At 55.8% G+C, this 69954-nt stretch overlaps 1 protein-coding gene and 1 long non-coding RNA gene across 3 annotated transcripts; one reads left to right on the top strand and one right to left on the bottom strand.

Moving 5' to 3' along the window:
- The first annotated feature begins 14940 nt into the window (after positions 1-14940).
- LOC113881921 lies at positions 14941-20766 on the top strand. Its single transcript, XR_003508214.1, has 2 exons — positions 14941-18660; positions 19160-20766. It is a non-coding gene; the product is annotated as an uncharacterized LOC113881921 (long non-coding RNA).
- A 3812-nt stretch (positions 20767-24578) lies between these two features.
- PXDC1 (PX domain containing 1) lies at positions 24579-44007 on the bottom strand. Of its 2 annotated transcripts, XM_027524516.1 has the most exons (6): positions 43923-44007; positions 43629-43767; positions 29906-29997; positions 29423-29540; positions 25601-25712; positions 24579-25426 (listed from the first exon to the last, which is right to left on the bottom strand). In XM_027524516.1, the coding sequence occupies exons 1-6, from the start codon at positions 43926-43928 to the stop codon at positions 25309-25311; spliced, it is 585 nt and encodes a 194-aa protein (XP_027380317.1). In that variant the 5' UTR covers positions 43929-44007; the 3' UTR covers positions 24579-25308. The 2 variants fall into 2 exon arrangements, with proteins under 2 accessions (XP_027380317.1, XP_027380316.1); XM_027524515.1 differs by lacking the exons at positions 43629-43767; positions 43923-44007 and adding an exon at positions 41732-42559.
- Positions 44008-69954: the final 25947 nt, after the last annotated feature.

The raw sequence follows: 69954 nt of genomic DNA, 5'->3' as shown, positions 1-69954 counted from the left end.
ATCCCTGGAAGGGTGAGCCTGGAGCGAGGGGTCTTCAGAGTCCCCGGACAGCAGGGGCCGGCCGCTGGCCTGAGCGAGAGGAGTGGCTTGCTAGTCCCGCCTTCTGCCCCATCCTTGGGGAGCTTCGAGGAGGCCGAGCACCGACACCTGACTTCCACACCGGCCAGGAGCGTGGCCCACGGTGGCGGAAGGAAGCCGGGCCTCGAGCCAGCAAGAGCAACAGACGGAGCCGACAGGCGCAGCGGGGGGGGGGGGGGGGGGGGGGGGGGAGCCCCCAGGAGGGTCACTGAGCCCCGGGGGGGCTCGGTTTAGAGCGGGGCTGGAGTCAGCGCCTTGGAAGGGGCCCGGGTCGGAGCCCAGACCCAGACGGGCTGTGGCAGCAGGAGGCGCCATGGCCGTGGCCGTGGGAAGGGGGGCCGCAGGGGCCGCCCTGGGCCCTGAGCTGGGAGGCCGGCTCTTCTGTTCATCGGCAGGTCCCATCGCAGTGGCATCTACATAGTCACTCACCCCGGGGCCTGACCTCCAGGAGAGGACAGGCCAGCGCTCGGGCAGTAAACCGTCAGTGAATCATTCCAGGATGAAAGCAGAGACACTGCCATCAAGCGCATCAGGGCACTTATTCAACTACTTCTAGCCAGAAACTCGCTCCGTTGGGCAGCCTCTGGCAAACCAGGCGCTCACTCACCACACGAGTACGTGTGTGGTCAGCGAGCGCCCAGCCCGGACGTCTTCCCTCCTGACTGCTGCCTGGGCCTCCTTTCCGCTTTCATCTGTCCCCCCCACTCAGTTCCCCCACCACCCCGCGTCCTCTGGCTTGAAGTCATGACAGACACACTTCTAAAAAGTACTGTGACCTCTCCCGCTTGGAGCTTTCTGGTCCTCACTTAGGGTCACCCCCGGAGCTCCGAAATACAGGAAACCCGTCCTTAGTCTCCACGTGGGGATCCTCACACCAGGACGAGCTGCGGGGCGTGGGGGCGCTGGCACGGGCCAGAGTAAGGGGGCGGCACTTGAGGAAAGAACCTCAAAGAGACCACAGTCAGCCCCACCCCGAGCCGGCTGGCACCCTCTTCCTGCTAAGCAGGGAGAGGGCAGCCCCTCCGACCACAGCTCTCGGCCTTTCTTCTTTAATGATGCCTGTAGTGTCCTGTTTAGCCCCGTCAAAGCGTGGGGGACGAGGATGACTAGGGGGCACCGTCAGCTGCGCCCGCAGGTCATCCTCCAAGAGCCAGCTGGGCCACAGACCCATCAGCCTGTGAGGCCACTGCCTCACCCGAGGTGCTCTGGGCTCTGCTCCATCCCTGGGGCCGGAGAGGAAGCAGACGTCAAAGTGAGCGCTAGCCTCTGCGGAGGAGGGCAGGGAGTGCTGGGGGCCCGACGTTTCCTGGGTGAGGAAAGTTCGGGGGAAGGGTCCCAGGTTTTAGAGGAAGAGGGTTGAGGCCCTGTCTTGTTCTTGTAGAACAGGAGGGGAGGAGAAAGAGCTTGCTGGAAGCTGCAAAAGGGAAAGGAAAGAAGATTTACACTCAGGAAACATATCTTGGAAAAAATTAAGCATAAAATATTTCCTATCCACAAAAGACTGGATTTTTTTGAGGGGGGGAATTAGTTTGATATAAAATTAAAATGAGGGTAAAGAGATGTTACAGGGAAATAAGAGAGAGGAGAAAGAAGGCAAAGCCGGAAGCTCCCTGAACGTTCTTGACACCTTCAGCCGGCCTGTCCACCAAGCCTGGCCCTGGGCCCCAGGTCCCTCCTCGGGGCTCCTCCAGGCAGCTCCCTAGGTTCACTGGCCCCCAGCCCAGCAGCAGTGTGGCTGCGGGGCCTTGGGGGGCAGATGCAGAAGGGGCGCGTTCCCAGGCCTCCTCCGGCCTTTCCTAGGGGGCACCCTGAATCCCTGGTGCCCAGGCTCCAGGCTGCTCTCCTGGGATGAGCGGGTTAATTCCTCAGCTTGCAGCCAGCAGCGTCCCTCCCAGGGCAGCTGGCCGCTGCTTGGGCACCCACTGACTAAGCACGGGGTGCCCTCCCCTGCAAGGCCCCGCCCGCACAAGCTCGGCTAAAGGGCGGGGCTCGGGCTCGTGCTGGGCCAAGGGCTGACCGAGGACCACGGGCCGTGGTGTTCCCTGTACCCAGGGGTCCTCTGAGGCCAGAGCCGTGTCTTGTCTGTGATTCTCCAGCACCCAACGCGGTACCTGCAACAGCAGGAGCTCAGCGTTGAGGACAAGAGGGAGAGAAAGTGAAGGACGGGAAGGGCCTTTAGGCTCATTCCAAGGTGTGTAGACGGGGGGTAAAGCTGCAGCACTGCCTGGCTTCAGGACTAGTTCCCCAAATACCTGGATTAACCAAACGTGGGCGCAACTGTCCTACAGCAAAAGATGGGGCTGTGAGGAGCCGGAGCAGAGAAACCAGCTCGACCAGCCTCAGAGCACCCAGAGGGAGGTTCTGGACCTGGGCCCAGGAAAGGGGCTGAGTCCGGCCTACCAGCTGGAGGGGGTCACTGACACGGGGACCGCGTGGTCCTGCTGTTGCCCCTCCCCCCGCTGTGATGTGGCCACTGAGAAGACAAGGACGTTCGGACGGCACCGTTTACAGGGAGCTGTGGACAGGAGCTGGGCGTGCCGTGCACAGCGCTGCCGTACACCCAGGCGTCTCCCGCACTCCTGCTCCTTCAGCACTAATTTTCTTGGGTTTTGCCATCCCACACGTCAGGGTCGGAGGCGACACCGCAGAGCACGGGGAGCTCTGTACGGTGCTCTGTCGGGACCTGCGTGGGAACAGAGTCTAGAAGAGAGCGGGTGCTCGTGTCGTATGGCTGATCCACTTGGCCGTGCAGCAGAAACGAGCACAAGGCTGTCAGTCAGCTCTACTCCAAGTAAAAAGCTTAAAAACGAGCAAGCAGAGCCTCTGCAGAGCGGGCCCGTGAGCACGCCGAGTGTGTGAGCCCCACGCAGGCGGCGGTGAGCAGAAACGTACCAATGCACGCTGCTCTCGCACATGAGCAGGTCTCGAGGGAGTTCACAACACAAGTTCCCCCTTAGTCCCTACTTGTTCAGGGAGAAGAAAGGCTCCGGCTTCTCGTCTGCTTTAACAAGATGGAGTTTAGGCTTCTTGCCCTTAAACAACCCGATGGAAGAGCAGATGGGAGCCCTCCTTCGTTGTCAGAACAGCGTCTAGCCTGACGGCTCTCTCGTCCTCACGCACAGAGGGTTGCTCTCGCCAAACCTGTCATCACAGAGGCAGGGTCTCAGCTTCGGGTCACTGTTTGGAAGCTTTGAATGAGCTCGGGAGAGAGACGCCTGCCTGGGTGTCCCCTGACACTGGGGACCCCGAGGTCTCCCAGCTCCCCATCACGTCTGAAGGAGGAAAGAGCAAGGCTGGCATGGGAGGGCCCTCAGAGGAACATCTTCAAGGGGCCGCTCTGGAGAGACCCTAAGGCCTTGCTGTGATGGCTTCAGACTCAGAACCAAGGGCCGTCCACCTGGGAGCTTCCAGGTGCCGGGACGGCCAAGGCCTCGCTGGGAGACACAGCGGTTGTCTGTCAGCCACCACTCTCCACAAGGACTCCTGTGCTACAGATGCTGGGCCCACTGCTGCCGAGGCAGCCATGATCCATGGAGATTCACCCAAAGTCCAGGCAAGTACACACCTCCCCACCCTCTGACAGCCTCCAGGACAGGAGAACAGGCCGGCTTGGCCAGAGTCCAGGGCCCCCTGGGCCTTTGGGACCCATGGAGGCGCCCATGTTGCTTCGGAGGCGAGGGTGCGGGAGAGAGTTGCCCGCACATGAAGACACTCTCCTTGCCGCTTCCCTGGGGGCTCCCAGCTCCTCTCAAGGCGGGGAAGGGATCCTGGGTGTTCCCCAGGCTGACTCTCAGGCCCCTCTCCACTCCCAAGTTCTGGTCCCCCGAGTCTCTCTCTGATGACTAATTAGGGTGAGACCAGGGTTCACAGCCAGCCCCTGACTCTGAGATCAGGCAGTCAACAGGCGCGTGAGTCAACAGTCCGAGTCAGCAAGAATTATGAAAATGACGAGGGCAGCACAGCCTCTTGCTTTTTATTGAAACACGTGATTTATTTTATTATCCACATTTTAGGCAGTTTAACTTACTTATGATTGCCAATGAATCATGTGGCTTGGAAGATGACAGCTAATGAATGCATGTAACAAATCCCTTATTTTGGACATAAAAGTTATTAACATATGACATTTATTTGTAAAAATTGCCACCCCTTCTAAATAAATGTTGGATTGTTATTAAAAAAACAGTGTCCAGGAATTTAAACAGCTCACAACCTATGAACCAGATTTCATGAGTCACTGATGGGTCACAACCCACCGTCTGAAGCGACTCCAGCCTCCCGGGACCACGAGATAAAACTGAGCCTGGCCATTCCCTACGACCAGGTCTGACCGCATCTTATCTCCATTTCTAAGCGGCTGGTGGATGTCCCCTGGGAGCCTGTCAGAGACAGAGACCCGCAGGGTTTTGCCCAGGTCCCCAGATGACTCACACACGATTCACACTGAAGAAGCACTGATTTAACGGCTTCCCAGTGGAGCCCGCAGGACTTTCACAACCCCACGCCAGTGAAACAGCTCTGAAATCACCCCCCAGGGAACACCAGCCAGGCTGGGCTGCTCTCAGATTTGTTTAAGGTGCAGACGGAGCTGAGCCAGGCGGACTGCAGGCCCCCAGACTCTGGGGAGGGGCGGGGTGACTGCTGGAAGCTGTGCAAGGGGAGTGGTCCCCTTGATGAGAGATGCAGGAAGCTGAGGGTGCTCACATAGGGTTGCCAGGCTTAGCAAACAAGAATGCAGGTGGTACTGGGGATACACTCATGCTAAAATGCTTTTGCTGTTTATCTAAAACTCAGAACGACCTGGGCATCCTGCGTTGTACCTGCAGCCCCACAACAGAGGCCAGCCTCCATGCTCCCTCCCGTCCCTACCCTGCAGTCCATAAAAACAGACAGAAATGGAGCTCTGGGAACCGTGGTGGCCGTGGGGACACCGGGAAGTCAACCCTTTCTGCCTGTCCCTCTAGTCTGGTACAAAGTCCCCCCATACCTGGCCCTGGAGAGGGGGTGGCCCCCCGCCGCCGCCCTGCAAAGGTAGCTGCCAGCCCAGCGGGAGAGAAGGGGGTTTCTCATGAAGAGTGCCCGTCTTTCGGCCAGCTCATCACCATGTTGGCCTAAGTGAAGGAGGGACCCTCGGGGGCTGGAGAGAAGTCCTAGGAGCTGAGGGGTCCCGGGGCCAGTCGTCAGGGAGAAACACCAGAACGCATCCGGTGCACCCAATCCAGCCCGTCTGCGGCCAGCCGTCAGGGATCTGGGGTACTTCCCACCACCCGACGTGAGAGGCCACCTCCACCCCAGGGCTGCCCGGCGGGATCCTGGGCACCCTGCTATGGGGGAAACCCCGCAAAGTGCCCGAAGGGGTGGCAGGTAAGGATATAGGGGATATTTTGCAAAAGAGATGAGTGGGTGGTCAGACAAGTCACTGAAAATATACAACACGATTCTGGCTACTGCAGAGTTTATAGAAATATGTCACAAAACAAAACAAAAACCCAGGCCCTTCCCTGAAGGAGGGGAGAGCGAACATGTAGCTAAACCCGAAAGAGAACATGGACCACCGCACGCCCACCCTTTGCTGGAGGTGCGGGAAGCTCTCCCGACCTCGGACGTGCGCCGTGACGGCCACGTCCTCCACTGGCCGTGCCCCCTGTGACCTGGCCAAAGACTCTCCTCCCCTGACGTAACATTCACATAAGCCTTTCGTTGCAAAGGCCGATGTCCTTTTTCTTGGAACGTGGGCGTCTGCGATGTGTACCAACGCTGGCCCCCATGCATGTGATGTATGGAGCCTAGAGCGTGGGTTAGAGTCTATTCTGCCTGGAAATTCTGCAAAACACAACAATGCCCTTGTTTACACGTTTGGCAAATTTAGAAACATTAAGGGGGAATAAGCCCACCTTTCCGCCGTGCACTCTTGGAGTGTGTGCATTGCAGTCGTTCACCCAGTAAAACTTGCAAACTGAGATGAAGGCCAAGGGCAAGCCCCCGAGGGGCTTGGAGCAGCCTCCCAGGCCAGAAAGGAACCAGAGGAAAACACCAGAGAGGGTGGGGTGGCAGGTGCCACACCTAGAGAGGGCGTTGCTGTTGGTTTTCCCAAACAGCGGAGATGCTGTCACAACACAAGTGTAGACGAGGGGTCCGATCCCTACCGAAGCAATCTTGCATGGTGACCTAGCGCCCATCAGTCCAGTGTCCTCGTGAGGAAATGAGGACCTGCCAGCCCCCCACCACCCCAGAGGCTTGTTGAGAGACCCCACAGGCTGGTGGGTGTGAACCGCCGTCATCAGCGGGCCTCCCTGAGGTCTGCTCCTCCTGGAGAGGACGTTCTCACAGCCTCACATAAGCAGAGGTGACCAGACACAGTCAGCAAACCAGCACCCCACTCTATGTGTTCCCAGCCATCTCTGCGATTAGAACTCACATTTCAGGGGGACACAGACAAGAGCATCAGGAATGCAGAGACAATGCCCTGTTCACAGGTAATTGCACTTGATAAAAATGTTCGTTGAAAGAGTGGCTGAGTGGAGGAACGAATAAATAGTTAATAAAAAGGGCTACTGCTGCCTAGGGGCAGAGTTTTGGGCACAAATCGGACCCATGCACGTGGAAATCAAAGGAGATCCTTATTTGCTTAGCAGTTTTCTAAATATTTGTCTTTTCCCCAGAAGGGTTCCAGGAAGCGGGTTGAGAAGTGTAAATAGGAACACCTGTGTTCCAAGGACGGGTTTGGTCAGGGGTTAGGGAAAAAAAGCCACAGGATGACGTCAGGCATTCAGAAGAAGGAAAAGAACAAGGAAAAGAACGAGGCTTGGTTTGGCGACGCTGCCGTTCTTTCAGCCCAGAAATATTTGGAGAAGGATTTCCAACTTGGTGCTTTTAAAGTCAATAGTGAACACAGAGCTCGGTTTATGCTGAGCGACGGTACCCACCCTCCCCTGCCCTCCAGGCTAGAACCACAGGGAAGCATAGAAGGCTCTCCTCTTTGCAAAGAGGCCAGGGCTCTGGGCAGTCTCCTGCCTTTTATTTGGAGCTTAAGTTCCTTTGTGAAAGAGGCCCATGGGCCATAGTGCCTACAATGTGTGTATTTTTTAAAAAATCTTGAACGTTTCAAGTTGCGAAGGAGGCATCAAAAGGTAAGCAAGAGAGATTAGAAGCAAGATAAACGTGAGCGGGTGAGAAGGTGGGGCCTGGCCGCGTGGGGAGGGCCAGCCCGTAGCCTCGGACTTTGAACTGGAAAACTGGACGGCCAGCCTATCCTGTTCAAGTGCTGTCGGAGTCCTCATGTCCCACCCCCAGGCCCCCGCGTCTCAATCACCAGCCTCAGCAGACAGCACGCACCACCTCCCTTGACCCCGTCCCCTCGGAGGGCTCCCCGACAGTGGCATTTGCCGGAAGATGATCTGCCTAATTGCTGGCAAGGCCACTTTCTTGAAACTACTCTGATGGCCCAGGACCTCAGTGAACGTGCCTTGTCACACCCCCGTCCTGTGAAGTGTGGATTCGTACCTGACGAGCCCCCACCGCTATGTTAAAAACTCTTAAAATAGGGATGACTGCATCCAACAAAATCCGCCCGTTTTATCCTTTGCCTTGAAAGTTTACTCTTCATTTCTGTCTGGGTGCCTCAGAAAAAACATAACCTATTAGTTATTAGATCACCAAAATGCCACCTTATACAAGAGGAACTGCTTGGGGGTATAAGCATCACTAGAAAGGAAGCAAGAAACGTTCCAAGAATAAATGAAAACACATACAGTTTCTCTTTTAAAAATACAAAATTCAAATGAAGAAAATACAATTCAAACTATTTTAAGTGAAAAAGCAAGTGACTGACTCTTGTAACGGAGGACAGAGATGGGGTCAGCTTCAGGACAGCTGGCTCAGGGTTCACAAGCCCCAGGCTCTCTCCTTCCCCTCCTCTCTGCTTCTCTGCACGTCTCCAATCTCTCCACCTGTAGACCCATGCTGTCCTGCTGCCTCCTAAGAGCGGGTCCCCAGCTCTGCTAGAAGATCCTGAAAACGGACCTTGCCCACCTAAGGTCAGGCCCCTTAGCCAATGACTGAAACCATGGGGGCAATTATCTGAGAAGACGCGTCATAAGACAGAGAAGGGAAGGCCCTCCTCAAGGGAAGAAAGCCCTGGGCAGACGAAGCAGCAGCTGTCTCTTACTAACCGTGTCTTTTAATCCTCTATGTGACGCTTTGCTTTCTGAGACCTTGATAAGCCTGGAGCGACCACCGCTCCCAGGGTCAGCGCTGCCTAGAGACAGTAAACAACCCACCTGCCAGGGAGCCTGTCACGTGCAAACCAACCAAAACGCGCTCGCTGGCTGCCAGACTCGTCCAGGAAGGGGCACGACCCCTCTGCCCCAATCGCCCAGGCCCAGGGCCCAGACAGCCAAGGTGGGCTGGGTGGGCCTGGTCTCTGTCCGGCTCTGACACGGCCACAGCCACGACGGGCCGCCCTGGCGAGGGACCCTCCCTGCTCCCACCACGTGCGTCCAGGGCAGCGGGACGAGGCACCCTGGGCCTCAGAGGGCCACTCTGTCCAGCACAGCCAGGCGGCATGCCAGGTGCTGAGACGGCCCCAGAACACAGACCCTCCTTTCCACTGAGTTAGAACCTCCGATACCTGAGAGGGACGCTTGGCAGCAACGCTCTGGTTCCATGGTGCAGAGCTGGGCTCCGGGGGCAGGCAGATGCTCAATTATTCACTTTCCCTTGGGGGAAAGGAGATACAGTGGCTCGTTTTCAACCACCTGGAATTTTCCAGCTCCCAGTGAGCCTTCCAAGAGGTCTTAATTATTGGTTGGTGTCTTAGGGGAGGTCAGCAGATTTGAGGTTGGAAGAAAGGAGACACATGACTGAGGGGAGGGTGGGGGACAGGGCCGCCCTCCAGCCGGGGTGCCCTGGGTTTGCCCTCAGAGACCCCGGCCCACCCCCGCTCGCCCCAGCGCAGCCTGTAAACGTGGGTCCGAGAGCCTCCTAAGCTCCATCTTCCCACGAGGGAAACCTCCCCATCTCACAGTCCAGCTAAAAGGCCAAACGAGCCGTGGGCTGCGAGTGTTTTGGCAAATACGAAAGTGGAAGTGTTAGTTGCTCAGTGTATCTGACTCTTTGCGACCCCGTGGATTGTAGCCCGCCAGGCTCCTCGGCCCGTGGGATTGTCCAGGCAAGAATACTGGAGTGGGCTGCCATTCCCTTCTCCAGGGGATCTTCCCATTCCAGGTCTCCTGCATTGGCAGGCGGATTCCTATCGTCTGAGCCACCGGGAAGCCCGTGGCCGCTCACTGTCTTCATTCCTGTTACTAGTTCTCGGTTTTGCCCCAGATTATTTCCCCCACGTCCCAGGAGTCAGCTTTATCGACCCTCTTCGAGGGTTAAGATGGGGAGCATCGTAAACATGAGGCTGAGCGCAGGGACTGAACGCGCCTCGGGCCTCCACGAGCAATGGAGGGAGCAAGTCGCCTCCCGGGCAGAGTTCACATGAGCGCACCCCCAGGCCCGTCTTGAGTCCATGTGCCTTCACTACGTGCTTGCTCCATCAGAGCGCCGTCCATCCTTCGTAGAGGGGCATTTGAGCCTCTTCTGAGTTACCGCCGCACCGAGCGGTGACCGAGGCCTAAGGGGGACCACGTGCCTTGCGGTCCTCACCTGGCCAACCTTCCCTGTTGACGGCTCTGGGCCAGGTCCTTATGAGACATAACGTTAAGAGGGCGGCAAAGCAGATCCTTGCTCCCTGAGCTTGACGGACCCCTGGCCGGTTACTCGGGGAGTAAAGTCTGAAATGCTCGCAGCTCCAAGTGAAGCCCAGGGTCACAGGGCATCCCCCACAGGGGTAGTTGGGGCCTCGCAGGCCCTCGAGTGCAGAGATCTGCAGGCGGGCGCTGGAGAAGACACCTAGGGTCTCCGAGGGCATCCTTGCCACAGGCAGGGGTTTCATCTCCTCCTTCCTCACGCCCCAGGCCACCACGGGGCCTGGACTTTTCTTTTCTACTAAGCAGTTAATTAAATGGGATGGCCAAGCACACATTTCAGATCTCAAAACCCATCACCTGCTGCATTCTCCAGTACGTGTGTATTGATTTCCCACTGGTAAAATAGGCACTCTTGGGAGCCTGGAGCTAGGCGGAGATGGGAGTTTAAAAGCACATATAGGGACTTCCCTGGCAGTCCAGTGGTTAGGACTCCATGCTTCCAGCGCAGGGTTAGGGTTCAAATCCTGGTCAGGAAGCTAAGAGCCCACATGTCTCTAGGCCAAAAAACCAAAACATAAAACAGAAGCAATATTGTGACAAATTCAATAAAGGTTTTGAAAATGGTCCCCCCAAAAAAATTCTTAAAACAAACAAACAAAAAAACCTGAATATTTGGTCATGTCAGTGACATGTGGAAGGAACCTTGACCCTGGATCATGTTCCAAAATAGAAGTGGATGCTTTCAAGTCAGACAATCATTGAATGCAAGGGTCCTTGATACTCCATCTCTGTGCTGTGCTCAGACGCTCAGTCATGTCCGACTCTTTGCGACCCCACGGACCAGCCCACCAGCCCACCTCTGTCCATGGGTTTCCCCAGGCAAGAGTCCTGTGGTGGGTTGCCATTCCCTTCTCCAGGGGATCTTCCCTACCCAGGGCTAGACCCGCACCTCCTGTATGTCCTGCATCGGCGAGTCTTTACCACTAGCGCCACCCGGGAACTCCACTGCATCTCAGGGAAGCTTACAGATCCAAAGGGATAAGTGTGACCACAACCTAAATATCCTAAGATCTACTTCTGTTTTTAGACTTCTAGTTAACATGTTTAGCAGTTTCTTAAAGGGAACCAGATATGAGATTCAATATTTTTGTCATGCCTTCTAGTAAGTCTGTATCTCTAGAGCCTTCCTATTTCCATCTTATAGGAAATGGCTCTCTGTGCCAAGAAACCACTGAGGTTGCAAAGCTCATGACTGGGCGCCTAGCTCAAGACCTTCAGGCAGTAGCCCCCGGCAGGGAAACCATCCATTTCTCTGGGCCCCGTTTTCCTCCTGGTGACATGGGGTAACCACAGAACTCAAGTGAGAATGAAGGAATGTAAACACTTTGCTCATGTTGGTTGTTAGGAATGGGTGCCTGGGCTGGGGGCAGGGCACGAGGGGGGACCACGTGGCGGGCACAGGGCCCCTCACTCCTTCCCTGGGGGGCTTCTCCTCTGCCTCTTCTGAATTCACAACAAATTTTCGGTCTGGCAGAAGGGGGGAAGGGACATTAGCTTTTCAGCATGGGCACACTGAGGTTAGCTTTAACGCCTCACACCAGCTGTGGGGTCTGCACACAGTCAGGTCACTCGATGCACTGCCCCCCCCCACACACAAGCACCCTGGCATCCTGGCACCCCCTGGCCAGAGCCCAGGGGAGGCACACAGAAGCCCTTCCTCGGGTTTCTTCCCTATCAGAGCGTACCGTCTGCGACTGTGGTCAGCCCCTTAAGACTCGCCAAGAAACAGTCGCAAAACATGAGCCATGTTGATCTTATCCCTTGGCAGAGAAAATCAATTCAGTGCTTGTTGGGGAAACCTCATCTTGTGTAGGGCCGTGTAGGTGAGTGTTTCTGTCCCTGTATGTTCTGGTCTTGACTCTTCTCCATCAGCACACGCGCAGGGAGGCTTCCCGGGGCGCTTCTAGCTGACGTGCCGTTGCTGGGTCTTGAGTCCAAGGCTGCAGGGAAGGAGGGAGGGCCTGGAGAACTTCTCCTTGGAGGAAGGAAGAGCCCCGCCGTCCTCTGGGGGCATCTCTCCCTCCCTCCATGCAGGCCGCCCTGTCTGCGCCTGACCAGTTTGTAGGGCAGGAGACCTGGAGGGCACCCACTCCCGTAAGAGATCTAAAAACGCTTGCCCATCTCCAGTAATAGAACATGTGCAGATCTTGCAGAGGTCTAAAATGCAGGTGATCTTTTGGTCAAAAAAAGTTATGTGTATTATTTAACCCATAGCCAGTGTGATGACTGAGTGATGCAGAATTCAGAAGGGTTATATTTGGGCTCCCCTGGTGGCTCAGCGGTAAAGAATCTGCTCACTTATGCAGGAGACGCAGATCTGTCCCTGGGTCAGTAAGATCCTCTGGAGAAGAAAGAGGCAACCCACTCCAGGATTCTTGCCTGGAGAATCCCAGAGAGGAGAGAGGAGCCCGGCGGGCTACCGTCCGAGGGGTTGCGAAGAGTCGGACGCGACTTAGTGACTAAACAACAATAACACGCCTTCCGTCAGAAACCTGAGTGCTGAAGACGGATCCTTCTCCAGCTCTTCCTGGAGAAGCGGCCCAGAGGGTGGACCCGTGGTTGGACATCTCCTTGGCTGGACCCGTGACCACAGTCCAACTGGGCAAAGGCCAACTTGTAAAACGCACACCGAGCTGTTACACTCCCAGCTTAGCCAAGGGACACAGGTCATCAAGTGTTTAAGCAGCTCTCATACTGCTGCCTGTTCTTGAGGTGGTTGTGACATGAACGGTGTCTCACTCAGCATTTACTAAGGCATTGAGCACACTGAGATAAAGATTAGGTTTCCAAGCCTGTGCTCGTGAAGGGCTGGCAGCGTTTCACAGAGACAGACACAGAAACGTGTGGCCCAGAGATGGTTAAGAATCTGCCCTCCAATGCAGGGGACAAGGGTTCGATCCCTGGTCAGGGAACTAGATCCCATAGTCCACGGGGCAATTGAGTCCAAGCACTGCAGCTACTGAGCCCACGCGCCGGAACTAGAGAGAAGCCTCCACGCTGCAGGGAAGGGCCCGGGCACTGCAACTGAGACCCTGTGCAGTCAAAGAAGCAAACGATTTTAAACAGAAGAGCAAAGCACGAGTCTGGGGGTGAGCGGGGAGACACGGCAAGAATAATCTGCGGATTCCAGTGCGAGGGTCTCTGCTTGTCCCCAGGGGCTTTCTCCCGGGCCAAGGGAAGACCTCACAACAATAAATCCCCAAACCAAGTTCAAATCAGAGTGACGCAGCCCAGCGGGTACTCCTAGCTTTCACACACACACACACACACACACACACAATGCACATCTGATACAGATTCTCATTTACACATTGTTCCTTGCGTGGAGACTGCACAATTTTTGTGAGTTCTCGCTGCCAACTTAGGTTTCTGGTCATGAGTTTAATTCATTTTAATTCATTACTTTGTGCTTCCAGTTTCACGCATTTCCTAGTGACGATCACCCTGACCCCCGACCTCTCCCCTCTGCCCCTGCCTTCCTCCTGCCCCTGGGAAGGGGCCATTCTCAGCCACACAGATGTCTAAGCTTCACAGGTAAGGATCTCAGGGGCTTTGGACATCCCACTTGGAGTCCTCTTCAGTCCTTCATGGTAAGTGTCATGCTTCCTACCAAGTCACACTCTTCTTAAGGCCCCCTCGACCCCCACAGAGTTACACAGTCCACCCACCTCTCAGATCTTTTTCACCAAATCTGTGCCCCTCTGACAAGTCTGAGGCAAACTCCCCTTTCATCTGGACTCCGTGTGTTGATACAGACCTGAGATCACAAATAACCTTAATTCTTCTTCAGAGTCCCCTACCTGGACCTGGGCCCCCAAAAGGACTTCAGCCACCGATTCAGCAAGGAAGCACCCAATTGCCACCAACACAGTCATCTGTCAGCGGCCGAAAACATGATGTGTTTTGCTTATTAGGAACTTGCCAATGTTTTTCCCTCCCAAACTTAAATCTACTTGGGTTTTAAGGAGTTCTTCAGCACTACGTGCTGGGCTTTACAGATAAATGGAGTATGAAATGGCAACCCACACCAGTAATCTTGCCTGGAGCATTGCATGGACAGAGGAGTCCGGCGGGACATAGTCCATGGGGTTGCAAAGAGTCGGACACGACTGAGAAATGAGCACGTACAGGTGAAGACACAGCACTCAGGGAGGCTGACTGCCCAAGGGATGCACCTTGCTAGGCCAGAGCTGGGACTCGCATCCATGTCTCACGGCCAGAGCCCCAGGCCGCCTGCACCGGGGGGCTGAGTGGCATCCAGGACCCCGCCCTTCCGCCCGAGAGACAGCCCATCAAGCAGAGCAGTATCGGGACACAGAGAACAGCAAGCAGATCTTTGAGCCCGAAGCCACAGAACAGGCCACCGACTGGACGCCCTCCTGGCAGGATGCCTGGCTCAGAGCAAGCACTCAGCAGGTTCCTGTGTAACGAAGGCATGACTTCACGAGCGACTGGGGGACTTTGTCCAGAAAGCAGCGAGGAGGAGGTTGTTTGGGGACAAGAGACGTTCTTGGCGTGTGGTCCCTGCCCTCCCCCACTTAGACTGCTTGGTGGGGATAAAGGCAGACTGGACGTGACCCCTTCTCTGGGTGACAGTCACCATGGGTGTGAAACCAGAGACTTGGCCCAGATCACAGGCATTTCCCACAAGGGTTCTCTCTGTGCCTGGACCCTGCCTGTGGACGGTGGGTTTACTGTGGTGCTAAAGCCTCAAGCCTCTGACTCACACTGCCTGCTTCTAAGGTCCCAGGAAGGGCTCTGGCAGGGTGTTCACAAACTCATATGCTCCTGAGAAATTTGCCAAGCACGGTATTTTACTTTATTTTTTTCAAACATATAATATCCTTCTTAGATATTTAGGATGATAAAAATATAGAGTCAACCTAAGAACCAAACATGCAGTGAAAATAAACTGCTTAATGTAAGGCAAGCGTATCAATACAAAAAAGAAACGTAGAAAAGAAAGGAAAGAAAATCTGTACGTTTAACTTCTCCAAGGACGTCACTGTAGCTGCAGGCAGTCAAGGCCGCCTCTTCCCACTCAACCACCCCCCAGGCCCCTCTTTCTGTGGATGGCGTGCCAGGGCTTTGCTAGGATTCTCTGAGGGAAGCTAAGGTGGGGATACATTTAGCATGGACTTGGTATCGTATCTGAACAAGACTGGCAGCTCCTTCCAGGTATGGTTAAGATTCTGCCAGCCGCCCAAGTGCAGAGCAACGGCTTCCAGAAGGAAACATAGAGTGTTCCATTTAGAGCGAGATTTTAAAAGATTGGAACACAAAAATACAAACCGCTACCTTGAAAAGCCTGGATGATCATCTAGACGTGACTAATGACCAAGCCATGCAGTGTTTCCTCCAGGCCTTGGCTCTCCAGCCTCGCCCGCCCTGGGGAGCTCCCCCAGGTCGCTGGCTCCAGCTCCCTGGAAGAAACGTGATTCTCTCCTTCTGTTTCCTCATTTTCTGCTCTCCTAACCCCCCACCTGGCCTTTTTCAAGGTGGCAGGACTTTCTTTTTATAGCTTATTTTCTTTAAAATGTGCCTCTAAGTTTATGGGCTTAAAAAACTTGAACACTATATTTTTATTTGACAACATAGAAATGTTTGTGTTTGATCATTGTGCTAAATGGAAGATCCCCTGGAGAAGGGAAAGGCTACCCACTCCAGTATTCTGGCCCAGAGAATTCCATGGACTGTATAGTTGCAATCTATGGGGTTGCAAAGAGCAACGACCAAGCGACTTTCACTTTGACTTTCATTTGTGCTAAACGCTTCTGTTCTTGTTTGCAATAAAAGTACAATGGATCTGAAGAGCAGGCTCAGCTTAGTTGAGCAGATAAAGTGAAGGCCGGAGACCTTTGTCTGCCTATGTAAAGGCCCTCCGGTCTGCTCTGGAAAGAGGGTGCATGGACCAGGGCACTGACCAGTGGGCCATCTCACAGCATGATGTCACCTGGCTCCGCTGCTCTGCTATTTTCATCAGTAGACATCAACATGTTTCTTGTATATTTATATTTTTTCATGTATTTCCATACTTGCCCTGGCTGTCAGCAGGGGATGCTGAAGCCTGTGACCTGAGCCTTCATCAGTTCCCCCTGGAGGAACTGGCTCCCTCCTCACTGTCTCTCCCCGCCACTCCGAAGGACGAGAGATGCTCAGCAGGCACCAGGGCTGGTCCCCGACTCCCCACATGGGCCCCAGCTCTCCTCCATCTCCTGCTCCTCCCCTTCTTCTTGCCTTTTATTATCACTTCTCAGGCTGTTAAACATGAGAGAGACGAATCTCATCACCTTCTGTATTTTGGGCCCTTTTCCCTGACTTAGAGCTCAGTCACACCCTGCCCTGCAGTGAAGCCCTGGGTCACAGGAATCTCCCACTGCTGCCTCCAGGCTTCCAAGGACTGTGTTGCAAAGGGGCTTCGTGAAGCTGGACCCCAGGGACTTTACGACTCCTGGCTCCATTTCGCCGGCGGTTTCTGAAATAAAAGGTGAGAAAGGCTGCAGACTGCAGGCCGTGGGCACGGGAGGCCTGCAGTCTAGCCCCCAGGTTCCTCTCTGGCCTCGTTCCCCGCCGCTCAAGCTCTGTGTAACCATCACGTGAGCAGCTCTGGGGCTGGGGCATCGGGCTTGGAGGACGCATCTGAACAGGAGCAACCAGACCCCTGTCTGCATGGGGCTGACGGTCCAGTGGGACAGACGAACGGTAAACACGGAATTGCTAAATCGTCGCTTGCAGTCATGGGAAGCGCAACACAAACAGTGAACCGGTGAAGACTGTACACAGTCCGCCCCAGGTCCTGGCAGAGGTTCCAGCCCTTTGGAATTTCCTTTATCCAGGAGAGGGTTTCTGGTATGCTAATGAGGTGGCCCCAGGGGATCCCAGGGAACTTCGGTCCGGTCACCGTGAAAACCAGCTGCGGAACGGAGGGCTGCTTTGAGCGGCCCGAGCTCCTGGCCACCGTCCTCGCCAGGATGCCAGGCTCTCCAGGAAAGGACGGAGCCCAGCGCCTGCTGTGCTGTCGGCAGGGACTGTCCTCCTCGGAAAGGCAGGACGGCCCGCAGATCCCTGGGGGTCAGACGAGCCCCACCCAGCCCGGTTCTCCTGCTGCAGGGAGAGCGCCCCTCCACCGTCGGAATATTTTTCTGAACTAAAACAAAACAAAGCACGAAAAACCACAAACACACACACAAACCCTCTGATGTCCAGGTGCTGAGTGTCCACGGGAGTGTCCATGTCTGTCCCCGCGTGTTGGGAGCGTGACCGGGGGCAGAAGCCGCCTATTTGGACATGCTCCCCTCCAGCTCTCCCAGGAGACCCTGGGCGTGAACACGCCCATGTGGGGTGCAGGTGGGGGTGATTCGATGACCGCAGGTGGGCTAACCCATCCTTCAGAGGAGGTCTCTCCTTTCACCCACATGGTCCTGGAAACAGACCCCCCTTCAGCTCTCCCAGGAGACCCTGGGCGTGAACACGCCCATGTGGGGTGCAGGTGGGGGTGATTCGATGACCCCAGGTGGGCTAACCCATCCTTCAGAGGAGGTCTCTCCTTTCACCCACATGGTCCTGGAAACAGACCCCCGAGTAGCTTCCCCTTTGGGCTCCCCTGGACCTCTGGAGGGCCAAAGCCCCAGGTAGCCAGCCACTCAGGTCAAAAGAGAAGCAAGTTTGGAAGCACTCAGACAAGCTTAGGTAAAAAAAACTCAATTTGAATCAGATACAATAATCCACAGATCCCTAGCAAAGGAAAATTGTTCCTTTAAGGAGCTTTCGAGGCCAGGATGGACCTGGTGCCCGCTCCTACCCGCTGCCCTTGGCCTTGTGATGGATTCTTGCCAAGATTGGAGGGACGTGGCTGATACGCCTGCTATGAGCCAGTTTGTGGGCACAGGTACCTGACTGGGGCTGAGCTCAGACCCTGGGATCTGGTGGCTTGGCAGGGACTGGCAGGCAGTGGGTGGCAGGGGGCAGTGGGGACAGAGGTGAGAGGTAATCTGGAGACAGGGTTTCACGATGGCCTGAAGGTGGAGGGGACAGACGGCCAAGAACAGTCCCCACATTCCTGGCTGGAGATCGCTGGGAACAGTCAGGTTTGCGGGAGGAGAGAGACGGCTGCTCTGGACGCGTTAAGCCGGAGGAGGACACAGAATCAGAGAATCTGTGGGTGCCTGGGGGCCTGAACAGGCACAGGGGTGGGGCGGGAGGCTCTGGACATCCCTGGGGTGGTTCAGAAAAACCCCGCCACCTTGTCAGCTGAAGGGTCCACATTCGTCTGGGACCTGGGCCCCATGTATTTTCAATCTCACGCCTTCCATGCTGGGACAAGGACTTGCGCCAAAGATCAGTTTCACAATTACTACGAAGACATTTCACAACAGACAACGGAGAAAGCAAACTCACAAGACGTCCTGGAAGACCTACGGCCAATCTGAGATCAAATACAATCTGGCCTTGGGAGCCAGGCCCGGGGGACAAGGTCCAGCCACTCCCGCCACTCCCTCCCACCACTCCTGGATCTGTCCGGGGAGCGTCTGCGGGGTCACTGCTCTCTCCAGCAAGGGCCCTGAAGTCAGGGCAAGACACAGATGCCATCAGCGAGGGGCTGGTGGGGCCTCTGTCTCCTGCCCAGTCAGCTCAGTCCTCTTGTTTACTAGCAAACCCGCACCGCACACGCCAATTCATCGTCCTGAATAATTGATCCAGCACGTTTGAATAATTCAGGCTCAGCTGGGACCCACGGTGGAGAAATCCTATAGTCCTTTGGCTTTCTCTCCCCATGTGACAAAGCTGGGACAGACCAGGAACCACCCCCCAGGGAGCCAGCCTGTAGGTGAGCACCCCGCCACCCCTGCGTGAACCCCCCCACCCCTGCGTGAACCCCCTCCACCCCTGCGTGAATCCCCCCACCCCTGCGTGAACCCTCTACCCCAGCTGAATAACAGCATTTCCCCCTTTTGTCACAGGCCAGCCCTGGAACAGGCAGCTTCTCCTAGTGGGCATGGCTCTGGCTCCCTGGATCTGTGTTGCTATAAAATCTTAAATTCCAGAACATGCTCTCTTTGTGAGGGGAGCAAGATTTTCTAGGGCTTTCATAGGGAGATGGGTGCCCACGGCCTCGGAAAAGAGCAAGCCCGCCCTGCGCCAGCCCGTGAGGTCTCGCTGTTTACTTCCCCTCACTGCTCTTGGACAGTCTGGGGAAGAAGCTGGTCAACAGAAGCGCAGCTGCTCGAGGCCACGTTCCTTCTGCTCACAGGCTTTGCAGGCACTGCCCCCTCTCCTGGGCTCTTTCCTGACTGCCCCTTCCCACTCGTCCTCCCTTCACGTTTCAGCTTAACCGTCTCTGGCTCAGGAAAGCCCTGCAGACCCTGGGGCTGCCCGAATGTGGGCAGCCATGAAGATTTCGGCCCACACACATCAGCCTCCAAAGCCCAGAAGCTTTCCTTCAACTAGCGGCAGGAGGAAAGGAGGACTTCAGGGGTCGTGACCACAGCTTCCAGCTTTATGTAAACACACATCTTAGTGTCCTAGAAATGACCCAGAACTGTGAGCTGCGGGCGAAGCAAAGTGAGGGCCCCCCCAGCTTGCTTGCCCTCGTCTCGTGGGCCCAGGGCAGAGCCTGGCACCCCATCTCGGCTTTGCTAAGACCAGCTGGGGACTGTGCTCAACACTACCTCAGGGAAGATTCTGGTACTGCCCTGACAGGGACCCTGTCCTCACCCCGCCCACAGCTGAGCCCTGGAATCTGACCATCAGAGCCCCTTCCCTGGGGTCTGGATTTTGGTCCCTGGTCACACTTCTGGTCCCCAGGGAAGGGATGCTCTTTACACTGTGATGAGGGTTCTGTACCTCAGGGTAAGGAAGCAACCAGATGGCAGTTTCCACCAGGGGAAGAGTGATGGGAGGGTTTGATGGGAGAGCGACTCTGCCCATGAGAATGCTCGGGGGGTCGGGGTCACCCAGCAGCTGCGCCTCCAGAGTGACGGCACAGCCCACAGTCACCTTCGAGCCTGCGGTTCTGCCTGACACCGAAGACTGTGCTTCTCTGGGTTTGAATATGATGAACCAAGCGGATTAAATCAGAGCAAAGTGCCCGTCACCCTTTTCTCACTGTATTTCTCTCTGTGCTGCTCCTCGGGCGTCTTTCTCATACATACTGGGTGCTTCCGTCTGAGTCATCCATGAGAGCATAAGAAATGCCCACGGTCAGGCCCGTGATCCGCCCAGCTTCACCAGCGCAGAGCCTGGCAATACCCTGCATCTGCTGGACGCTTCCCTCTGAAACCGGCTGGGAACACCCCCTCGGCAAAGTCTACTATGAATTGCTCCTAACATGGGTGTCCAGTAACAGAACCCATCACCTACTGGCCACAGCTTGTTCTCCAGACACTGCTAAGCATTCCCATGCTTTCTTTCACTGGATCCTGGTAACAGACTGGGAAGAACCTCTGATCACCCCACTTTCCAGGTGGGTAAACTGAGGCGCAGAGTGCTCCTGGGCCTGGCTCGGAGTTACCCTTTGGGGGTGTAGCTGAGCTCTGAACCCTGTCCACCTGGCTCCAAAGACGGTGCAACTGCTGCCTAGGGATTTACCACAGCAACTTCGACCCTTATCACTAGCACGCGACTGTTAAGAGGAGAATTACAGCCAGAACCACTTCACTCCTGATGGTAATAACCATCAGGAGCAGTGATCAGCATCAGTCATAGCATTTGAACCTGTTCCAGGCTGAGAATCAGGACGGGGAGAGACAGAGAGAGACGATGGGCTCGGCGACCTTGTGTGAGAGAAGGGAAGAGCCGGGCTTCCGAGAGGGCGGGCGAGCCCCCGGCATCGGGCTGCTTGCAAATCTTCCAGACCCCACACCCCCCGGTCCTGCTCAGAGCTCATTTTGGAAGTTGATTACTAGGACGATAATCAAGTAAATGGTGGAACGTATTCAGGCTCCTTAGATTTTTGGAAAAGATTTGTGAAGAGAGAATTGTCTGGGATATTCCATTCAATTTATCACCAGTTTCTATTCAATGCATCACCCAAACTGGTTTTCACGTCCCTGTGCAGGGCCATCCACGCAGAATGGATTATGTGGCCTCTGAACTGAGGGCTTGGGGCCCAGTGAGACACAGGTCTGTAACCAGAACATAGAGGTAATGAGCCCACTGGTGACTGGAAGCCCCTCGTGGTGATGGCGGAGGACTGGCTGGCCGCACCGCTGGGCCTGTGCCTGGACGGGGCTCCAGCCATGGGTGGGCTGTGGGAGCGGAGCCCTGCCGGATGAGATCAGGAGGTCCGGGCTCCACACAGAGCAGTGGGGTCAGGCAAGGCCTGCAGGTCTGGGGCCTGGGGGCCACAGCACACCCAGTCCAGGCTCCCCTGGGAGCAAACGAGGCGAGGCGGCCGCCAGCCAGCAGCAGTGACGGCACCCAGGTCAAGGCCCCCCTGCCGCGGGAGCAGCCCCCCAAATCTAGCGGTTTTCCTGGACAACCTGGGACCTTCCAAATCCAAACTTGCCTCTGGCTTCTAGTGACCCAGGAAGCCGAACGGCCCGGCCCCCGCCCCCAGTCAGCCTCAGGAGCTGACTGCCTGTCCTCCTCCGGCAGATGCGTGGACAGAGCCTGTGGGTTGCACATCCTCATTCCTTTCTCTTAGCTTCCTTCTGGGGAAGCGCTGGCGCGGCCATCCCCCACCACCACCCTGCGCCCGAGGGTCCAATGGAGCCAGATTCCTGCGGGTGTGGACACCGCCCGGCGGGGCGGGGGCAGCAGCGGGCGGGGGAGAGGAGGCCCCACACTGTCTTCGAGGGGTTGGGATGACAAGCATGAGCCTCCCACGCCAGGGCTCTGAGCTCGTCTAACCGGATCCCAGGGCCCCCGAGGGGCTCCTGTCTGCAGGCTGAGCCCAGGCCTGAAGAAAGCAGCTCTGCTCAAGTCTGCGCTGGGACCAGCCTGGACAGCAGAGACCGCCCACCCATGTGTCCCCCTCCTCCACCCACACAGCCGGGAGGGGGCGCAGACTGGCCTGTGAGCTGCCCGCCCTGCCGAGCTCCCCGGAGGCTGAGCCGTCAGGCCCGGTTTCAGGCCCAGGGGTGAGTCTCATGCTCAGCCGTGGCCCTTACCTCCCTGTGACCACAGTCCTTCCTGCCCACCCTGCAGCCTCCCCGGCCTCCCTCACACTGTGTTCAGAGTTTTCCACCCTGTGGATGATGCCTTCCCCTCCCCTGCTCCCTGCGGTGGCCTCCCCGCCGCCTAGAGGCTGGTGACTTCAGTCCCCTCCCAGCATCGCGGCCTCAGGGCTGGGAGGCCAGGGCAGCTCTGCCTAAGTGCTCAGAGCACCGACTTCATGGATTGTATTGAAGTCTTCTGTCTGCAAAACAGCAGGCTGACTCAGTCAAATCAACTCCACTCATCAAATTATAAAACATAAAATAACCCAGTGGGAGGGGGATGAGGCTTGATCAGACCGCTCTCAGTGAGTCAGCGTTTCGAGTCGCGGGAGGACTTAGCACTCCCGTCATCCAGCTGTTCCAGCTTCTCAAAGCCCTACTTTTGACCTTGTCTGTTTCCATCAAACACTCGAGAAGCTGAAATGGGCAAAAATCAAACCCTTCTGTGGGTGGGGTGGGACGCCAGAGGGCTACCTGGTCATTAAGCTCCCTTTCAGGAAACAGTTCCAAAAATAAAAACCTATTTTCAAAACCACGAAGAGGAGGTGCAGCCTGCGGTCAGCAGCAGCCGTGTCCCCGGGCCGCACACACTGGCCAGACCTGCTTCTCCCAGAAGAAATGGACTTCAGCAGAAGACGCCCGTGTTCTCGACTGGAAACTGTGACCAGCGGCTCCAAATCCACCCAGCAGCCTGGAGACCGTAGCGAGGCCAAGAGGCACACGAAGAGATGTGCAGCATGGATGACTATGGGACAAATGCAAATCAAAACTGCAACGAGGCATCACCGCTCATCAGAGTGGACGCCATGAGAAAGTCTACAAATAACAGACGCTGGAGAGGGTGTGGAGACCGAGGGGCCCTCCTGCCCTGCCGGTGAGGGATGCAAACTGGAGCAGTGTCTGGTGTAGAGCAGTGACTCAGTAACAAAAACACCTCGTCTTTTTCAGGGTCTTTCCCAACACAGGTGGTTACAAGATGCTGAGTACAGCCCCCTGTGCTCTACAGCAGGACCCCGGTGTCTTCTCTTCTTTGCGCAGTGGCTTAAGCCTGCTGACCCCAGGCTCCCGATTCATTGGTTGACTTTGTGTGGCATCAGGTGGTTTCCATCAGCTCTGAAGTCTTGGTCCCGGGGGTATTTATACTGGTATTTGATCTAATTTCTTCCCTCCCTGTCCTCCAATTTCCACACTCACCGAACAGGTTCAACTCACCGGTGGACTTCCCCACTCGCAGGGGCGTGTGGGCCAGCGAGCAGACTTCCCACGTCCACCCAAGCCCTCGGGCATCACTGCTCTAAGCTGATCGTCCAGAGCCCGAAACTCCTGGTTCTTTCACTTGGTCGACTCTCGTTACTTCTGCTTTTTGCAACACCTCTAAATTGGGGTGCTTCACGTAGAAAGTCAGATTTCCAGCTTCTGCTGAAGGGCCGGGTGGACTGGCTGCTCTGTGCCCCCAGCACCCACGTGACCACCAGCTGCCACACAGGGCACGAGCCCAAGTCCCCACCACCCACAGCGGCGTCCTCACCAGGAGTCTGCACCGGCCCCGTTTACTGCCGCGCTTGAAAATACCGATGTGTACGCCTGCTCCTTCCAAATGTGGGCACGCCACAAATGGGCCTGGAAGATCGTGTTTTCCAGGAAAAAAAAAGGAAGTCAGAGAACGCTCTGATGTATTTTATAGGAAAACATGCAAAAATCTGACCCTTACCTTAGAGGCCTCGGTGCACGCTGACCAGAAAACGGTGGAGCGCTCTGTGTGAAAGCTGTGGCGGGCCTGGGAAGCCGAGCTGGCCCTGAGGGGTGACACGGTCCCCATGAGCTGAGGAGAAAAGGGAGCTGCCGCCACTGTGACCCCACAGCTGGGGAGAAGCCCCCCATGGAACGTGGATAACGAGGAAGATACCCAGGCACCAGCGATTGGAACTTGGACGCTGATTGGCTGAGCGTGATTGATTCTAACCCTGCCAGGAGGAGGCCCCCTCCATTCAGAACTGAATTTGACCCCCAAGAGAGGAAGGCAACTGTTGACCCTGTCGGCCACCTGACTGCCTATTAGGAAGCGGACTGGAGGCCAGGGAGGTGTGGAGGCCACGGGAAGGCCATCTGCTGCCCGCCGGCTCACAGGAGGGGCTTCCCGGGGCCGCCAGTGGGGAGCTTGCAGGAAGGGGAGACCCAAAGTCAAAAGCACACACTGCCTGTTTCCTTTCCAGTTTAGATCCGCTGGAGAAGGGATCGGCTACCCACTCCAGGATTCTTGGGCTTCCCTGGTAGCTCAGCTGGTAGAGAATCTGCCTGCAATGTGGGAGACCCGGGTTTGATCCCTGAGTTGGGAATATCCCCTGGAGGAGGGAAAGGCTGCCCACTCCAGCATTCTGGCCTGGTGAATTCCACGGACTTGGTAGTCCATGGGGTCACAAAGAGTTGGACACGACTGAGCGACTTTCACTTCTTTTTGCACAGATCACTCCCCAGGGCGAGAACACACTTCCTAAAGGACAGCGAGTGCTAGGGCGGGCCGCCCGCCGGGTGGTGTACGGGGTCTCCTGGCCCCGGGGCAGGGACAAGAGCCACATGGTAAACAGACCAGAGGAGAGCAATGTGTTTTATTTCATGAAAATAGATTAAAAAACAGATTGTGTAAAAGAATTAGGATTCTCAATAATTTACTATTATTTACATGAGCAAATTCTGGTCATTAGTAGACTCTGTGAGGAGATGAACACGTAGAACCCAGACCCTCCCTGAGGGCAGCGGGGGACCCGCCAGGGCCCTTGGTGACCTCCCGGCTCCCGTCTTCTCAGGCTGACGCAGTGGCTGCATCATCGCGAGCTTGGTGACGGGCAGGGGAATGGCCCCCGGCCGCCCGGGGCCCCAGCGTCCTCACCCCTCGCAAGAGGCCAGGTGGGCTCCATCCTCTCTTTGTCCCCCATGCGGGCACCGGTCAGCAGGTCCCCTGTGCCCGCAGCCGATACCCCACTCACGACCAACCTTCTGCCAACACAACTGGGCTGACACGAAGCCCACAGCTTCTGGGAAGAAGGTAGGAGGCAGGACTGGAAGCCGCACATCCTGGTCCCGAGAGACCTGGGTGACAGAACCACCCCCCGTGTCGTCCAGAACCCGGGGACCCAGCAAGGTCTCACTTGAAACGTCCTGTGCGCTGGTCCAGGGGGGCACGTGGGGGAGGGTGGCCGGGTGCCCTCCCGGGGGAGGCCGGGTGTCCAGTCCTGGCCCGGGCCGTCTCGCAGGCACTTGTGGCCCGTCCAGGCTCGAGGGGGCAGGTCCCGGGCGGCGGGGGGAGGCGCCCGGGGGGCTCAGTCCAGAATGTCCGTCTCGAAGGGTACCAGGTGATAGTAAGACAGGTTGGTGACGTAGGCCGCCGGGTCGTCCCCGTCCTCCAGCTCGGCGGGGAGCTCGCCCCCGCCCTCAAACCTGCGCGGGGAGGCAGGCGGTGAGGCTGGGCGGGCGCCTGACCCCCGGCCGCCCGAGCCAGCCCCCAGGAGGGGAAGGGCTGCCCGTGGAGTGCAGGCTCCCAGCCCGTGAGCACAGACGGGGCAGAACCCGCGAACCCAGCTGGGCCCTGCCAGAGACAATCAGCCCACTTACAGGTGCTCCGCGGGGTCCACGGCCCCGTGCTGGTCTTTGCCGTTAGGAATACTGTGGTCAATAACGATCGTTTCCGTATTTGCTAAGCAGAATCCATTGGACCTCATGATTTCTGAAAACGAGAGCAACGGGGGAGGTAATTCACAAGGGGGTCAGGGTTTGAAGTTCTGACATTTGGGGTCACGCATTTCTTCTCGTTCACGTCCTCCGGCTGACACTTCCTGGACTGCATGCCCTGCCCTTCCCTCAGCATACCACAGACCCCAAGAATAGGCACCGGGGGGTGGGGTTGGGGGGCAGTACCAGGGTGGCAGCTGCCTGAACGCTGGCTAGCCCACAGCCACCAACCCTGGTCAGCAAGTCCCATGCTCAGGCCTTCCACCTACCTCACTTTAAAAACGTGCTTAAAAACACTCCAGATTCCTGCTGCTTTCCCAAGGGACCACCGTCTTCCACGCAGGCCCTGACGCATGCGGACAGCTCACAGCAGCGTTCTCTGCCCCGGTCAGGCCACAGGACGCCCCGTGCTGCCATCTCAGCGGGCGTCTGATGCCCTGGTTGTCTGGGGCACTGTTTCCTTTTATTTCTTATACCGTAATCACCATTTAGATTATTTTATCCCCATGGACAGATTTGCTCTTTTTAAACAAGTGAGGCTGTAATTTCGTGTCTGCTTGTAATCTTTATAGGCATTTAGGTACTTGGATCTCAGTTTTCTCAGCTTCTCTCCGTAGGAAGACACTTAGGGGAACTACGCAAAACAGAAGGCAGAAAACTAGACTCCTCCTCCCGCTCCCAGGACAAAATGACTGTTCATCAATCAGGTTTGCCGAGTAACGGCTGAGGTTTCCTCCGACATTCTGGAGAAGGGGTAGTGCACGTCTCACTGGCCCTTCCAGGTGGGCTGTTGGACCTGCCCCCCGTGAGCGGCACCAGCAAGTGGCTTGTCCCCGACCGCCCCTCCCGGTGGAGCCCACCCACAGCCCACCGTGAGACGGCTCGTGAGTCAGGAGCCGAAAACCAGCAAGAAGTCGGTGCTTGGACCCACCAGGGTCAACGGCACCACCCGGTGCAAAGAGGAGGCCGACAAGCGCCCGAGTGGGCAGAGAGGCCCGCAGGGGACGAGCCCTGACAGCGGGAGAAAGACCCTCAACCTCACAGCTCGAAACGTGGGACAGCACAGAGCCACTTTTTTTTTAATTAAAAAACAATTTTGGGGGCCGCATCGTGCAGCACGTGGAATCTTAGTTCCCTGACCAGAGATTGACCCCAGCCCCCCTGCCTTGGGAGTGTGGATCTTAACCACTGGACCACAGGGGAGCCCCCAGGACCACCTTCTTTTCTGCTTTTATTAACTGACTCAAATCTGCCCCAGGAAGCATGTAAAACCTCAGCGACCTCAGCACACCAGCTGACAACCCCAAATCCTCTCTCCTTCCCTCTCCAGGGGAACTGGGCGGGGAGGGACCCTACAAGTGAAAACAAACATGACTGCTGCAAATAGAGTCACCTCATACAGGAAGCTCCTAGTCTTTATTAAGTGTGAGACTTGCAGTTCTCGGACGTGGAATCTAGAAGATGGAGCCAGACCCCAAAACACATTTGCTGCAAATCATTCCTTAATTGTCGGTGAAGAGAAGCCAGCTGGGCCTCCAGGAAACTCCAGTTCTACCACTTAAGCCTGTGAAGGAGGTTACTCTTTGCTGTTTCTTAGCCTGTAAAATCGGAGAAGGCAACGGCAACCCATTCCAGTACTCTTGCCTGGAAAATCCCATGGATGGAGGAGTCTGGTGGGCTGCAGTCCATGGGGTTGCTAAGAGTTGGACACGACTGAGTGACTTGACTTTCACTTTTCACTTTCGTGCATTGGAGAAGGAAATGGCAACCCACTCCAGTGTTCTTGCCTGGAGAATCCCAGGGACGGGGGAGCCTGGTGGGCTGCCGTCTATGGGGTCACACAGAGTCAGACACGACTGAAGCGACTTAGCAGCAGCAGAAGCAGCCTGTAAAATGGGAATAACAGTGTCTATCCTGAGTGGCACTGTGCGGGGGGGGTGTTAAATGAGAGAGTTTTTATAAAGAATCTAACAAACGCTGGTGAAAATTAAGGCTGAGAGTGTACAAATGCCTGGCTAATAAAAAGTTCGGAGACGGCAATGGCACCCCACTCCAGTACTCTTGCCTTGAAAATCCCATGGACGGGGAAGCCTGGTGGGCTGCCATCTATGGGGTTACACAGAGTCGGACATGACTGAAGTGACTTAGTAGTAATAAAAAATTATATTTCCAGGCTTCCCAAACCTGAATCCTCTGGGTTTTGTGGCTGATATAAATTCAAAGGTGTATGCTTCCTTTTAAGCTGCACAGCTTTCTTAGAGTTGGTAACAAGCTTTTAGATTAACATGGTGTGAAGAATGTTTCCGGTTCCACTGACCCAAAGCCTCGCCAAAGAGCCCAGAGCACTTGCCAGAACCAAGGCCCTGGGAGGCGGCTGGTCCTTATGCCACGAGCACCTAGCGCCACCTCGTGGAGGCCTGGCCCCCAGCCTGTCAACCTGGAGGGTGAGAGAGTCAAGGCAGGGCTGCCCCCCAGGCTGCATCGCCTCCAGAGAGGCCACGTCAGAGACGTCTGGGAGGAAGGGTGGTGAGACAGGGCCAGGGCCCTTTCAGGACGAGGGAATTTAGCACGACCAGAGTGGGTGTGCACGAGCGGGCCTGTGGGAGAGAGGAGACAGGCCCGGCGGGGAGGAGGCTGAGGGCCTGTTTCGAGGGTGGCTCTGCAGTGACAGGAGACCCAGAGGGGCCACATCCCAACCTGCCCAGGACCACAGGAAATCAACAAATCAACGAGCCAGGAAGTCAGATACAGGGTGGCCCACGTGGGTACTGACAACACGTCCCCGGGGGGGAGCCCGGCTGCTGCAGACTCCGTGCCTGGGGACCCCTGAGTCTGTGCACACCCCGAACATGGCCGAGGCTGGGGAGCAGGGCGGCTCTCAGCGGCCGGGACCTCAGGGGCTGGCGGCGCTGCCGTAAGAAATCGTGCCGTGGAAAGGACTCCTGAACTGGCCCTCTTCTCATCTGGATACATTCATTTCCTCACTCGGTGAACGACGAAGGTACATCTTACCTCCGGTGGGAGCACCCTCCCCGTCCCCCCAGGGGGTGGTCCCACACGACCTCGCTCAGCCCAGACAAGTCCCTGGGCTCCCGGGACAGACCTCTCCCTACAAAATGCTCCTCGGAGCCTCGCCTGCAGCACCGAGGAAAGAGTCTAGTGCTGTGATGGCACTTGCAGCCGGATCAGAGGAAGCTGCCAGCGGGCTGAGCCCTGGCTCCGCCCTCACTCCCCTGAGACCTGTAGGACAGCTGCCCGTCTCCTCCCGCTGCTGACTTTTGCCAGAAGGCGCGGCCCAAGGTGCACGCTGAGGAGCCGCACGCCGAGTGTCCCTCTCTGTCCCCCCCGCCCTAGAGCCCAGAGCAAAGGCAACGCTGTGCGAGCCGAACTCATGCTTTTGCGCTTGGTGATGGATTCCAGCCATTCGCTTCAAGACGCCTCACTAATGCTTTCCTCACAGACTGTTTCTTTTTTTAAAGTAAGTTCTGATTTACACACCTTTGGAAGCAGGCAGCGGGCCAGCAGGGAGAAGCACACCGCTTCACGAGATCTGGAAGCAGCCCCGCCCTCTGCTTCTGCCTTCCGGGCCCCCAGGGGGGCAGGCGTGCCCAGCTCGTGGACAGGGCTGGGAAGGTTTCCGGGCCCCTCGGCCGCGCACGGCAGCGCCGCACCCACACCCACCCGGCGCCTTCCCTGCACTCTCACCTGAGATCTTCACCGGACTCTGAAAGCCGCACTGAATTTTATGCACGTTGTCATTCTTTAACACCTGATCCAGGGGCGACCTTTCGAAGAAGGTGAGCACAACTTCTGACCTGGAGTACTGGGAAGAAACATTTTCCTTCCTACACACGTTCCTCCTGCTGGCGGGATGGCATGGGCCACGTCCCCGCGCCCCGATCAGGGGCTCGGGGGGCTCGGGGCCCAGGGCAGGCAGGATGGTGACCACGGGAACAACGCAGGCCAGGACTGCGCTGGCGCTTCACACACGTCCCCCTCACTTTCCAGTAAACTGTGAGCCCCTTGCTTCCGCTTCTTCCCGGGGGGAGAGAACACTGGAGCTCCCAGAGCCCAAGGACGCACCCTGTCCTCGGCTCCTGGCCCCGCCCTGTCCTCCACGCCTCCAGGAGGATGCCCGCCACCCCACCTGCCCACCCAGCGCCCTGCCCCCTCGGCCCGCACCCCCACCTTGCGAGGCATGCTGATGATGGCCTTGAGAAGCTTCTCCACCTCGTTAAGCCTGGTCTCGATGTCATGGGCGTCCTTTATGGCGATCAGTCCTGGGGTCGAAGCAGAAACGCCTCCATCAGAGAAGCAGACCAGGACGGGGGCTCCCAAATGAAATACAGACCAACGGGCAGCCCACAGCAGGGACACCACCCTGGGGTCGCCCTCCACAGAAGGGCATTCAGGGCCCTCTGGGAAGGGCACTCAGCCTCACGTGGGCTCAGTCCTGCCCTGAGAGCCTGGTCCTCAGCCCCAGATCAGGTTTCAACGACCCAAAGAGTGATGAAGGTATGTGCTGAAGAGGGGCCGTCTGAAATCCACAGAGACCACCGAAGGCCTCTCTGAGTGGGACAGTCAGGCCAGCTCCATCTACACCCTGCACGGTGGGCAGGGCCAGACCCTGGCCCCCACAGTGTGGTGGCTGCAGCCAGGGAAGCTGCCTCCCCCTTGCCCCGTGACACAGCCAAGGTGACCACAGGGCCCTTGGAAATGGAGCCCATGCTAGAGAAGTCATTTAGATCTGGGGTTTAGAAGGGAAAAACCAGATCTTTACACAGAAAAAACCAGCATGGGCATGACTCATGGCATCTTCCAGGGATCTGAGCTTCTACCCCTCATTCCAGTTACCAGACGTCTTGACTGGCTACTAGAAATCGCAGTGCTTAGTCTTTAAAATACTAGAGCCAACAGGCGGGAGGAGAAGGGGACAACAGAGCATGAGATGGCCGGATGGCATCACCGACTCGATCGACATGAGTTTGAGTACGCTCCGGGAGTTGGTGATGGACAGGGAGGCCTGGAGTGCTGTAGTCCACGGGCTCGCAAAGAGTCGGACACGACTGAGCCACTGAACTGAACAGCATAGAGTTGGGGTGCATTTCCGTTTCCCCGTGAGCCGTGCAGAGCACCGACCTTCCCAGGACCAGCCCTTCACATCAGCTTCCCAGGGAAGCAGCAACTCGGATTCCCAGGACATGTCACGTGACCCGGGACCCAAACCACAGAGGCTGGCATCCCAGAATTACTTTCAGTCACTGAATCTCAGTTTTCAGAAGTCCCGGTTTTGTTTGATAGGAGAATGGTTGTTCATTTTGCAGGCAACTCACTAAGTCCACATTGAGATAAAATTAACTTCCTAAACTGCCTGACTCAGAGGCCCCTCGCATCAGCCGGAGTCGAGGACGTCCAGCCAAGGTCAGGAGCTGGTCCCTGAACTTCCTGGAGACAGGCCAGTGCCCCTTCACCTGCTGACCCGGGGTTTGCTCATCAGTGGCCTGTCTGGTCCTGACCAGTGCTCTCGGCCACGTGGGCCCAGGCAGCTGGCAGCAGACCCCAGACTCTGGTCCACACACCCCGTGCCACCTACCGCGTGGCGGCCTCAGCCGTTGGCAGACAGACGGGGCTGAGCCACCCCTCTCTCCCAGGCTGCCCGACCCACCGCCGCCCAGCAGGCTGGGGGCAGCAGGAAGGGAAGAAGCTATGCCCGGGGCAGAGTCTCAGGGTCTCAGGACACATCCTCCCAGGCCCGGTGCTTGTTTAGAAGTCCACACACATACACACACACACACAAAATACCGCACACTTCACAAACACACAAACACTCCACACATACACCACACACACACTCCACACACACACACACACTCACACACACACACACTCCAGACACACACACACACACACACACACACACTCCACACAGCTCTGCCATCCTTCTCCCGCTGCAGGCAAGTCTACGGAGGGAAAGAGGGATACTGCAAAAATCCTCTGAAAAGTTGTTTTTAGAGAGGACAGTTGTATAAATCATCCCCATGAGGTGCTTCTTTGTTCTTAGACAAGAAAAGCATCACATCTCAGCTTTTATGACACCTAGAATACCGCCGTTAAGTCACTCAGGTCCTCGTGTTTTTATGTTCTGTAAGGACGATACAGGAAGATCAGCCTTGTGCATGGCCAACGCACACAGCACATTCATGCCCACTTCCAGGACATAAAGCCCGCCGCTGGGTTCATAACCACCAAGGGTACCCCTGAGTCGGTGAACACACTCTGTTCTCCGCTGACCTTCCTGCAGGGCTCCAGCATCAGGACGCAGAGCACAGGACGCCCAGGGCGACGTGCACTTCCGACACAGCGGCTAACGCAGGCGTGTGGGCAGACGCACTGAAGGTTATTCGCTGTTTATCTGGCATCCAGACTTACTGGGTGCCCCGTAGCTTCACCTTCCTGCTGACCTGCTTCCAGAAGGAAGCAGAGAAAGGCAACAGGTGCTTCATCAGACTTCCAGTAACACATCGCGTTCCAGCTCGGGGCACAGACCCTGGGGACCCTGCCCAGCTCGTGCCCTGTGACCCCGTGCCCTCATTCTGAGTGGGACCCGGTAGTTCTTGCCCCACCCCGTGTCCTCAGCCTGAATTCTGTCTGTGGAAAAACTTTAGCCAATGGATAAGTTTAATCAGAGAAGTGAGGACAAGCAGGGGAAAAGAACAGCCAAAGGAAACTACATGATGATGACAGTCAGTAAGCATGGTCGAGCAGCTTTAGTTTCTTCTCAAGAGCCACAGGTAACATTTGGAGCCACTCCTGTAAGCTGTCTCACAGACACGGAAACCACCCCGCCACAAGTGGAGAAAGCACATGATGGCCAGGCTGCAGCAGTGACGTCTGTGTCTGCACACGTGTGCTCAGCCCAGTCGTGTCCGACTCTCTGTGACCCCGTGGACTGTAGCCCACCAGGCTCCTCCGTCCATGGGACTCTCCAGGCAAGAACAATGGGGTGGGTTGCCATGCCCTCCTCCAGGGGATCTTCCCGACCCAGGGACTGACCTCGTGTCTCTTACACGTCCTGCATTGGCAGACGGGTTCTTTACCACTAGCGCCACCTGGGAAGCCCCAGAGGGGAAGCCAAATGGTGCTCCTAGGAAACAAAACACTTCAAGACAAGAGGGGCTGAAGACATTTCAACAGGAAAGAAGCTGCCAGAATCCCTCCAGCAAGAGCAGAGGGACAGGCGATGGTGTGACGCTCTGGCTTTTCACTGGGGCACTTTTGTTTCCCCAAAACAGACGCCCAGAGACCACCAAGCCGGCTGGGACCAGCGTCCCAGAGACCACCAAGCCGGCTGGGACCAGCGTTCCTGAGGCAAGCCCTCCTTCCTCCGAGGGAACCTGTCCATGTGAATGACCAGGACTCTGGCCTCTTCCCAGGGCGGGGGGGGGGGTGCTGTGGCAATAGATTCCGCTGGGTGCCTCTGAGAGGCTGCCCCCTGCTGCTGCAGAGCCCCTGTCCCAACCTCACATCAGAGCAGGGAGGGGTCACCACCAGCCACGTGGCCTCCAAGGGCCGGGCCCTCTCCACACTCCAGGGCCCACATTTCCCTCTTCTTCTGGGCCTGGAAATCACTGTCCTTTGGTTATTTGTAAAGTGGGGGTGGGGTGGGGAGGTGAGGGGTGGGTGGCAGTGAGGGGTAGGGGGTGGGGAGGTGGGGGTGGGTGGGGGTGAGGGGTAGGGGATGGGGTGGTGGGGGATGGGGAGGTGGGGGATGGGGAAGTGGGGGATGGGGAGGTGGGGGATGGGGAGGTGGGGGATGGGGTGGTGGGGGATGGGGAGGTGGGGGGGTGGGGAGGTGGGGGTGGGTGGGGGTGAGGGGTGGGTGGGGGTGAGGGGTAGGGGATGGGGTGGTGGGGGATGGGGAGGTGGGGGATGGGGTGGTGGGGGATGGGGAGGTGGGGGATGGGGAGGTGGGGGTGGGTGGGGGTGAGGGGTGGGGGGTGGGGTGGGGAGATGGCAGGGAACACAACGGGTACCTGGAGACCGCATCGTCGCCCAGGACAGATGGCGCATTGAGACCCCAGACCAAGCACACGCAGGTGGGGGCTTCCTGCTCTACCTGCTGCGTTCCTCCTCTGTGATCGACAGCTTTGGCTTTTACTGACTGGTACCGCTCTTCCAAATGTCACTTGTTTACAGTAAGGATTTTAAATTTTATTTTAAAAAATGTGCTGAAGTACAATACTTTGGGATTGTCTAGGAACGTTAGCTTTTGTATTCCAAATATTGTTGATGAAGCAAAACCTGTGGCAATCTTGTCTGACCCAGTTTTACTGTCTGAGATCGCGGTTCTAAAAACTGCAGGAGGGTTCGGTGGTTTTGAATTTGCAAGGTTGGGCAGAGAAACTCCAAGGCCTCTTGATTATGGGCTGTTGTCATTCCAGGGCCAGCCAGCAGAGGGCTCCAGCAGCCCGCGAGGACCCGCCGCATCCACGTCGTCGGCGCAGGAAACTGGCTCGGAACATTTCACCGTCCTGGAAAACGGTCTCGTTTCTGATAAAGCACAGTCACTAATACAACGTCAATTTTAAAAGTTCACTCTACACAGCTTCTGATGTGAGAAGTTTATCCAGACGTCGCCCAAAACAGTTAACAATTTGAAACCCAAAGACTGATAACACGACTGTACGTAAATTTCAGTATGTTGATTTCACATCCTTTTCCGGGGTTAAAATTCAGGCTAGAGCAGCCAGGGGGCCCTTTCTGTCCAAACTGCCGCAGTCTTGAGAAGCAAGACCACGACATGAGCTTCTGTGAGTTCCAGGGTAGGTCTTTATACGAACACGAACACCAACTCGTTCTCGGAACCCAAACTGAGCGCGCTGGTACAAGCACAAAGATCAGGCTCTGAGCAGACACGGACCACCGTTCTCGCCGCCGACACCGGGCCCCACACCCCACTTCCCTGGCGGAGGCCCCGGTGACCATGCCAGCCTCCAGGGATGGGCTCGGGGCGGAATCCAGCTGAGCGCCTGGGGCCCCTTAAGTTCTGGGTGTGAACACAGATCCTTCTCGGGTCAGTTGGGAAGGCGAGTCCGTCACCCAGAGAATGCAAGTCTCTCGACTGGAGACCCATGACAGAGCCCCGGGGAAATCTTCTGTGACGTGAACTCTCTGACCAAATCAAGTAAGACGTTGCATTTCAAAAGTCCACCCTTCACTGTCCAGAGAAGCAGACGGCTGGACAAGGTGAGGAATGCAGAGTCACCTTGTCTGCACAAGAGATAAACATGCTTTAAAAGCTGCCGTTGCTGTTTAGTCCCTGTGTCGTGTCTGACTCTTTTGCGACCCCATGGACTGTAGTCTGCCAGGCTCCTCTGACTATGGGATTTTCCAGCCAAGAATACCGAAGTAGGTTGCCATTTCCTTCTCCAGGGGGTTTTTTCCAACCCAGGGATCGAGTCTGCATCTCCTGCATTGGCAGGCAGATTCTTTACCACTGAGCCACCAGGGCACAGTGTAATCAAATTTTGGAAACAAAGCGTTTTAAATTTTCCAGGAAAACCCTCCATGATAACTTCCTAAATATGTGTTGTCTGTATAGACAGTCAGGGTAAAAGCGGCGGGGACTCACTCAGTGAGCTCGAGAGCTAACCCAGGTGATTCTTCTTCGTTACACTCAGGGTCCAGACCGCAGCCCGCTCTCCCCAGGTGGACTGCGGCCTCCCACCTCAGCGCTGGGGCTCCGGTCTCTGCCCTGGGCTCCCCCTGCTGCACACGAGGCTCAGTCCTTCCCACTGTTGGCCTCCCTGGCCCAGTGACGCTCACGGTGACACTGGGGGCCGGGAATTTCTCCCCCGATCCTCCCAAGGACGAAGAAGGGCAGGGAGAGCAGGCAGCGGAGACAGAGGGCAGACACGAGGCAACGCGTCTGGAGACCCGGGAGCTGGTTGAGGGAAGACTGCTTGGCTTCTTCCCACGCCTGTGAGGCGCTCCCCTCGCACCAAGCCCTCCTTCCCCAGGCCGCCTCCTTCTCCTCCAACCACGAGCAGAATTCCTTACTCAACTTCAGACTCAGCATGCCTAAGGAGCCACTCGCTGAGCCTTAGTTTGCCTTAAAACTCGGAAGGAATTTAAGGAATAAACAGCACCCGCCCCAGGCCCTCAAACAGGAAGCCCTGGGCTGCATCAGGTGATGGGCACCGGATGACAAGACCCTGTCCCCGGGCTGGCCAGGACGACGGGCACGAGACCGACATGACCACAGGGAGGCGTCCCCAGGCGGGCGCAGCAGGGGACTTCCCGGGAGCCTCTTTTCAGCCCTGGTGACCAGAAGGGCTGATGGAAGCCTCCAGTCACCCAGGGAAGTAAACATGAACAAAAGCACCCATGAGAATGATTTTAGTGGGACGATGATACCAAGCCCTGGCAACGCTGAGTGCTCGCTCACGGTCGCTCCCGCATCGCTCCCACAGCCCCTCCTGCAGCTCCAGGCGGAGCCCCACAGAGCGGGCACACCCAGCCTGGGTGTTCTGGGTTCTGCCGTCACCACACACCCACCTTCCCTGGCTTTGAAGGCCCCCAACCACAGGCACCTTCTGCCTCTCGGGAAAGCATGGATAAAAACACACAGCGGAGTCACAGCAGGCCCACGCTATTTTACAAAGAGAAGAGGACCGCATCCCGGGGGCCAGCCCCAGGGCAGCCGGGTGCTACCAGCAGGGCCCGGTGCTGAGAGGCAGGGCCAGGCCTCCCTGTGGACATCTGGTGGGAAGGGGTCACAGCCAAGAAGCTCCAGAGCCAGCGACGGCCGTGAGCTTCTGACTGCTCCTTCCCCAACCGGGAACTGGCCCGGTTCACCTGGACCCACAGCGAGCTGAGACCACAGGCCACGTGCCACCGACAGGGGCGGAGTGTCCGGAGCCTGGACAGGGGGCTCAGAGTGACAGCCGGAGCGGGTTCGGAAAGGAAACCCAGCATTAGGAAGGGCGGGACAGCGGCTCCCAGGAGGCGGGTGTGGCCGCCTCGGGACCTGGGGGACGGCAGAGCCCCACAGCTCAAGCCAGGGGCCCTATATATGGAAGAGGTTCAAAAATAGGTCTGTGAAGCAGAGAGATTACCCAAAATGCCCAGAGAAGGGAAAATGGCCCCCTCCTTGAAAGAGGGGGACCCCCTGCAGGGAAGCCAGGCTGGGGGCCACGCCAGGTGCGGGCAGGACAGGACCCCAGCCCCAGTGCGGCACCCTCCGGGCGGGAGAAGGTGACCTTCACGCCGCTGCTCCAAGGCCTGGAGCCCTGCAGCTGCTGCTGTGTCTTCAGCCACTTTCACCAAGAAAGTGAACTCGGGGTCCTGCAGTTGGCCCCCAAATCAGACAGCGATCTTCCCTGGGGAAAGCACGGAGCTCCGTGCCCCGTCCGCCTGAGAGCAGGGCCTGGGAGTGAGCGCTGTCCCTGGAGCTGTCGGTGGGCAGGGGCGTCCGGGCCCAGCTGGTAGGTGCCGGACACCTTCCCTCCACCCCACGTCTGACAGAGGGTCTGTGAGGACATAGGCAGATCCAGGTCCCCAGGGGCAAGGGTGAACAGACGTCACCCCAGCACACACGCAAGCTCTCAAGGAGGGGCCTCATTTGGAGAAACGCTGAAAACTCCGCGTTCAAAGCCGGGCCCTCTATCAGCTCCTCCCGTCGGTATTCTGCCTCCCCTGACGCTCCCACAGGCACGTCTGGCCTCTCAGTAAACCCCAGGCTCTCCCTCCCAGACCAGCTGTTTCTGAGCACTTCCCACAGCTTCCCTGGGCTTCCCTCGTGGCTCAAAGGGTAAAGAAAGAATCTGTCTGCAATGCAGGAGACCCGGGCTCAGTCCATGGGTCAGGAAGATCCCCTGGAGAAGGGAATGGCAACCTATTCTAGTATTCCTGTCTAGAGAATCCCCATGGACAGAGGAGCCTGGTGGGCTACAGTCCATGGGGTCGCAAAGACCAGGTCATGACTGAGCGACTAAAACCCACACACATATCATCCCTGGCGCCTTCCCTGGTCCTCCTCCAGCCTTCTCAGCATGGCAGCCAGGCTGCCCATCCATCCAGTCCCTGCGCTCCCCGCTCTCCATCTCCAGCAAGAGCCTCTCACTGAGCGCAATCTGCCCACTCTCCCCCCCACCCCTACCCGGCACCTGCCCTCCAGCCACAACAGCCCTCTCACTACTCAGACACTGGGGCTCATGCCCGCCTCAGGGCCTTTGCACATGCGCTGGCAGCCCCATCCCAGGCACTCACGTCCCTTTCTGCCCCCTCCCCCCACCGGCCCATCTGAAAGTGAACACTTCACCTGCCCCAACAAGTTACAGCTCCTCTCCTTCCCTCCTTGAATTCCTTTCTTCTGAACATGTACAACCATCTACCATATTTTTAACTTATCTTGATCATTATCAGATTCTTCAAACCAAGACACAGAATCATGAGGGCAGGGGTTTGTCTGTTTTGTTCTCTGCTGCGTCCTCAGCACCAAGAAGCTGCCCAGCACAGGGGAGGCGGCAGGGAGATACTTGCGGAGTGAACACAAAGCCAAAGTGTTGGTATTACAGTATTCAGGAACCAAAGATCACCTGACCACTTTGGAAATAGAATCTCTTGCTGTGGAGATGACTGTATAGGGCCTGAAATGGGTGCTAGTAAAAAAAAAAAAAAAAATGATCAAATAGTCCCCAAACTCCAAGGAGTCATTGGGAAATTCTGCATGATTGTCTTTTAAAGCGTAAACCTTTCCAGACGTGAGCGATGTAACAGGCAAGTGGCCTTGCCGCATCTGGTCAGGAAGCCCTGAACCAATGTATTACGCAGAGGAGATTTCAGTTGGAGACTTGGCCCACCTGTGTCAGAGTGTGGAAAAAAGCAGAGGGATGCCTCGGTCACCCAGAGATAATATGCACAGGAAGCAGCCGCCTCCCTCCCCTGGCAGGGGGACAAGGAAACAAGGACGCAGGCATCAGATCCGGACGCAGGGGAGCATAAGGTCAAGATGCCAAGGAAAAGGACAGAGGAAGCAGGACAAGTCCCGAGCGCTGCCTCGCCCAGACGGAAGGCCAGGGAGGTGGGCCGGTGAGCCCCGAGCCGCCACTGCACACAGGGGTTTAATACCTCACCGGAAACGCACACATTCCACGGACAGACGGCTAAGGCAGCACCGGTGCATGCAGAATGCAGGGACAGTAAACGCGCTGCACAGAACATGCTCCCACCGCAGCTCCCCAGGGACCAGGACAGAGGGCTCCGCATCCTGAGTGCACGCGGGATCTCAGAGGCAGGTCGGGGCCAGGGCTGCCCCGTGCCCTGGAGGTGCCCAGTCTTCCGCTGACAACAGCCACCAGCGGCCAGGACGCGCTCTGAAAGCCAGACTTGCTCACAGAACTTTTGAAAAAGACAAGAGGGCCAATCTAACCCAGCCCAGAAATATGCAATAAATTTAAACTGAGGGCCTCTGATGGGGAATTACACTGAGAACACTTGCCAGCTCAACCAACACCGCTTCTGGATGCCTTTTGCGTGTATGGTTTGGACCTCCAGGCCATCTTTTTATGCAAACAATGAATCTGCCTGGAAATAAAGTGAACTCTTCTTTGACCTTATGGAGATGTATTTTATTTAGCAAACAACTTCCCTGGACTTACAAGGATTGAAGGAAGGAAAAGGCCTTCCTGTGGGTGTATCACATGCTCAGGTGGTGCTGGGGGCAGCGGCGTGCCTCCAAGCAGAGAACCGAGACCCAGACAGATGGTGAGGTCGCCCCTCCTCGGCCCCAGAGGCGCGGAGCTGGCCTCGCAGGAGGCCCCCCAGTCAGATGGCGGTCTCCCCGCTGGTCTCGACTGTCAGGACTCTAGCTGGGATGATGGTTCCCACAGTCCATCACGGCCGTTAGAGAGCATGCACACCCAACCCTGGTCCTCTTCTAACTGCCCCGCACCCCATCGCATGTAATACCCAGGTCTTTGTGGCTTTCCCCTTCAGACGCTTAAACGCAGCTATGCGATCCCTTCTGGGTCTTGGTTTCTCCCTGGTGACCACACTCTTCCTGTCTCCCTGAAGGTGCCCACTCAGCAGAGGCACTCTCTGTGCTGACACTTCAGAAACTCAGGACTGACCCAGTGCAGCCTGCACACAGAGATAGAGCTGGGAGCGTGCATGCGCACAGCGGATGTGCGTGTGCACGGCAGGCGTGTGTGTGCATGATGGGAGCCTGCCTGTGCACAATGGGGGCCTGTGTGTGCAAGGCAGGTGTGTGTGTGCATAATGGGAGTGTGCGTGTGCAAGGCAGGTGTGGGTGTGCACTGTAGGGGCAGATGTGTGTGTACATGATTGGAGTGTGTGCACGGCGGGTGTGTGTGCACAATGGGGTGTGCGTGTGCACGGCGGGTGTGGGTGTGCATGATGGGGATGTATGTGTGCAAGGTAGGTGTATGTGTGCACAATGGGTGTGTATATGTGTGCACGATGGGGGGGTGCATGTATGCATGGGGGTGTGGGTGTGCACAGCGGGTCATGTGCCTCACAGTCACCCACCTTCTGCACAATGTGGGTGTGTGTGTGCACAGCGGGGGTGTGTGTATGGCGGGTCACACTCACACTCACACTCACACCTCACACTCACCCACCTTCTGCTCCGTTTCCTCACCAGGTCCCAAGACAACTGAAGCTGCGCCCTCCTCCCCAACCCCTGTGACCCTCGTCAGAAGCCACTGAGGGTGGCAACAGGAGCCACATCCCTGGAGGGCTTACTACTGCCAGACAGGGGGCACGCGTGCCAACCCACACAGGGAAAGTGGGCGCGGAGTCCTGCATTAAGGGGAGGAGCCAGCCCGGAACACCGCTGAGTGGGGTCCTCTGACAGTGAGACCTGGAGGCCCGGGAGGGGATGAGGGGAGGAGGGAAAGGCAGCCTCTGTGCTAGCTCTCGGGGCACCGGTTTGCTTATGGCCCTCCCCATTCCAGAGAAGATGAAAGGCATTGAATAAAGCTGGTCCTTCATCTAAGCTTTCCTGATTTGGGCATCCAATTGATACATTGAAAATACAGTAATACACACACACCCCCCATACAGCGAGTCAAGGTAAACTGCTGCCATGCTTGGGATGGCATTGAACTCCCCTCCAGAGTAGCCATCAGCCTGAGACTCCAGCGGCAGGGCCAGCAAACTTGCCAGCGTTGGGAGACTTGCCAAGTGAGGCGTCTGCCAGAAGATGTGTCATGAGAATGAGCTAATTACCCAGATAATTCACACTCGGGGCGGGGCTGTCACCAGGGGGGTGGAGAGTATCCCAAGAACTCAGGGAGACGCCCCTGAAGGTGTCCCTGGGCTGCGTTCAGAGGACAGCACCCGCCTTCTCAGCGGGGCAGGTGGTCCTGCGTGTGGGGTGGGGAGGAGGCCCAGCCCTCCAGCCCTCCAGCCTCAACTTCAGCCTCGGCTCCCTCTCCTCCAGCCTCCTCTCCACGGCCTCCAGGGCCAGACCGTGGGCCGCGGAGACGAAATGGGAAGCCACCCAGTCCCCGAGAGCCAGGAAAGTCACAAGGCCTGGAGGAGGCGGCTCGGTTCATCAAACCCAAGGCGGACCCACCCCAGCGGCCCCTCCCGGGGAGGGACAGAGGCCGCGTGGCACCTCGCACTCAGGCTGTCGGCCACCCGGCCACCAGGGACAGGAGGAGCGGCCCCGCGGGGTTGGGGGGTGCCGCCAGACAGGGCGCGCCCCCCGCGGGACGCTGTCCTTGACTCTTCCCCAAGGCTCCCGCAGCCCCTCCGGCCGCGGTCGCAGGGGCTGGCCGGTGGCTCGCCCGTCCCGCCTGCCTCGGCCCGCACGCAGACTCCCGCCCGCCCGCCAGCGCTTGCCATCCCGGCTTAACAAGCGCCCCTGCAGGCCCCCTCTCGCACTTTACACGAGCCCACTCCTGCCTCCCAGACCTCGAGGCCCTCGGTCCCCGAGCCCCCTGACACCCTCAGCCACCCAGTCCTCCAGGCCGGGCCCACGCCCACCTTGGCGCAGCGGCGCGCGCACCAGCTCCGGCCGGTCCTCCGGGAAGGCGTCGCGGAGGCGCTGCCACAGGCGGCCCAGGTCGGCCAGGCTGCGGTGCAGGTAGAGCACGCTGCGGTCCGACCACTCGGTGCGGATCTCGAAGAACTCCTCCTCGTCGCCGCGCCGGCTGACAACGAGCCGGCGGATTCCGTTCACCCAGCAGCCGCGCACAAACATGTTCACGAGCGACGTGCCCTCAAACACCGCCGAGGCCATGCCGCCCGCGCATCCCCAGCCGGCAGGGGCGCGCCCGCCCGGGCCGGGGTCCACCCGCGGCCGGGGTCCGCGCGGGGTCCGTCCGGGGCCGGGAGTTGTCTGCAGCCGGGATCTATTCCGGGCCAAGGTCTGTCCGGGGTCCACCCGCGGCCGGAGTCTATCCGGGGCCGGGGTCCGTCCGAGGTCTGTCCAGAATCGGAGCGATCTGGGATTTGTCCGGGGTCCGCCAGCGGCCGGGGTCCGCGTGGGGTCCGTCCGGGGCCGGGAGCCGATTGCAGCCGGGATCTATCCCAGGCTGGGGTTCGTCCGAGGTCTGTCCAGAGTTGGAGCGATCCGGGGTTTCTCCCGGTTTCTCCGGGTTCGCCCGAGGCCGGGGACGGGCCGAGGTCCTCCCTTAACCTGTCCGGAGACCGGCTCGGTAGGGGCCCGGGGCCGGGGTCCGCGCGCTCTCCGGGGTGGCGCGGCCACAGGCTTATAAGGCGCTTCCCATCGCGGGCGGCGCGGTCCCGACGTCGAGGCCGAGGGCGCCTCCGCCGTCCCCGCCTCCGGGCGGAGGGGTGGCCTGGCCGCCGCGCCCCGCGCCGCCTCCAGAGCCCGCGCCGCTGGGGCCGCGGGTCCCCAGGCCGCGGGGCGGAGCGGAAACCCGAGCGCCGGCCCCGCCTCCGCGCCCCGCCCGCCCGCCAACCCCCTCCCCGGGCCGCCAGCCGCCGGCCAGGCCCGGAAGAGACTGAGCCGGCCCCGGGTGGCGACTGTTCTCGTCTCGTTTCTCGATCTTGGGAAACTCTCGGGTCGGGGGGCTACGTGCCCCACCCGACCTGCGGGAGTGGAAGCTGAACTTACGCGCGGCGGGGCGCACCGCTCCGGGGCCCCGGCGCCGGGACTGTCTGGCGGGTTCCCGCCGCCCGCACGTCCACCCCGGGCCGGGCCCGAGGCCGGAGCCGCCCGCCCCGCGTCCCCCGCGCATTCCAGTCGCGCCACTGCCCGGACGCAGCAGGGGACAGACGACGCGGCGGGCCCGCGCCGGCTCCCCAGGGCCCCCACCCCCGGAAGGAGAGGGAACCCGCTGCTCAGAAGCAGGCCGGGCCGGCGGTGGGAGAGGGCCCCGGGGAAGAGCGTCCCCGCCTGCGCTGGGCGCGTGCTGAGCCCAGGGCTTTCGGGAGTGGCCCCGGGGCAGCTGCCCGGGGGAGAACCTGGGGTCGCAGCCGCCGGCTCCGCATGATGGTCCTCACTGGGAGGTAACTTCAAGCCAGAGTTCAAGACTCGGAAGTTAGTTCAGGCTTTGGAACTCAATTGCAGTGTCTTGGGCGACCTCACGTCGCCCGAGGCGGGGTGGTCAGACCCAGGGCGAGGCCCTTCAGCGCTTTGCACTTCTAGAAAGTCTAAAGAAGCTCGGCAGAAACGGTGGGCACCGAGGGCCGGTTGCCGGTCACGTGAAGCAACTTGTCCGAGGGGTGTGTCCCTCACACCTCCAACACACCCCCAACACACCCCCAACACACCCTCACACACAATCACCATCTCCAAGTTTTGCTCAGCCGGCTCCAGTGATTCGCCCATATCAGATCGTCAGCTTTCGTCCAAGTTTTCATCCAAGTTTTCATCCAAGTTTTCATCCAAGTTTTCATCCAAGTTTATCTTTACCTCCCGTTTGCCTTGTGAGCTGGGAAGAAAAGGTGTTTTCCACAGGCTGGCGACTCCCCAAAGTGGCAGCAACCTGTCCGTGCTGGTGACTGAGGGGCTGACTGCTGAATCCTGGTGACTGATGGGCTGACCGCGGGGTCTGCAAGAGAAACCAGAGAGTGGAGGTGGGGGGCGGGGCCGCTCCCCCCGCCGCTCCCCCCCCACCCCGCACCCCGCACCCCCGCCCCGGCAAAGCCCCACTGAGGCCTCCCGCCTCTGTGCCCCTTCCCCCTCTGCCGTGGGCATCTCTCCCACCAGCATCTCTCCAGATGCGCAGGAGCTTTTAGGAAGTCAAGTCTAGGAAGTCAAGTCAATCAGTCACATCCGACTCTTTGCGACTTCTGTAGCCAAGAGTACTGGAGTCGGGTGTCATTTTTTTCTCCAGGCGATCTTCCAGACCCAGGCATCGAACCTGGGTCTCCCGCATTGCGGGCAGATTCTTTACCCTCTGAGCCACCAGGGAAGCCCAGGAGCTTTTATGCATCCAGCCAAATCTTCCTGGGAGCAATCCGGTCTTGGTTTCCCTGTTGCCTAGGAGACCTAACTTCGTGAGGCAGCCCTTCAGCTGTGCCAGGCACCCTGGTCACTAAACAGAAGGAAGCGTTTTCCTGTCAGGGATGTTTGTTTAAAGAGACCTGGAGCTAGAGAGTAAAAATAGCAACTGCCCAGAACTTACTAATCATTACAGAAATTCTGAGTAAAACAGTGAGCTGCCACTTTTTAATCCATTGTTTTGATACAGATTTTTAAAAATCTATTAAGAAAAATTATCCAAAATCTGAAAATGAGACCAGAAAAACAGTGATCCTTTCAATGTCCTATCAAAGAGTCTTTTTCAAGCCCAAGGATTACTTCCTTTTCTAGTCAAATGTACTGGTGTTGGGTGCTGCTATTTACTTTTAATGAAAGGCATACCAAGCTGTAGATTTGTGCACAGAAGAGATGCAAATAATTTTTGTCCCAAAGTAAAGTTAACGTCAAAGGTTATAATGTACTGCTCTATAAGACACTGACCATTTTTCTATCTAGCCTTGCAATCTTATTTTAATATAATCTGACTCTACAAATCCATTTCCACAAATGGTCCTTGAATCAGCTTTTAATCTTATAAACATCCTCAAAAATTAATGAGGTGAATAAACCTGTGCATGCCATATTTGTAGAAAGATAAGAGAGTCATGTTTAATTTGGAAACTTGGGAAAGTCTGACAAGAACGGGAGTTTTTGCCAGGTTATGGAGAAACATGTGCCCTCCTTGAGTACTGATTTGGGGTAGCCCATTTGGAAAGGGCTCTTTGGAAGGCAGCTTGGCAGTTGTTAAAACTGAAGACAGTGCAGCGCTCGTGACCCAACAGTTCCTCTTTTAGAGTCGATCCAGAGAAACGTTCCCACATGAGCACCAAGGGAAATGTGCAGTGTTTGTGGTGGTGAGAAAGTGGAATGAAGACCTTCTGCCACATACGGTGGTAGATGCGTGTGGTAGAACACTATGCAGCCACAGAAAAGGCACTGGTCCTAAAAGTAGGACCTGTGGTTTGCTGTTTAGCCTCTTAGTTGTGTCTGACTCTGCGACCCCATGGACTGTAGCTCCCACCCCACCCCCAGGCTCTTCTCCATGGGATTCTCCAGGAAAGAATACTGGAGTGGGTTGCCATAGCCTCCTCCAGGGATCTTCCTGACTCAGGGATCGAACCTGCCTCTCCTGCACTGGGAGGCAGATTCTTTACTGCTAAGCCACCAGGGGAAGCTCTGGAAACCATGTCAATGGAAAAACTATAGGTGGAAATGGCTGATGGGTACAGCATGGTGCTATCAACAGTCACGACCAATTTTTTGGCCAACCTAATAAACAGCCGGAGTGCACCCAGCGCTTGACTCCGAGAAGTGGGATTAGGTCCTAGTGAGATAACAGAAAAAGCCCGAGAAGAAAACCTCACTTGGACCTCATCCCACTGTCCAGAGTCAAGCGCTGGTCCAGCCCAGCCGCCAAGTCCAGTGTGTCATCTCATGGCTCACCTGAGCCCTCGGTCTGGATTTGCCTTTCCAGGTATCAAGTGAAAGTCCCTCTGTTGTGTCCAACTCTTTGCAACCCCACGAACTATACAGTCCGTGGAATTCTCCAGGCCAGAATACTGGAGTGGGTAGCCGTTCCCTTCTCCAGGGGATCTTCCCAACCCAGGGATTGAACCCAGGTCTCCCGCACTGCAGGTGGATTCTTTACCTTCTGAGCCACCAAGGAAGCCCAAGAATCGAACACGAAAATGTAAGAAGCCCACGTCTGTGAGGCCAGCTGGGTGGTAAAGGGCAGAAAGTGTGCTGTCAGACCTCCGAGGACCCGTGTTATATAAATGTCAGGAACAGGCACAGAGGAGGTGGGGTGGTTTCAGGTTGTGAATCAGGCTGATTGGGTGGCTGGGCGCCCGGGGCTACATAATACACGTGAAGCAGGAACAAAGAGCAGCTCTCTGGGTCACCTGCTGGGCTGCCAAGGCAGCTAGAATTGCACAGGTGTGTCTGAGGAGCCCGGGTTGTAGGCAAGCACTTGGGAAACCAGACACTTTAATCTGATTCTTAAGAGGGAAAAATGGGAGTAAAAGACTGCATGAAATTCAAGGCCTTCACCCTTGAGGGGATGATCGTTTCTCTGTTTATTTTTCTTCGGTGGCGGTTTTGTTTGCATTTAGATTATTTTGTTAAGCTCTATCCTTTCCCAAACCCTGGCAGTTAAGAAAAGAAAGAGCAAAGGCTGGTGGTCACTCCAGGCCACCTTCCGTGTCCCTCCTGGCCTGCATCAGACAGCACGGTGGGGAGCTGGGGGCTCCAGCCAGGAAGTGAAACGGGGTCGGGGAGGCCCTCCCGGCCCCAGAAGGACCCCAGCCCCGCTGGTTCCGCTGTTAGTCACCCCTCCCACCTCGACCCTGTGCAAAACGGGAGCTAGGGCGCTGCTTACATCACTGCCTGTGCTTGCGGTGAGCTGGGTAAGCTAGTTATGGGGACATCATTATTTTTGTCGGAGAAGGCGATGGCACCCCACTCCAGCACTCTTGCCTGGAAAATCCCATGGACGGAGGAGCCTGGTGGGCTGCAGTCCATGGGGTCGCTAAGAGTCAGACACGACTGAGCGACTTCACTTTCACTTTTCACTTTCATGCATTGGAGAAGGAAATGGCAACCCACTCCAGTGTTCTTGCCTGGAGAATCCCAGGGACGGGGAGCCTGGTGGGCTGCCGTCTACGGGGTCGCACAGAGTCGGACATGACTGAAGCGACTCAGCAGCAGCAGCAGCATTATTTCTGCTGTTAGTATTGGAGTGTAGTTGATTTATAATGCTGTGTTAGTTTCGGGTGTGCTATAAAGTGGCTCGGTTATAATATACATGTATCCACTCTGTTTTAGACTCTTTTCCCAGGTAGGCCATTACAGAGTAGAGTCTCTTGTGCTCTACAGGAGGTCCTTAATAGTTATCTGCTTTATATATGGTCATCTGTATATGTCAGCCCCGATCTCCCAATTTACCAGTTCCCCGCATACACCCCGGGACTTCTGTTTTCTCTCTCTCTGACTCTGCTTCTGTTTCATAAATGAGCTCACTTGTACCATTTTTCTAGGTTCCCCGTATGAGCAGCGTCGTGTGATGTTCGTCTCTGTCTTATTCACTCAGTGTGACACCCTCTGCATTTTTTTAGGTTCCCCGTATAAGCAGCGTCGTGTGATGTTCGTCTCTGTCTTATTCACTCAGTGTGACACCCTCTGGATCTGTCCATGTTGCTGCAAATGGCACGGTTTCATACTTGTCTACGGCTGGGTAATAATTTACTCTGAGTTCCGCCTCACAGGTGGTTCTGGACACGGCAATGAGGTTCAGGACGCCTCCTGCAAACACAGCTCTTCTCTGTTCTCTGCAAATGCACAGTCTTGGCGGGGCCTCGGCACTGTGAGTCTTCCAGACACATTGACTGGTCTGACCCTCAGGACGGCCCTCGGGGGTGGGGAGGGTAACTGCCCCTGCAGGTGAGGAAACTGGGGCTCGGGGAGGAGCCGAAGTGCCCCCAAATCCAGGGCTGCCCCCTCCCCAGGCCTCCCGGCTGATCACACAGCTTCCTCTGGCTAGGGTCCAGCCGCACCAGCTTCCTCCCCGGCTCCCGTCACCCCTGTGGGGGCCGTGGGTATTGGGCTCACAGGCCTGGCGGGCTTTCACTTCACACTGCACCCCGCCCCTCCCCGGGACTGCCGATGCCCACATCCTTCAGACCAGCACTTCTCAAGCCCCGATGGGCCTGTGACTCCCCTGGGAGCTTGTCAAAGAGCAGATCCCGGTTTGGTGGGCGGGACCGGAGGGTCTGCATTTCTGACAAGTCCCCAGGAGGTCCCAGAGCCCCTTCTCTGCAGGCGGCTCTGAATAGCAAGGCTAATCTTAGCCTCGCCCAGACCAAGAGAGTCTGGACACTGTCAGGAGACCTGGATGTACCTGCTCAGGGTGTCCTCCTCGTCTCCTGACTGTAAATAAGTGTTAATTACATTTTCCTGGCTGGAATTTCATCTCCATGAGGACGGGGACTGTAACTGTCTCCTGCATATCTATCTCCCTAACACCTGACCCAGGGCCTGGCACGTGATAAATGCTGAGTACCTGCTGAATGAATAAAGTGAGCAAGGGGAGCAAATGCCTGAGCCATCACTGTCCTTCCCACCAAAGCGATCCATCCCCAACCCCCAAAAAGAGACATTTGGAGGGTTTTCTATTCTTATCACTCTAATCTTATCACCAAACCCAGATCTTCCAGGAGATCCAAATCCCAGGCATCGAACCATCTAGAAGGGATTCGTAGAGATCATCTCTCAGGAACAGGATTACAGAGTTTATTTTCCTCTGGGCATTTTTCATATTTTCCGAAGTTAATGCAGAAAGCGAGCGCTACTGCAGTAATTCAAAGGACATGTAAACATCCATCTAAGCAGATTCTCTCTTGGTCACGTCTCCTCTGTCACTGCGGACACCAAGCTGTAGTCAACCAGTGTGTCCAGCGTCTCAGTTCCTGACTCTAAAGGAAGGCAGGGCTGCAAGTGACCACTGAGGCTCACGCAGGCATAAATTCTCTCTGAATCTGTCATCTTCTCCATGAGTCCCTTCTCATCCCCGTCACTCCTGAGGAATCCTGACCCTATTCCTGTCAACTTCATCTCTGTGGGTTCTTGCCATCCTGAATACCATTCAGGAGGCCCCTTTTCAGAGGATGGAATTTGTTACTTAAGGCCTGAGTAACAGACTGCTGAAGCTGAAGCTCTAATACTTTGGCCACCTGATATGAAGAACAGACTCATTGGGAAAGACCCTGATGCTGGGAAAGATTGGAGGTGGGAGGGCAAGGGGCAGCAGCGGATGAGATGGTCGGATGGCACCACCGACTCAGCGGACGTGAATCTGAGCAAACTCCAGGAGATGGTGCAGGACAGGGAAGCTTGGCGTGCTGCAGTCCCTGGGGTCGCACAGAGCTGGACGCCTCTTAGTGATGGAGCAGCAGCAGTAGCAGACTTCTCTGCTGCAGCTGAGGTGTGTGCATAAGCTCAAGTCACCGTTTTTTTTTTAACATGACACTGAAAAAAATGAATGGAAAACCTGACTGTTTAAGACTGTTAGCCTCCGTCACAGCACTGAATAACCCCAGCGAGAAGGGCTGCTGGAGTTCTATACTCTTCAGTTGCTCCCATTCAGTAAATAATGATCATTTAACTGTAAAATGCTTGTTGGTTGTAAAATTATTCATGCTCCTGGGGCAGAGATGCTGTCCTGCATGAGCTGCATCCCACAACACAGACTCTGGGTTGGTACACAGGGAACATTTCATCCCATGAGTGAATGAAAAGGAGATGGAGCTACCCGGGGTTGTTCAAGAAATGAGGGCGGGCGGTAGGGGGAGGTTTGGGCTGACTTTCGCTTCCTTTGACGTCTGCTCACGTCCACACACCCAGCTCACCCTCCACTTGGTGCGGACTCCATCCACGCTCGCCATCAGCCACTTGGCACCAGGGGAGCGAGAGTTCCTAGTTAAGAAGACTGTGGCTGCATTCCACTGCTCCTCACTTTACGGAGCCGACATCTCTGTAATATGTGGACTAAGTTTCTATAAATTTGATTAAAATGAACAGAAATTTGCAAGCGGGGGATGTATTTGGCCTTTCAGCCTCTCCCACATAGGGAGATTGATGTGTCCCAGCAGCTTTGCTGAGTAGGACATCTTCTGGGTTTTTTTTGGGGGGGTGGGGTGGGGCGGGGAATTATATGATTTGGACTATTTAAGAAAGGAAATAAGAGGCAGTTCTGGGGCTCAGCAGCTGTTTGGAGAGGTGGGCACCCCGTCCACAGCAGAGAGCAGGCAGGGGTCCGGGAGCCCCGGTCCAGAGAGGACAGAAAGGGCAACTCGCCAACCTGCCCACCCGTGTGGCTCAGCTTTCGCCGGGCAGTGTGCAGTTGCTGTTCACCCCCTCAATGCCCGTTCCGTCCCCACTCACCTCCCAGCGGCCCTGCCCCATGCGCCCTGCCCGCTCCCCAGGTGGCAGCCTCTTCCTTTCCTCTGTGTCCAAAGGATAAACTCTTCTACTTGCCCCTTCTGTGTCCTTCCTTTGGAATCTCAAGAGCATCCTTCTGAGGGAAAACCATTGTTTATTTCTCTTTGCCTTCTCGGCATGATGATTCTAGTTCTTCTTGAGGCGGAGTCTAAGAAAATGGGGGAAAATGTACAGCAAGATCACGTCTGAAGGTGTCTGTCTTGCAGAGGACTCATGGGCGACCCTCCTTTCTAGAGCAGATAACCACTTCCCGACTTCCTTTCTGGCTTTCGTGAACATATCGTTTCATTCCCAGATGTGCTCACTGCAGGCACGACCATACTCATAACACCTCTCATTTTAGTCTTCTCTCTGTCTCTCTGGTTGGCCTGGGTATTAACTTCCAAGTGGCAGCCCCAGTGACTTCTCTTGGCTGTCTGCACATCCCAAGTATTCCAGCTAATTGTCAAATTTCTGCTCTCCGTTCACTGTCTCAGGCCTGCGAGCACCCCACCGATACGACTTATACGGACACAAAGCGTTCAGTGAACTGAAACCAGAAAAAAAGCTCAGGGCAACGGCACACATGCCCACGTCTCGGTTCGGGGAGCTGGCTTTTATAGAAATAAGTACATTTGTATTAGTTGTTGTGATGAATTGTTCTGACACTCACCCAGACAGGAAAATAATGAAAGTTTCTTTTCCCAAGGGCTCCTTAATTCAAACATTCAAAATGACCTGGCCTCAGCTGGCCCAGGGCAGAAGTCATAAGATTGAAAAAAAATAAGTAAATACATTTTTAAAGAGATGGGGGAACCGCTGCTTTCCGATTCGGGCCAGTGATTGATGATAAGCCAGGATACGAGGAATGTTTGCGTCTTCCTTACTTAAAATTGTTTAAGTTGCTCATATAGACCCTCCGAGCTAGGAGAGAGCATGTGGGGAAAGTTCACACTTGAGGTCTTTCCGCCACCTTCCCAGATATACATATTCTAGAAAACCAGGGCTAGTTTGATGACCAGCTCTGGGCTGAGCTGGTTTAGAAGGTAAGCCATTGCAGACTGCTCTGTCAGGCTCTGCTTTTTGTTAATAATCTATTTAAAGTTCAGCAGACCGGCACCTCCTTTGATTCTGATTATACTCCTAAAGCTCCTCCAAGTTCACTGTCAGCAGATCCTGCTCTGACAGTCAGAGAGATTGCTGTTTTGGTTTTCTGGGGAACCGCATTTGAACGTCAGACTCCATCCAAAGCAGCTGCCATGACAGAGTCCACACAGCCCCTTGCAGGATGGATTTGTTAAAGGTCACCTCCCTGGGAGAACTGGTCTACCCAGGCGGCTATATGGACCTGCTCCAGGCAAACAGAAGGTCTCCGGGATCTCCACGCAGTTCACCCCTGTAACTCTGCCCTCCTGGAATTAGGCACTGTCTAGTCTCCAATGATAATAGCTCTTGGTGATTAATTTTGCTGGTTTGGGTTGCTTTCAGGGAAACGGCTTTTGACGTGTAGTCAGTGTCTTTCAAACTGAGAGAAAATGGAATTGAGGAAACCGTTTTCCAATTAAACCCAACAATTTTAAGTCCTATGTTAGAAGAAATGCAATTCTTCCTAGAATACAAACACAGAGGGACGGTTTGATTGTTTATTACAATTCTTTCATTCCAAGAAGGGTTTGAAGTGGCTTCCAAAACAATGAATAAAAGAATGAAATGGACAGAAACCAAGTTTATCTAGGACGCCTCATCTTTCTGTTACTCCGGCTGTTGAGTTCACCTCAAGGGGCACCAGGAAACAGGAGGGATGACCATCCGTGGGAAATGAGTCTGAGAATAAAGGGGAGAAAGGGAAGCGGTGACAGACTTTATTTTCTTGGGCTCCCAAATCACTGCGGACAGTGACTGCAGCCATGAAATTAAAGGAGGCTTGCTCCTTGGAATGGAAGCTATGACAAACCTGGGCAGCATATTTAAAAGCAGAGAGATCACCTTGCCGACAAAGGTCCATATAGTCAAAACTATGGTTTTTCCAGTAGTCATGTACGGATGTGAGAGTTGGACCATAAAGAAAGCTGAGTGCTGAAGAATTGATGCTTTTGCATTGTGGTGCTGGAGAAGACTTGACAGTCTCTTGGACTGCAAGGAGATCCAACCAGTCTATCCTGAAGGAAATCAGTCCTGAATATTCACTGGAAGGACTGATGCTGAAGCTGAAGCTCCAGTACTTTGGCCACCTGATGCGAAGAGTTGACTCATTGGAAAAGGCCCTGATGTTGGGAAAGATTGAAGGCAGGAGGAGAAGGGGGCAACAGAGGATGAGATGGTTAGATAGCATCACTGACTCAATGGACATGAATTTGAACAAACTCCAGGAGATAGTGGAGGGCAGAGGAGCCTGACATGCTGCAGTCCATGGGTCACAAAGAGTCAAACACAACTTAGCGATTGAACAGCAACAAAATACCCTGTTTAAGTCTCAGACTCACAGGAAAACAAGCAGTCTAAGCGTGTTGTTGAGACCTTTTTTACACGATTTAACTGTTACACACAAATTTAGAATTAAAAGCATTTTAACAAGGTAGGTAAAAATATTTACACATATTCCGAAGGTCCCATATCAGACATTCAGTCGTTCAGGAAGCTAAATAGCTCAGCTTCCCCTCTGAATTGGCCCCCAGCTGGGAGGGACAATCAGTGTTTCCAAACAAAAAGCACTTCCAGGAACTCTTAAATAAGAACGGGTCCAGAAGTCTTTCAGCCGGGGGAGTGGGCAGGAGGGGACTTTTCTATCTCCTCTGGATCCAATACTTGGTGGTTCCCCGGGTTCTTCAGGGAAACAATAAAATGGCCGGAAAACACTTAAGAAAATGTTTCTATGACAACCTGGTATGAATGAGCAGACTTCCTAAGGAAATGAAACTCCTAAAAGCCTCTGTGACTTTATTGGTGATCTCAAGAGGAGAGTTTTTCTGTTTGTGTGTTTTGTTCCTTTTTGGTTTTCAGTTCGCGGACTCTAAATCCAGGTTCAAAACTTGTGACTATTTACCCCATGAGCCAGCTACGTTTAGCGTCATTTTTTTTCACCCCTGCAATTTAATTTTTTAAAGTATTCGTCTGACACGCTCTCTCTCTCCCTGGAAAGGTCCCTCTTGTCACATGTCCATGCATTGTCATCACTGACTGCTTAACTCATTCAACAGATTTTTCTTGCTGGGTGGGAAATCTGGTAAGAGCAGCACAAAAGTGAGCAGGAATTCATCTGACTTCTGGTGGCTCTTCATAAAAGATAAAGAGGCTCTGGATCTTGAGAAGTAACCAAGTGGTCAGGGTTTTCCTTTAGGGGTTTCACTTTTATTTATTTCTAACTTTTACTGAGATACGATTGACTGACAATGCTTTGCTTGATTTCTGCTGCGCAGCACGGTGCTCAGTCACGCATGTATATATAATCTTTTTCACTTTTTATTCTGCTTTTGTCACAGCGTTTGACTACAGCTCCCTGTGCTGCACAGCAGGACCCTGTTGTCGATCCATCCTGTGTGTGATGGTTTACACCTGCTCATCCCAAACTCCCAGTCCTTCCCTCCTCCCCCACCCCTACCCACAAGGCTGTTCTCTCTGTGTGTAAATCTTCCTTTCTGTATTTTAAATAGGAGTTCCTGACTCTTGAGGACTGGGATACAGGGAAGATGACATTCTAGAAGCTGATCAGGTACCTCTGACAGCTCCATCTATCAATTAAAAAAATAATAATTGCATTTATTGATCTTGGCTTTGCTAGGTCTTCGCTGCTACACGCTGGCTCTCCCTGGTTTTGGGGGCAGGGGCCACTCTCGCTGTGGTGTTCCGGCTCCTCGCTGCGGAGGCTTCTCTTGGTGGCGAGCAGAGGCCCCAGGGCGCACAGGCTTCAGTCGCTGCAGCTCCCGGGCTCTACAGCACAAGCTCAGCCGTTGCGGAGCACGGGCTTAGCTGCTCCACGGCATATGGGACCTTCTGGGACCAGAGGTCGAACCTGTGTCTCCTGCATTGGCAGGCGGATTCTTTATCCCTGAGCCACCAGGGAAGCCCCGTCTATCAATTTTTAACTCCAGCACAGTTTAGTTTCAAAGTAGAGACTTGTAGTAGATGGAAGCTGTAGCTGCCGTCTCCCTGGCTATAATCGGTGTGAACTCTTCAGAACCCGGTTTCACTTTTGGTAAGTGGCCATGCTGCCTACACCTTCTATAGAATGCACCCTGGAGATAAGGCCTGGGGTGTGTGCTCCATGCTCAGACGTTGGGCCATTCACTTCTGTACCAGTTTCTTCCCCCTTTTTCAGGGGCCCTTCTCCCCGGTAATGAGCTCACTTACCAGATTGACATCTTGAGGGGCCCCTGTTTTAGACCTCACTAGTAAATTTAAAACAGCACACTCAGTTTGTCACAGCAGACACCTCCTGTTCTCTTTATAAAATTCACATACACAAGTCTTGTCCTGGATTGAGTTAGCCTGTTAGACTAGTGGAACGACTCGTCAAGGAGACACGTTATGGATATGTTACTTTATGAACAGGAATGTCCCAAACTTCCAATTTCATTCTTTCAAGGAAAAAAAAAAAAAAGAAATGAGCCCCACATGGTAAACATTTGCTGTTAGAATTTTGCTGAAACGCACTAATAATTTTCAGCAGTGAAGAGCATTGTGTCTGAAAGGAAGAGATAGGAAGTCGGCTCTCACAATAGATGTGGAGTAAACGCGTGAACCGTGAAGACAAAGATGAAGATAATTGTTTCATTCCTTCCCCTCCTTTTCACCCTAGTGTGTGGTTTGGTTGCATCTTCAGTGCCAAGGTGGCGGGGGGCACGTTGCGGGTGCAGGGGTTTTTCCCAAGTGCCTCCCAGACCAGCCAGGGTCCCGGAGAGGAGATGCCCTCTCGGGGAGGGGCAGGGGGCTCTTCTGAATCCTCCTTGTCTTTTCTTTAAGGAACAGAAAGTCTTCGAAATTGCTTTCTTTGTATTTTTCATCAGTTCTCTGACTAATACAGACACACTGTATTTGCATAACATATTTTTGGTCCGCATGGGACCCCGTCACGAGCCTCCTGAATATGCATTTTATTCTGTGCGACTTCTGAAAGTTGCACCTCTCATCTCATTACCAGACTGTGTGCTTCCACGGAGTTATCTTTCTGGGCTTCAGAACAGCACCTCCGATTTGTACGCCGAGTTAACAACTACATTTTCATCTCTGAAAGATGTTCAGTGAAAGCGTGCTTTGTGGGGAGAATAAATCAAAGGCCTCAGGAGGAGTGATGCCCCCCCTCAAGCCGGCCTGGCTTCTTTGCTTGCTCAGTGGAGGCTGGCAAGTAAATTCCCTTTCTCTAGAACATTCAGCACTGCCCAGAGAACCTTGCAGACTCAATGTTCCGAAGACAGCACTGTTCAGCCCCCTTCACCGAGCTGCTCTCACTTGATCCCCCAGCCTTGGAGACAGCTCAGTGAGCAAAGTGCCAGCCCAGGGAAATGGCAGGAGACCCCAGATTGCCGGGATCCATGAAGAAACCGTCCATCCTTAGAAGCAGAGGACAACAGACAAGTTACAGCTACAAAAATGAGAATAAACGTTTCACCAAGGCAAGTTGAAGCAGAGTCAGAATCACTCTCCCAAGTCATTTCCATTCCTTTGGGTTCTCAGGTTCATCTGCTTTGGGGCCCAACGCTTTGCGCAGATGATTTCTTTGAACGCTTAGCACCATCCTCGGAGGTTGATGGGGCGTCAGAGGCAGAGTCCCACGGGAAGAGACGGATCAGAGACAAGTCCCCGGGTCGTGGGCTTGCAGTAGCGCGCAGCCTCAGTCGCGGCCCTGGGTCTCTCCCTTCAGTGTCTTCTGCCCTCATGCCAGTTTTCTAAGCCCTCCCGTGGCACAGCCACGCTCCTGTCAAACCTCCTTTAGCCACCTGTGTGCTTTGCCGCTGACGCTTGATTTTATGGCCTTATTTTTGCCTCAGGGACCTGCTTTCTGAAAAGAAGGGTGTTTTCTACACCAGGCTCATCATCAGAATCATCTGGGGGTGTTTATTAAAACCAGAAATGCTCTTCCCAAAACAGAGGTGCCTCAGTGTCTCTTGGAGACCCTGATTCATGGCCCTGGGGGTGGGCAGGGGACCAGAAGTTTCTTTGTGTAATTCTGGTAATCAAGTTGGGAAAGAGATGCCATTTCCCCAAAGTTTTAGACCCACAAACACTTCATGTAATGTATAATCTGAAAACTCCTTCAAATCAAGAAAAAAATATTTTTACATGGTGTTAGCCAAGAGCTATTATTTTAGTATCTTATTTCAGATCAGTATGATAGCAAGGGTGTCATGAAGTATTTCTAATGTATTATTATTGATGATTATAATTTGTAAGATACAATTTTACTTTTTCTCACTTTATGGGTGGCTTGTGCTATGTAAACACTATAATTTTATACCAAACCCCACAATTTTTTAGCAATCCACTTTAACAATGATTTTTGTATTATGTTCGGTTTGGGCAAACAACAAATATTACAATGCAGTTGGAAATTTAACCCTGATAAGGGCATCAAAAATGGACCATGGACTGATTTTAAAGAATTTTCATGATTTGTTTCAAAATGATAAGACAATGGGGAGAGTGTTTCATTTGTTAAATTTTAATTTCAGTAAATGGAGAAGTAATTGGATGTAATAGTTACTGTGTTTTCTCTTTGGGACAATGATTTGGAGATACTGAAATGGACTTCCTGTAAGAATTCCAATTTATTTTTTAAATTTCATTTTATTTTTAAGTGAAGGATAATTACTCTACAATATTGATACTTTCTACCATATATCAACATAAATCAGCTAAAAAAAATTCCAATTCATTGAAAGTAACGTTTTTGAAGCTGATATGAGGAATGATGATGTTATTTTTCTTCATAAACTTGGATTTAAATGTCAGTATCCCAAATGCTTTGTTTGTTTAACTGATGACCCAGTGTGAATTAAACAATGTAAAACCAAAATGAAGCCTTGCACAAACCCGAGGGACTGTCAGGAGGGCCACACGGCCAGCTGCTCTCAGCAAACTGGCTAACAAACTCCCACCCGTCTTCCCCCCACCAGCCTGCCTCCTGAGTTCAAGCTGTCAGGTAGTAAAGGGGAAATCTCTAAGTGGTTATTTTGTTCATTTATGATTTGAAAATGAAAGTAAAGGGGACTTCCCTAGTGGCCCAGTGGTTAAGACTTTGCTCTTCCAATGCACAGGGTGCGGCTTCCGCCCCTGGCTGGGGAATTAAGATCCCATGTGCCTAAAGCTAAAGCAACACGGTAATAAATCCAATAAAGACTTTTTAAAAGTGGCCCACATCAAAAAATAAATAAACTCTTCCAAAGATAAAGAAAGCAGATGCCGTCAGCACCTCCATGCCATGAGCCTCTTGCGTTCAGAGAAGCTCCTGGAAACGGGGAAGAGTCGGCTACCTTAGCTGGGTTCTCGGTCCTGACAGCCCATCAGAGTCATCGGGTCAGCTTTTCAGAATGGGACGCCCAGGACCAGCCCCTCAACCAGACTCTTAGGCAGAAGCTTCTAATCTCAGGACCTACTTCCCCAGGTGAGTCTATGGTGTGGCTGGGCTGAAAATGAGCAGCCCAAGGGGATGAATCGGACTCCGTGACAGGCTTAGTTGGGGAAGGTGTTTGGGGGCCATGAAGCCAAAGACCTGAGACCCCTTTAGCATCCTGGCCATCTCCCCCGGGCTCTGTGTCTTCAAGGAGTCCGCAGGCTTAAGGAAGGCACGCACACCCACAAAAGCGTCCGCCTGCAAGTTACCGGTAAAGGTGAATGAAGTCGCTCAGTCGTGTCCGACTGCGATCCCATGGACTGCAGCCTACCAGGTTCCTCCGTCCATGGGATTTTCCAGGCAAGAGTACTGGAGTGGGGTGCCACTTCCTTCTCCAGGAGACCTTCCTGACAGGGATTGAACCCGAATATCTCGCACTGCAGGCAGACGCTTTGCCGTCTGAGCCACCAGGGAAGTTCCAAAGACGACACCTTGCAAATGCAGGTTGTGGAGGCCACGCCCGCCTCACGGAGCACCCCATCGCTGCCCGCACCCGGTACAGCGGTGCTCCCCAGTCCTGCTTCAGGACAGGCTCTTGTAGGAGCTGCAAGCTCTGCCCACACCCTCTCCTGGGAGCCGGCTCTGCACCAGCCCACGCTGACTACTCAGGACACACAGCTAAAGCTGTGGCCCTGCCTTCGGGCACCTCCACCCACTCGAGGACAGCAAGCAGTTCATGGCTACAGCCACTAGGCTGAGAGCAGAGACGGCTGCGGGCAGCGTCCTCACCTTGCCCCCCCCCACCCCCGCCGAAGGTGACGAGGGCGGGGATACATCCTTTGAGCCATTTCCCCCGCACTGCGCACTCAGATATGTCACATGGAAACATACATAATATACAGAAATATGTGTAATAGACGTGTAGTCTCTCGTGCGTGTCTGTGTGTGTGTGTATGCTCACGCAGCTTTTGCTGTTGTCTGTAGAACAACAGCTACAAGCTAGTTCACGGAAACTTCTCCTAACAGCGAGCCACGAGCTCATTTCAAGTAGTCCCTAAAAGTGTCATCTGTGAAGCCTGGGGCTCATGGCGCGGAGGCTGGGTGAGTGGGTTGGAGTTAACGGTGGGAGCTTAGCATGCCAGGCTGGGCGTTGTTTAGAGGTCTTATTCTGAGTATTATGAAGAGCATGCGTGTGTGTTGGGTAGGTGTACTGGATATGTTGGGTGTTGGGTGTGTGTGGATGTGTGTGTGTTGTGTAGACATCGTTGGATGTGTGTGGCTGTGTATGTGTGTGTTGGGTAGGTGTACTGGATATGTTGGGTGTTGGGTGTGTGTGGATGTGTGTGGCTGTGTGTGCATGAGTTGGGTAGGAGTATTGGGTGCGTGTCATGTGTGTGATGATGTGTGTGCATTGCCCAGGCACGCGTGTGTTGGGGGCAAGTGTGGCTGGGGCAGACCCGCCCTGGGGGGCCTCCGGTAGCAGCTGTACCCTAGTTCTGGGACCCTGAGTGCTGTGTGGGGGACAGTCTGGGGCACAGGGGGACAGGCAGTGAGTCAGAAAGTTCTTGAGGAAACAGAAGCAGCAGAGGGCCTGAGAGGGAACGTGGGCAAGGGGCTGAGGCCAGGGCTTGGCCCCCAGCAGACGCGGGCCTGGGAAGGGTGGGGGCAGCGGGCCACACCCGCCCGATGGGAAACCGCAGCAGCAGTGGTTCAGACATGGACTGAGAGAGAGGACAGAGCCGGGAAGGAACCGCAGGAGCCAGAGAAGGAATGCGGCGCCAGCCCTGGGGTCCCGGGGGGCTAGCCTGACGACCGCCAGCTCACGGTCCTTGGCTGTGCCGGAGGGAGTGCTCAGGACCCCGAGCCGGCCGAGAAACTAAGGGAAGGTACCCGGAGCCCAGGGCCCCGGGACAGCAGGGCCTGCAGGCCAGCTGGCCAGCGGGGCCCGCTGGAGCTTCTCGGGGCTCTGTGCCACGGAGGGACCCACACCAGGGCACTCGGGCACAGCCCCCCAGCAGTAGCTCCCCTCCAGGCCATGGGGGTGGGCACCATGCCCCGCGGGCCGCCCCTCCTCTCAGGGGACTCTGCTTCTCACCCTGGGCTGAGTTATTCAACACAGTCTCTTTGTCAGCTCTTTTCCTCCAAATAAATAGATCAGTAAGTGCTGATCTCCAGCAGGGCAGGAAGAAAGCTTTCCTGGCCCTCAGCCTCCCATAGAGCGCCCCCTGCTCCATGGAAAGCTGCTCAGGAAAGTGGCTTTGGGGGTTTGGTTCTTTTCCCGCCACCAACGTGTAATTTTCAAGCAGCAGCTTGAAGTTCCTTCTAAGAAAACAGAACGAGATGGAGCCAGCAAGACATGTGATGACATGCACTCTCGATGCTGCCAGACAGACAACGGGGAGGGGGGTGGGCACGGGGGTAGGGGGTCGGGCACGGGCGGGTGGTCAGGCACGGGGGTGGGGGGTCGGGCACGGGGGGGTGGTCAGGCACGGGGGTGGGGGGTCGGGCACGGGGGGGTGGTCAGGCACGGGGGTGGGGGGTCGGGCACGGGGGGTGGTCAGGCACGGGGGGTAGGGGGTCGGGCACGGGGGGGTGGTCGGGCACGGGGGTAGGGGGTCGGGCACGGGGGGGTGGTCGGGCACGGGGGTGGGGGGTCGGGCACGGGGGGGTGGTCGGGCACGGGGGTGGGGGGTCGGGCACGGGGGGGTGGTCGGGCACGGGGGTGGGGGGTCGGGCACGGGGGGGTGGTCGGGCACGGGGTGGGGGGTCGGGCACGGGGGGGTGGTCGGGCACGGGGGTGGGGGGTCGGGCACGGGGGGGTGGTCGGGCACGGGGGTGGGGGGTCGGGCACGGGGGTAGGGGGTCGGGCACGGGGGGGTAGGGGTTCGGGCACGGGGGGGTGGTCAGGCACGGGGGTGGGGGGTCGGGCACGGGGGGGTGGTCAGGCACGGGGGTGGGGGGTCGGGCACGGGGGGTGGTCAGGGCACGGGGGTAGGGGGGGTGTCGGGCACGGGGGGGATGGGGGGTCGGGCACGGGGGTCGGAGGGGGTCGGGCCCGGGGGGGTCGACGGGCGGGGGGGTGGGTCGGCATCGGGGGTAGGGGTCGGGCACGCGGTGGGGTGGTCAGGCACGGGGTGGGGGTGGGCACGGGGGGGTGGTCGGCACGGGGTGGGGGGGTCGGCACTGGGGGTGGTCGGCACGGGGGGGGTGGGCGGGCACGGGGGTGGGGGGTCGGCACGGGGGGTGGTCGGGCACGGGGGGGGGGGGGTTCGGCCGGGGTGGGGGTCGGGACGGGGGGGGTGGCGGCACGGGGGTGGGGGGTCGGGCACGGGGGGTGGTCGGGCACGGGGGTGGGGGGTCGGGCCCACGGGGGGTGGTCGGGCACGGGGTGGGGGGTCGGGCACGGGGGGTGGGGGCCGGGGGTGGGGGGTCGTGCACGGGGGGGGGGTCGGGCACGGGGGGTGGTCGGCACGGGGGGTGGGGGGGGTCGGGCACGGGGGGGTGGTCGGGGCACAGGGGAGGGGGTCGGGCACGGGGGTGGGGTCGGGCACGGGGGGGTGGTCGGGCACGGGGTGGGGGTCGGGCACGGGTGGTGTCGGGCACGTGGGGGGGGGGTCGGGCACGGGGGGGGGTCGGGCACGGGGGGTGGGGGTCGGGCACGGGGGGGTGGTCGGGCCCGGGGTGGGGGGGGGGGGGGGGAGGGTCGGCACAGGGGGGTGGTCGGCACGGGGGGTGGTCGGGCACGGGGGTGGGGGGGGGGGGGGGGTCGGGCACGGGGGTGGTCGGGCACGGGGGTGGGGGGTCGGGCACGGGGGTGGGGGGGTCGGGCACGGGGGGGGGGGGTGGTGGTCGGGCACGGGGGGGTGTCGGGGCACGGGGGGGTGGTCCGGGCACGGGGGTGGGGGTCGGGCACGGCGGGGGGTGGTGGTCGGGGCACGGGGGGTGGTCGGGCAGCGGGGGGGGTCGGGCACGGGGGTGGGTGGTCGGCACGGGGGTGGGGGGTCGGGCACGGGGGTGGGGGGGGGGGGGGTCGGCACGGGGGGTGGTCGGGCACGGGGGTGGGGTTCGGGCACGGGGGGGGGTGGTCGGGCACGGGGGTGGGGGGTCGGGCACGGGGGGGTGGTCGGGGCACGGGGTTGGGGGGGGGGTCGGCACGGGGGGTGGGTCGGGCACGGGGTGGGGGGGTCCGGGCACGGGGGGGGGTGTGCGGGCACGGGGGTGGGGGGTGGGCATGGTGGTCAGGGCACGGGGGGGATGGTCGGGCACGGGGGTGTGGGGGGTCGGGCACTGTGGGGTTGGTCGGGGCACGGGCGGTGGGGGTCGGGCACGGGGGGGTTGTCGGGGCACGGGGGTGGGGGGTCGGCACGGGGGTGGGGGGCCCGGGTGCAGTGTTGGTGACTCGGGGACCGGGCCGCCAAGCCCCAGGACCTCCCTGCCCAGGCCACCCGCCTGGCTCGAAAGTAGAGCCTTTCCCAGAACAGCAGCCCGAGTCTGAGTTAACCCAGTTCAGCCAGCTTTCCTCCCCTTACTCATAACTGAAATCCGTGGTGATGTTCAAAACCACATTCACAGTGAATTATTATTTCTATATGACACCTAGGCATGAAGCTCTCCTGGCCTCACACTAGGCATGTGTATGTGTGTATAGCTGTGTGTGTGTATGTGTATAGATGTGTATGTATAGATGGGTGTGTATGTGTACAGGTGTGTGTGTGTACAGGTGTGTGTGTGTATAGATGGGTGTGTGTGTGTGTGTATATAGGTGAGTGTGTCTGTGTATAGGTGTGTGAGTGTGTGTATGTGTATACGTGTGAGTGTTTCTGTGTGTGTGTATATGTACAGGGTGTGTGTGTGTGTGTGTGTGTGTGTGTAAGAGGGACTGTACCTCACACACTGCCCTCAGCTCTGGATCCCAGCAGTCCCGTCCTGCTGGACGAGCTGAGCTTTGGGTACTAGCGCAAAGGCCCAGGACCACGCCCCCTGAGGGTGTGGGGCAGATCTGGGTACGATGCTTCCCTCCCCCGAGCAGTGGTTCCCCGCCCCCAGTCGCCTCTGCCCTTTAGGACTTGGCATGGAAGGCGGTATCACAGTGTCTGACAAACTGCACCGATTCGTGTCCTAATGAGTGCTGTCCACCACCCTTACTGGTCTCTGCCTCCAGCCCTGCGTGTCCTAACCAGCCTGAGGTTTCCGTGGGTGACTGCATTTGACGGTAAACAGCGGTGCTGAGTGTGCGTCATTTTTGCGCTCACTTCTTAGAAATGACCTGAAAAGCACCGCAGCAATGAAGCGGCCTCTCTGCAGGGTCCACTCGGGCGGGACAAGCCTGCCCCTGGCCGGGGGGAGCTCCTGCAGGGTCCACTCGGGCGGGACAAGCCTGCCCCTGGCCGGGGGGAGCTCCTGCAGGGTCCACTCGGGCGGGACAAGCCTGCCCCTGGCCGGGGGGAGCTCCTGCAGGGTCCACTCGGGCGGGACAAGCCTGCCCCTGGCCGGGGGAGCTCCTGCAGGGTCCACTCGGGCGGGACAAGCCTGCCCCTGGCCGGGGGGAGCTCCTGCAGGGTCCACTCGGGCGGGACAAGCCTGCCCCTGGCCGGGGGGAGCTCCTGCAGGGTCCACTCGGGCGGGACAAGCCTGCCCCTGGCCGGGGGGAGCTCCTTCAGGGTCCACTCGGGCGGGACAAGCCTGCCCCTGGCCCGGGGGAGCTCCCACCAGCGTTTGTGTTGTTTCCAGACAGTGCTTGTCGGAGCTGCCCACTCCCGGTGGGTGAACGCGTCCCAGAGCCCTTGTATGAGTCGCCCGCCGTCACTGAGCCCGGAGCATTTTCGTGCCCGGGGGCCGCCGGCCCTGTTCGCCTACTGCTAGGGTGGGCTCACCTCTGCCACAGCAGGTGAGCGTCTGAAACTCGCCTGCCGGGGCCCAGGGCGCTGCTGAGTGCTGGTGGAAGGGCCCTGGGAGGCTCGGCCAGCGTGTCGGGCCCCTGTGGGTCTCCCAGCCACAATTAGTTTCTCTTGTTCTGTTTGTTCTTACCTGAAACCATCAACACAAACGGAACTTTAGACATTAAATACATGGCAGCAGGCAAGGCAGGGGCATCTAGGGGTCAGCCTGGGCATTAGCTGCAGAGGGTTCAGAGGCTCTTACCTGAGCCGGGTTACCCTTTAGCTGGAGCCCATGGAGAGATCTGGGTTGCTGGGAGAGGGGCCAGGGAGGCCAGGACACCAATGGGGGTGCACGGCTAGTCCCCCACCAGTCGCCTCCATGCCCAGGGGTCACACAGGGCCACAGTCGGTGTCATTACTCACCACAGCCAAAAATCTAACTCAAGTCTCAAAATCTAATTTCAAAAAGGTGCTATTTACCTCTTTTAGCTTTTTCAGTATCTTATAGATTTTCTGCTTTATTTACTTGAACTGAGTTCCATAGAATTTAGAACCAAAAAAAGTATGATTTTACAGACAGAATGCGAGCAGAGAGCTAGTGTCCAGTTTCTAGATGAAAGAAGACCCACACTAATGGACATCAAACAGACATTTTAAAATAGAATCCTAGGGCTTCCCTGGTGGCTCAGTGATAAAGAATCCGCCTGCCAACGCAGGAGACACGGGTTTGATCCCTGATCCGGGAGAATCCCACATGCCTCAGAGCAATGAAGCCGAGCGCCACGGCTACTGAACCCACACTCTAGACCCTGGGAGCCACAGCTACCCAGCTCACAGGCTGCAGTGCTGAAGCCTGCGTGCCTAGAGCCCGTCCTCTGCAGCAGAAGCCATCACAATGAGAAGCCCACACACCGTGATAAAGAGTAGCCCCCGCTCACCACGACTAGTTTGCGACTAGAGAAAGCCCTCGAGCAGCAACGAAGACCCAGCACAGCCAAAAATAAATTAAACAAGTATCTTCCTCTGGGACACCGTCCCCAAGAAGGGCAGCCGGCAATTAAAAAAAAAAAAGAATCCTAAGTCTGCCCAGGTGGCTCAGTGGTAATGAATCCACCTGCCATTGTAGGAGCTGTAGATTTGATCCCTGGGTCGGGAAGATCCCCTGGAGGAAGAAATGGCAACCCACTCCAGTGTTCTTGCCTGGGAAATCCCATGCGGGAAATCCCTGGTGGGCTACAGTCTACAGGGTCGCAAAGAGTCGGACACAACTTAGCAACTGAGCGTACACACGTATGCTTATATGATGCATTTGACACCTTAACACTGCTGCCAGGGCCGGCAAGGTAACCCCGGACCCGTGTCGCCGGGAGGAGGAGCAGGATTGCGAGTGTTAGGGTCTTTCCCTCCTCTGCGCAGCCCAGCCTGGGGGCTTTGGTAAAGTACGTCGGGCCAAGGCACGCCCATTCCCCAAGGTCCCTCCACAGTGGGGGCAGTGGTCCCCTGCCTGCCCCTTCAGCCTACCAAGGCACAGGGAATAAATAGTCTCCCTAAATTAAATCTGTAAACTGTTCCCCATGTCCCATATTAACCCCACCTCCACCCTCCACTGAGCAGGTGGGCCAAGGAGTGACTGTCATTGGGTAGAATTTTGGCCGGTCAGGTGGCCCCCTGTCTCAGTTCTGGAAAACATGATGTGAGAGGGAAGTCCTGCCTCTTCCTTGCCCCAGGGCAGTCAGTATATTTGTTTCCTCCCCAGGCAGTGGCAGGATGGTTCTGGGTCTTTCTGTTCTCACTTACTCGGGGCGAGTTTGTTTCCCTCTTTTTGTTGTTAACATCTTTAGCCTGATGGCAACAATCCTTAGGTCTGTGCAGAGACAGGGCTTTGGCAGGAGGGCGCGTGCTTCTCTGCAGGGTATTTTGTGTCTGCATTCATGAGTTACAGATCAGTTTGTTCCCTCCCTGGTCTCAGCCTTTTTCTCTCTAGGATACTATCCAGTAACCATTGAGAGTGCGCCTTTAGCAGAATAGTCTTATTATTCAGCTCCTGATTCTTCCTGAGTCCTAGTCCCACCTGAGCTGCTTCCTGACTTGCGTCACTTACGAGCCCACCTTTTCACACCCACCTGGAGAGTCGGGTGTGTGTCTAAAGGAGGATTATTTCAATAGATCCGAGTGGGCTGATGATAGGGCACATAGGTGAGCAGACGTGGTCCTTGCTCTCAGTAGAAAATCAAACAGGCAGATGGGTAACTGACAGGGATGAAAGAACACTGAAGCCTTGAACTGCTCTCTATGGAAATTTATTATTGTTGCACATTTGTGGAGTGGCCATAGCTTGGGCGGTGATGCCAGACAGTGGTTCTCAGAGGCTTATTTAGTCCCAGTGGAAAACACTGAGGTACCAAGACCAGCTCACGGTTCATCTGATGGCAGCTTCTGGGATTGTAGACAAGTTCCCAGAGAGAAGTGGCTTCTAAGGACTGGTCTTGCAAAAAACAGATCCATTCAGTCATAGTTTTCCCAAACTCTGTGCTATACTCTTTTTCAGAAATGGTAGGAAGCACAGTGGGGAGGGAGGTGGGGAGGGGAATGATGGTCTCCAATATGACTGGAAAACATTATATATGGTCATACATACCCTGGACAATTCATGACATGTGCAGGCAGATTAAAGACCCCCAAAGAAAAAAAGTATTAACTAAATCTCTTTAATTTTAGTTCTGTTTAATTTAAACTTGTTTAAGTAGGACTTTGTAGGGTCCCATTTTGAAATACATGGTTGACAAATATTCTCCAAAGTGCCCTTCCAGGAGTTGCTGAATGGCAAAGGTCACGGCCAGCACTGCAGGGTGATCGCAAGAAGAAACGAGGATGTGTGGGTGCAATCCATTGCTGTTCTAAAACAAAAACAACCCCAAACACATGATCAAAAGGCTGTAGGTAATAATTCAAAGCGTAGATGGATGCGCTGGTGTTTCTTGTTTGTGGTTTACACGAGGGGCACATTCCCTCTGCCCTTCTTAATTCACCTGAATATTTCTTATTTAAACCCGATGTTTCAAACCTGAGCCTTAATGTCTTTTTGCTAACATGAAGATAAAGCCCAGCTTGCAGGCTGTCTCACGGGTGAGGAAAGGTCATGGTGCTGGACACACAGCAGGTCCCCTGTCAAGGACTGCTCCTGTCTGTCCTCAAACCATGGCTGAGTACTCCCAAAGCAGATTTGTCTGAAGTCTGCAGGATTTTGAAATGAAGCTGTACCTAACTGCCCAGTGCTGCGGCAGAATTGAGGGAAATGTCGTTTCATGTTTATTCATCTTGGGCAGTCAGAGAAGAAAAGCCTAAAATGGGTGTCTTGACTTCTGGAGCCACTTCCTTCTTAGCCCCCGATGGGTGATGGGGCGTGAACCTGGAGTCTTCAGACGGCCGAGGTGGCGTTGTCACCATGGCTGTGGCCAGCCCCGGAGCCCAGGAGAGTCCCTGCCCGGGCTGTGGCCAGGACTGATGTCAACCAAGAAGCTCACTTCCTGTCTCCAGTTTTTTGTTTACAAGTCAGCTTAGATGACTTGAGAGGGAAGGTTTCTGCCAAAAAGCCCAGAAGGAAGTGGCACCTTTTTTTTGCAGCTTTGGCATTTAGGACTGGAAGGAAGTCTCCTTGCTGTGGTAGCTCCACTTTGAGGAAGTTGGAAGCATCCATCCATCCATGGACATTTACTGGACATGGCCTGTGTACCAGGCTACAAAGGCCCCACCCTCAGGGAACCTGGTGTCTAGAAGGAAGACCTTGGCACCCAAGTCTCTTGATGGAGGGGCCCACGCACCTACTTGTAGACTCCAGTGTGGGACACACCCTTAGGTCACCAGCAACTTGGGAGAGAAGGCATGACTAAATTATTGCTGTCATTTGAAAGTTCCAGGATCCACTTTCAAGAGCGTAAGTGAATACGAATCAGAGGGCACTTAGCCTTTTGGCCTTTATCCATCAGGCAAAGTCCTCGGTTTGAGACCCTTTGATACCTGAGGAGCCATCTCTGCTTTCCAGACATAAGTGAAATTGCTGGCTCAGCCTTGCTATCTAGATTTACTCTCTGATATGAAGCCTTGGGCATTTGATATAAGACATCTTTGTTTACAAGGTCCAAAATTCTATGGATGCATTTGGTGCAAAACATCAAAAGTGTCAAGGCTTCCGGTCAATCCCTGTGGGAAACCCACACCAGGGCAACACAGTCCTCCGGAAGCATTCCCGGATCAGGGTGGAGGAAATCCAACCTCCTGGAAACGGGGGGAAGATGGTCTGCGGAGACGGCACAGAACGGTGGGCACACTTAAGCGTCAGGCACCATGGAGACAGTTCACAAAATGTCTCCTGTAATCCCTGCAACAATTCCATGAAGTAGGTTTTATTTCATAAGCAGAGAGCCTGAGGCTCAGAGAGATTCAGTAATTGACCAAGATTTTGATCCAGATCTATTGCCTTCCAGAAGTTGGTCTTCCATCCGAGCTACATGGAACTGTGTTTGGGAGCTTGGATAAGGGGGTGGCATGTGATGAATCAGGCAGTTAAACAATGGACCCCACTCTCTAACTTCTCTTTTCAGCGGTCGCTGCTCGTCTTCAGCCTTTGGCATAATGGAACAAGAAGGTTTGTGTGGTTCCCCCTTTACCAGCTTGGTGGACTTGGATGAACCAACCGTGATTAAACATCAGCTTCCTCAATCCCAAAAAGGGAAGTAACAATGATGCTGAGTGAAAACAATCAGGGACTCTAGAATAAGAGTCCATCTTTAGATTTTGGAATGAGATGGACGCGTGTTTGAACCCGGAGTCTGCATTTAAGAGCCCTGTGACCACGGGGGCCGTTGCTTACACTCTTTAGGCTTCGATTTCCTCTCTGGACAGATAGGAGAAGCACGGTGTGGTTGCAGGGATTACAGGAAGGAATGGAGGGACGCAGGTAAGCACTTTGCTGCGTGATTAGAAGCTTGTGAGCACTCAGCAGATGTCCGCTACTGCTATTACGCACATTGACTCACCCAGAAGACTGCTGCCGCTCTGGGCGCTCAGGGCGATAACTCGTCCAGGGCGGTGGCGTGGAAACCGCCCCGTGTCCTCTGTGTGTTACGAGTCGTTAGTGGTGGTGATGGGTGTGGCCTGGTGAGTGCTCACTGCCAATAGTTCTCTTATGCTTATTCTTTTTAATGTTAATAAGTACACTATTTCTTTATTTTCAATTTTTTTCTTCATAATTAAGATGTGTGCAATTTTCACAGAAAAGTAGGGTACATTCTATTCGAGTTCCCATCGACTATAAACCAAGAGACCCAGGAACGCAACCAGGGACATAGAATAAGGCACGGACGTTTCATGATCTGCAGGTGTTGAAATTATACAGAGTCTGTCCTCTTATCACTGTGGAATTATGCTACAAATCAATATCAAAAGATATTTGAAAGTGACCCGCATATTTTCAAGTACAGTGTGACATTTACCAAGAGAAATCTTGGCTTAGCCGTTGAAAGCCTCAATAAAGTCAGAAGACTGGAAAAACACAGAGGAGGATTGAAGAAAACATTTAAGTAAGAAATTAACATCAAAATGATAAATTAATATCAAAAATGCTTTTAAAATCCCATGTATTTGGAAATTAAATGTCCAGTTTTTAATGATGGGTATATCTAAAAAGCCATAACAAGGAAAATTAAAATATATATATTTTTTTAACGTAACAAAAGGAAAAGAGAATTTACCAGAATTGGTTGCAGGCAGCTGAAGCTGCTCAGTGCAACTAAATACTGTGTGGAATCTGACTCTTACAGTCAGAGTTACGCTCTAAGAAAGGCCAAAGGAGTCAGCCACTTTTTACTCTGGAATCCAGAGATTCGAACCAAATATCACTGGGTCTCAGGAGCATAAATACTGTAGGAGATGAGCAAAATTACCCCAGAGTGGCCCTGATGGGTGAAACAAACACGTGAAGAAGAAACACTGGCTCCTGCCCGTCACCCAGTTGGTCTTCTCCCCCAGCCAGTGTGGGTCCCCACCAGCCTTTAGGATCCATCCAATCACTTCATCTGGAAAAGCGTGACAAGCAAAGGGACCACCTGATGACCGGGAGGAGGACAGCGCAGGTGGGTGACTGAGAGCAGAGGGGGCCAGCCTGCAGCTGGCACGCCAGGCTCTCCACGGCTGGATGGGAGCTTTGCAAGGAAATGAAGAGGCCAGGAGACAGGCCAGCGCCTTCCCAGAATGGGTGTGGCACGTGGTGGCACCAGCCGTGACGCTTCCTCCGTCCTTCCCACGGCTTGTGACATCA

The sequence above is a fragment of the Bos indicus x Bos taurus genome, chromosome 23 (genome assembly GCF_003369695.1).
Source record: "Bos indicus x Bos taurus breed Angus x Brahman F1 hybrid chromosome 23, Bos_hybrid_MaternalHap_v2.0, whole genome shotgun sequence".
In the NCBI taxonomy this organism is placed as follows: Eukaryota; Metazoa; Chordata; class Mammalia; order Artiodactyla; family Bovidae; genus Bos; species Bos indicus x Bos taurus.
Note: the sequence above shows the minus strand (reverse complement) of the source record. Positions and strands in the feature narration are given on the sequence as shown.

Coding starts and splice junctions, on each gene's coding strand:
- PXDC1 (XM_027524515.1), bottom strand. CDS start 41,987: ATGGCCTCGGCGGTGTTTGAGGGCACGTCGCTCGTGAACATGTTTGTG. Junction 29,541..29,905: donor TCATCAGCATGCCTCGCAAG/GTGGGGGTGCGG, acceptor GTTTCTTCCCAG/TACTCCAGGTCAGAAGTTGT. Junction 25,427..25,600: donor GTGGACCCCGCGGAGCACCT/GTAAGTGGGCTG, acceptor CTCCCCGCGCAG/GTTTGAGGGCGGGGGCGAGC.